Here is a 72,089-nt window from a genome sequence, read left to right as displayed (position 1 = left end):
CCTGTGGCAAGCCTGAGCCCGAAGTGTTTTCACCCCGGGGTGTCTAGAGGTGGGTCAGTGAGCTCCCGTCGGGGAGTGGCCCAAAGTCCATCGGGAGGAGCTCGGGTATCGAGAAAGGTCAGGGTACCCCGACCTCGGGGCACCCCGAAGTGCCTTAACCCCGGGGAGGAGATGCAGACAAGACGACTTCTGGCGAGTAGTTTATCCGCCCAGTTGTCGAGCTCAACTTGGTGAGACCCTCCCCCCAAGTTGTGGTTATGTCAGTTGCGCTATCACGATGAGTCACTGTTTGAGCAAGGTCATGCCCACGTGTACCCGTGCTGTGAGGTCAGGCCAAATCACCCTCCATCAATTGCCCCCCACTCCCTGCGCTGGCGGCGATGACCCAGCGCGGGGAGGTCATGACGCGCCGGGTGGATTTGGCATCGATATTTATGCTGCTTTGCCGCACGCTCCGTCCAGCTGGACCGGCCTAGCACTCGGTTCGATCGAAAAAAGACTCGAGTCGCGTCCAGATCACGCACGGACTTCACGGGACTTGGACTTCGCAGACGTAAAAAACGCACTAAACTGTTTTTGCCTCGATGAACCCGCAGCTGTGGCTATATATAGGGGGACCCTTGGCCATTTTCTTCACCACAAAGCTTTTGTCGTTAGCGTTTGAGCTCGTGCTAGAGGTCTCTTAGCTCAGGTCTTCTAGTTCGTCCTGTTCTCCCAGTTCGGTTACGTTCCTTTGGTGAGTCCTCCCGAGCTTCCTTTTCCCTTCTAGTTTGTTTCTTTCCTTTCAGTCCGCTATGTCGTCTAGCGTAGACAGCCTCATCGACGAGCCCGAGGTACCTCGAATCGAGGTGTCCCTTCTGTCGCCTAGCCATCCGATGTACGGGTGGCTTCGGGTCATCTGGCATCCACTTCCCACCGAGGTCGGGTGCCAGATCAGTTCAGCCTTTTCCCCAATGATTGTGGAGAGACTCCAGGACCTCATACAGAAGTTCCATCTTCCTGGGGGGTACTCTTACAGTCTTTCTATTGGCAGTTTCCCATGGGAGCACGATCCTGATGAGATCGTGGTCTTCAGGGAACAATTAGTAGTCGGGCTCCGACTTCCTCTCCACCACTTAATTTCTGAGGTGCTGGTGCACTTCAACATAACCTTGGACCAACTTCACCCGAATTCCATACATAATAAAGTTGGGACCATTTCTCTTTGCTCTGACCGTTCTCTTCCTATTGACCTAGACATCCTTAGCACCATTTTGGCCATAAAGAAGAGTGCTTTGGGCACTCTCCCCGGGCACAGACGGTCTTATTACCTGTCTCCCCGCCTGGGGTTCAAGCTTATGCACAAACTCCCGAGTAAAGTCTCGACCTGGAAGCGGGGCTACTTTGTAGTTCGGAGCAGCATGGGGTGGCCCTTCCCTACTGACTGGAGGGTGGTTGTTCAAGACCCCAGCGTCATCTTAGATGGGAAGACCAAGAAGGCACTCTAGATACTGGCTCAGCTCGGGTTAAATTATAAAGACTTCACATCCGAAGAGAAGCTCGTCCAGGCCAGCTTGAGCTCGGGTAGGTTTTGCTTTACTTCGGCCTTTTGCACGTATGCTTACTTCGGATTGCTAATGCCGTGTCTTGCTGCAGGTCCCATGGAGGCAGAGAGAATAGATAACCAGAAACTCTTCCGCCAGATGAAGAGAAAGAAATGCGTAGCCAAGAAGGCGCGCATTGAGTCTCCGCAAGCCTCAACCAAGGCCCAACCTCCGCAGACTTCCGCTCCGGGACCCGAGGTGGTAGCGGAGCCTGCTGTTAGGCCCACCGAACCTGCTGCCAAGCCCACTGAACCTGTTGCAGAGAGCGTTGCTGAGGCTTGTGCTATAGGGGCTACTACTGGGGCTCATCCTGCCGAAGCTACCACCGAGCCCTCTGAGAGTTCCACTCGCGATGTAGAGATCACGGCGTCTAGCTCGAAGGGTCAGGGGAGTTAAACCGTCTTGAACCCCCAGTGCAGCTTGGAGAAGAGCAAGCTGGCTGCATACCCGGGGGAGGTCATCGAGTGGGCTGATCTCACTCCTGGTCATCTCGGTGCCCGAGCTGCCACCCATACTATGGTGGTGAGTCTCCTTTTTCCCCCTTCTTTTTTCTTTTTCTTTTTTGATTTCCCTCTTGACCGGTTTCCCTTTTGCAGGTGAACATCGCCATTCGCGCCTTGACCCTTCAATCAGATCGACACCTAAGGCGGGCTCTAGAGGCTGAGAAGTCATCTCACGCAGCCCATATTGAGTTGAGGGCTGCTCACTATCGGGTCCACCGCCTGGAGAGTGACGCCTCAGCTCAGAAGAACTTCATCGAGGTGTTAATGGCAGAGAAGGGGGAGCTGGCCCGAGACAAAGATAAGTTGATGGCCGAGGTAAACGGGCTCAAGGTCGGTCAAGAGGCTTAGGGCTTGAGGTGAACAGCCTCAAGGCTGAGTGGGATGCCCTGAAGCTCGAGATGCAAGACCTCAAGGAGGCAAAGGGGAAGCTGGAGCACGAGGTGGAGTACCTCCAAGAAGATATAAGAGAGAAGACCACGATCTTCGAGGGTGCTCTCAAGGAGGCCAAGACTCAGGCTGTCATTGACTATGTCAAATCTTCAAGGTTTGACGATGTGATGACCGAGGCCTACTGCAAGGGCTTCAAGCTCAGTTGGTGGCTAATCAGGCACCTCTACCCCAACCTGGATACGAGCGCCATCACCACTTCATGGATCATTGACGACATCGTGCATCAGTCAAAAGATGATCCAGCTGTTAACCTATGAATCTTCTACAATGAAGAGATTTTTTCTTTTTGTCAAAAGTTTGTGCAATTCATTTTTGTCGAAATGGTTATCTCACCCCAAGCTGTTAACCTATCGAGTTAAATTTCCAAAGTGGGTGTTCCTTAACGGCCATCGTGGCCCCGAACTATTTAGTAGGGGTAGCCTTGTGTACGTCGGGGTGAGGGACATAGTAGGGCGCATGCGGGACCTGTCTGCACCTAAGGTAGGTTGTCGTCTGTTATCCTTAACGGGTCCAACTCTTTGCATGCCAAGGCGGGCTATTTGTTGTAAGGTTCGTGCCCGAGCCGCCTGCACCTCAGGCGTTGCAAGTACTTAGTTCATGCTGATGGGGCAACTTAGCTTTGTATGCTGCCGAGGTTTCTTCATTAGCTCGGCGTTTCAACCCTTAGGCTGGAGGGATGGCTCATGGCCCACTCTCGGAGTCTGCCCATGCCATAGAGGCGAATGGGTCCTGTTGTGCCATAGTCATATTAGCTCGGTATTCTGGCCCTTAGGCTTTGGGAGTGGCTCGTGGCCTACTCAATTCTTACAGATAGTATTGTCTTAGGTTGACAATATTCCATTACTGAGGTACTTGTTTCCCTTCGAGGGTCTTGAGCTCGTACGTTCCTTCCCCGAGCACTCGCTTCACTCGGTAGGGACCTTCCCAGTTGGACCTGAGCTTGCCAGCGCTGGGCTCAGGTACCATAACTTTACGAAGGACCAGGTTGCCAACGCGGAGGTTCCGCCCCTTGACCCTGGCGTTATAGTACCGAGCTACTCTTTGCTGGTAGGCTGCGGTCCGGATGTACGCGAGGTCCCTTACCTCGTCGAGTAGATTGAGGTTGGTATGTAGCTCATCTTCGTTTGTCTGATCACTGTATGCTTCTAGTCACAACGTAGGTACTTCGATCTTTGCGGGGATCACTTCTTCGGTGCCGTAGGTGAGATTGAAGGGGGTTTCTCCCGTGGCGGTCTTCTCCGTGGTCCGGTATGCTCATAGAACACTGGATAGTTCATCTGCCCACAATCCTTTAGCTCGGTCCAGCCATGCCTTTAATCCGCGAAGGATGGCTCTGTCGGATTCCCATGTCTTGGCACCAGTCTTGAAATTTGATGTCATCGAACTACTTGCCGTTGTCGGAAATCAATACTTGAGGTAATCCGAAGAGGCACACGATGTTCTTCCAAAAGAAGTTTTGAACATTTCGGGTTGTGATCGTTACAAGGGGTTCGGCTTCTACCCAATTGGTAAAGTAGTCCACTGCTACTACTAAGAACTTCCTTCCACCCGTTGCTGACGAGCTCAATAGCGTCTGTCTTCATTGTTGGCCAATAATATCCCTGTCGAAGTGCCTTCTGGGCGAGGGCTTTGTCCCCCAAGTGCCCACTGCACAACCCCTCATGAGTGTCACGGAGTACGAGCTCGGCTTCGGTAGGTCGCAAGCAACGCGGATAGGGGAGCGTGTAGGATCTCCTGTACAGTCGTTCGTCTATCATGACGTATTTGGCTACCTAGCGCTGCACCCTTCTGGCTGTATTGCGGTCTGCAGGGAGGGTCTCATGTAGCAGGAAGCTCGCAAGTGGGTCAATCCAATTCGGCTCTGCTTGAACGATGGGAGCAACCTCCTCTGCCCCCCCGAGAATGCTAGGCTGAGACAAGTCCTCTATGTATACGGTTCTCATGGTGATGTCGCTGGCTAGTCTAGATAGGGCGTCGGCCTCAGTGTTCTCCGACCTTGGGATTTGTCTGATGAAGTGTGACTGGAAGTTGAGCAGGGCCTCCCTAACTTTGGTCAAGTAGGCAATCATGGTTGGCTCGCGAGCTTCGTACTCGCTAATGACCTGGTTGACCACGAGCTGGGAGTCACTGCAGATAACGATGTGCTTGGCTTTTACTTCTCTAGCTAGAGCTAGTCCGGCTATCAATGCCTTGTACTCCGCTTCATTGTTAGATGCCGCGAACTCGAAGCATAGCGCGTACTCCAGTTTCGTGCCACTTGGGCCATGCAGAACTACTCCGACTCCACTGCCCTGTTGGTTCGAGGAGCCATCTACATGAAGGATCCAAGGATCTTCATCCCAGCTCACGTTTGGCCAAACTAGGAGAGATGCCACACTGGCTGCTACCTCACGGGGCTCGGACCCGATCGGCCTGGGAGCTTCGGGCTCACCCGAGCTGGGGGTCTCGTGCTCAACTGGCCTGGGGATTTCAAAGCTGAATGTACACTCAGCGATGAAATCTGCTAAGGCTTGGGCCTTAATGGCAGTTCACGGCTTGTACCGGAGGTCGTACTCGCTGAGCTCAATGGCCCATTTCGTCAACCGACCAGAGACCTTGGGCTTAAGTAAGACTTGCCTCAGAGGTTTGTCAGTAAGGACGATAACAGCATGAGCTTGGAAGTACGGGCGGAGCTTCCGAGCTGCAATTACCAGTGCGTATGCTAGCTTTTCTATCTCCGGGTATCTCACCTCTGCCCCCTGCAATACTTTACTAACATAATAGATGGGTCGTTGAACCCGATCTACTTCTTTTATTAGTACCGAATTAACACTTCGTTGCTTTCCGAGAGGTATAGTTCTAAAATATCGCCCTCTTCGGGCTGGGTTAAGATCGGCACACTAGCGAGGTGTTTCTTGAGCTCGTTAAATGTGAGCTGACAGTCTTGGGTCCATTCGAACCCTTTGCTCTTGATCGCCTTAAAGAACGGCATACAGCGGTCCGCCGATTTGGACATGAAGCGGCTCAGGGCAGCTATGCGGTCGTTCAACCTCTGAACCTCCTTCAACTTCCGGGGTGGTCTCATTTCTAAGATGGCCTTAATCTTATCCGGGTTGGCTTCAATGCCGTGCCGGTTAATGATGTATCCTAGGAATTTGCCTGAGGTCACACCGAACACACACTTGTTCAGGTTCAGTCTCATATTAAACTTACGCAAAATTTCAAAAACAGAATGCAAGTCTTGTATTAATTCATGTGAGAATTGAGTTTTGACGACCATGTCGTCTACATAGCATTCTACCATTTTGCCAATTAATGGCACAAACAACTTATTTACAAGCCTTTGAAAGGTTGTCCCTGCATTTTTCAACCCGAAGGGCATAACCTTGTAACAGTATAGACCGAACTCCGTGATGAAGGCAGTCTTTTCTTCGTCCGCCAGGTCCATCTTGATTTGGTTATAGCCCGAATAGGCGTCCAAGAAACTTAGCAACTCGTGCCCTGAGGTCGCGTCCACCAAGCGGTCAATTCTGGGGAGCGGAAAGCAGTCTTTTGGGCAAGCCCAGTTTAGGTCGGTGTAGTCGACGCATATGCGCCACTTGCCGTTGGCCTTCTTTACCAGGACAGGGTTGGCTACCCAGCTCGGGTAATGGACTTCTCTTATGATGTCAGCTGCGAGGAGCTTCTCGACCTCCTCATCGACCGTTGTCCACTGCTCTGGGGCTAGGTTGCGTTTCTTCTGTCTAACGGGCCTGACTATAGGATCAATATTCAGCTTGTGAGTTATAAGGTAGGGGTCTATACCGGGCATCTCTGCAGCGGACCATGCAAAAATATCCAAATTTTGAAGTAAGAAACTTACCAGTTCGGATCATAGAGGTTCTTGGACGGAAGCGCCGATGTGAAGTGTCCGAGCTGGATCTGCTGCTAAGGTCGGAACTATGACTGTTTCTTCCATGGGCGTGGCTCGTTCTTCACCTTGCTCCATAGGCCGCTCCTATTCGAGGTCGTCGGCCACCTTGGTCTTTCCCTTCAGGGCGGCGACATAGCACTTGCGGGACTCGAGCTGGTCGCCCCGCGCTACCCCCACACCGAAGTCTGTAGGGAACTTCATTGCCAAATGGTAAGTGGAGACCACCGCCCGTAGGATATGGGTGATCGGCCGACCTATTATGGCATTGTAAGGGGAGGGGATCGCGACCACCAGGAAGTCGTTGCTGAGTCTGACTATGTAGGGCCATGTGCCAACTTCCACAGGTAATGTAATTTTACCAAGGGGCCAGACTTCTTCTCTACTGAAGCCCACCAAAGGAGTGTCCGCAGGTTTCAAGTCACTTTTCTGCAACTGAAGCTGGTCGAACACAGCTTTGAAGAAGATATCTGCTAAGCTGCCAGAGTCAACGAGTACACACCTGACCTCAAAGTCGTTGATCCTCAACTTTATCACAAGTGTGTCATCGTGGGGGTAGTGGACCCCTCGCGCGCCATCTTCTGTTAAGAAAATTGGTTCTTCTGTCATCGGCCGCTTCGGAGGATTCCGTTCTTCCTGGGCAGCTTCACGAACTGACATCCGAGCTGCTGCTGAAGTGCAACCTGCAACGATAGAACCTCCCACTATAACGTGGATGGTGCTCTGGACCGGACTCTCTTCCGGAGGCTGCCTCTATGACTGCTCGGCCGGCCTGCTACTGGACTCGGGAGCATCCTTACCGTGCTCCCCTTGCCGACCTGCTTTATTATTATTGTTGTTGTTTTGTACGAAGTTCCTTAAATATCCGCGACGAATGAGTTCTTCAATCTCATCATGGAGATTCTTACAATTTTCGGTACTATAACCGTGATCTTTGTGAAAGCTACAATATAGATTCTTATTTCTCTCATTGGGATTTCCCCTCAAACGGGGTGGCCACTTCACATACGGAGCGTCCTTGATCGCCATCAGGATTTCTGCCCGATTCGTGTTCAGTGGGGTGTAATCAGTTCAGTCCGCTACAGAAGCTCGGTATGACTGACCTGGCTTTGCCCCCCGAGCTGCATCCTTTTTCTTTCGGCTGTCCCCTTGGCGGGAAGGCTCTCCTTCCCTCTTCCTCTTTTCGGGCACGCTCTTGCCCTTCTGGTTGATCTCCTCTTCGGTGGCTATGAACTTATCCACGAGCTTAAGAAATTCAGTTATGGTCGCTGGTTGGTTGACGACCATGTGCCATTTGAACTCTTTGTGCATCACGCCTTTCTTAGCTACTGCGAGGCGCATGGTGGGGTCCAGGTGCGGTATCTACATGCAAGCATCGTTGAACCGCTTGATGTAGCCCCGGATGGATTCTCCTTCGCTCTGCACTATGTTGAGGAGGCTTTCTTCAGTTCGCGGGCACCGCTTACAGGTAACAAAGTGGGACGTGAAAGCCTGCGCGAACTGCACCCAACTTCTTATTGATCCGGGTGCCAAGTTTCGATACCATGTGCGGGCTACTCCTCTGAAAGTGGTGGAGAAGGCCATGCACATGCACGACTCACTTGCTCTTGCTAGGTGCATTTGCGACTGGAAGACATCTATGTGATCATTTGGGTCGAATGACCTATCGTACTTATCAAGAGGGGGGGGCTTGAAATCTTTAGGCATTGGGACTGTTAGGAGCTCGGGAGGATTGAACTGAAAGGATGGGTGCCTTGACCTCGCTCAAGCTCACCTCTTCTTTGCCTCCGAGCTCGGGTAGGTCATGGGTGGCAGACCGGCGAGCTCGGCGGCGGCGTCTCTGCTTCTTGGCGGGCTCAGCATTCGTGTTGCTCACTTCCGTACTGTCAAGAATGGTGTGTGCAGGAAGCAGCTCAGGCCGCTGGTGATGGCTACGGATAGAGGGCTCCTGCTTGGAGCCTGCGGCCAGGATTTCGAATCGGTTTTCTAGGAATGGATACCAGGACTTGAGGGCTGAGGCGACGTGGGCCTGGCGAGCTGAGGTCCTCCCGACCTGACTGCCCGTGGCGAGGTCAGAGCGGCCGGTCTTTCTTGTCTGCCGCGGGAGGAGGCCTGGCTCCTTGGAGGGTTCTGGGGGCCCTCTCCTTGGCGAGATGGGTGCTCCTCCTGACGGCGAGACCTACCTCGCTGCGAGACTGGGTGCTGAGGGGGAAGCTGCGATTGCTGAAGTTGAGGTTGAGGTAATTGGGGAAACTGCTACTGATATTGATACTGGGAGACCTGGTGCAACACATGTTGTTCATAGAGCTAAAATTGTTGGAATTGTTGCATTTGGGCTTGCATGGCCCGCATGCACTGCATCAAGTCCTCCAGTTGGCTCGGGTTGGCCGCCGGGGGCACGACCGAAGGTTCGGTGAAGGTCACTCCGACTGTAGCAGGGAGTGGTGCGACGACGGGTGCCACTGCAAGAGGCACATTCAAGTTGGGGATTCCGTCCGCCGAGAGGGGGACGGTGAACTGTCCAATGCAGATAGTAGGAAGCTGGGGTTGTCCCCTAGAGTTATCCATCTCCGTGCTTCGTCCTATGTTGCTAGAGGAAGCCATGAGTGTTGAGTTTCTGGAGAGTAAAGAGACATGAAAGTTTGGAGAAAGGCTTTTCAAAGCGTTTCCCACAGACAGCGCCAAATGATGGTGCACAATCCGGTCACTCCTAGCTGTCACTCACGTGGCTCTTGAGAGGTACCTGAAACGAGGGGAAGAAGAAGAATTCTCAGGGGGTTTACCCGACGGGAACACTCCGATGATTAAGTCAGTATTCTGTGTGAGAAGTAAGGGGAAGACGAAGGCTAAGAGTGCAGATTACGCAAGTGATTCGAAGATACCTTGTTCCTTGAGAATAAGCCCCTTATAATAGAATTTCGTCGCATCAGGCCCTCTGGCTTCTGATAGGGCAGGTATAATTGCCACTGTCAGTCTGCCATAGCCGTTACAAGCAAGGCTGAGGTGGCACGTGCAGGGCCGTCGTCGCAGGGTACGTGCCTGTCAGGTGTGAGACACCTTCTAAATGTGGCAGGTGCGACGATGTTTGATGAGGGACATGGCTGTTGTCCCCAGATTTGTCGGGTACGATGGTCGGGCAGGAAATCTTTCGGCAGTACACCGAACTACCCTTTCGCGAGTTACCCTGTGTCGGGCTATCCCATAGGCGGCGAATTGCCTATGGCAAGCTATGCCGAGCTGTCTGGCCCGAAGTGTTTTCACCCCGGGGTGTCTAGAGGGGGGTCGGTGAGCTCCCGTCGGGGAGTGGCCCGATGTCTATCGGGAGGAGCTCGGGTATCAAGAAAGGTCAGGGTACCCCAACCTCGGGGTACCCCGAAGTGCCTTAATCCCAGGGAGGAGATGCAGGAAAGACGGCTTCTGGCGAGTAGTTTATTCGCCTAGTTGCCGAGCTCAACTCGGTGAGACCCTCCCCCCGAGTTGTGGTTATGTCAGTTGCACTGTCACGCTGAGTCACTGTTTGAGCAAGGTCACGCCCACGTGTACCCGTGCTGCGAGATCGGACCAAATATCCCAAACCTCTATATTAGAAACAAGGAAATGCTAGAAAAGTATCTCGTAAAAGAATAATGCTATTGAAAATTTTGACAAACCTGCTCCTATTTCTCATGAATTTCCTAAATAAATGCACGTTTCTTCAATGTAAAGTGTAAGTAGATTACTTGAGAATATTTTCTGAGCATGGTCCATTTGAATTGGAGAATAGAATTGGATGCATTTATAAAAAAAATAGCTAGATTATGTTGGTATTCAGGGGGATACAAAATTGGATGTGCAAGTTATAAGATCAATTTCATAAGGCTCAGTTTGGAAGGAGTACAAATACAAATATATATGGTACAAATGTATATAAAATAATACAAAATACAAGGATTTGCACTCTACATATTTGTATTTATATTCCATCCAAACTGAGCCTAAGTGTTCAAATGCATCTTTGGGTTAAGGGATTTTTTAAGGCTGATACACCTATTTCAAGGGATTTTAAGAAAACCTTTTATTTTATAATAGAATAGCATAAATTCCTTGCATTTATTGGTTTCTCCCCCATAAAATAATATAAAATTGTTAGACAGTTTTGTATGCCCTTAGCTTCAATCCGACTTGATGTACTTTTGTTATTTAGTGGAAATAAATAAAGTGCATGTTTGATTCAGGTTGTTTGGTTTAATTCTGTGTAAGACCCTAAAACTGGACACTTATAGAGACTCGTGTTAGTTTTAAATATTCATAGCCGTTGGATAAGTCTAGGGAGATTTATCCTGCCAAAGTTGATACTGGTGTGCCACCAAATGTTGGGATGGCCTATCTCAGCCACCAGGGTAAGACCCAAGGCACATGCAGTGTGGGATTACTTGAATCCTTGAACTGGACCAGATTTCCAGTGTTGCCCTGGACCTTGGAGACAGATGGGCAAAATTGGAAAGTTACTCCTGACCCCTAGACTCGATTATGACATTTCACTAGGTGTCGGATCGGGCTGTCTTTGATATGCCAATCATTGAGATCCTTAGATGGGGATCAAAACCTGGGTATGTTGGGACAGTCTGAGAATTCATCTGAGTGGGTGATCATAGTGACATGATCAGCCCCTTTGTCGGACAAAGGGTAATGATCGGGAATGCACTCTTCCTGATGGAAACCAAACTGCCGGCAGTTGATTTCAATCGTTGGAATTTTGTTTTGCAAAATTAATATATATATATATATGTACGGTTTCAAATTGTTTGCAAATGGTTTTAATTCCCGGGATTCATGTGAGTGGAGAGTGCGGCACTGTTCCTTGCAACCGAGGGAGAGGTCCTCTCTTGTCGGGCAGTGCTTGATCATTAAGGGCTGAGAGGTTAAGTGTAAGACCATTTAGGGTAGTACCTGATGGGCTAATCTTGCACCTGCCCACAGTCCCTGGGTTTTTATAAGATGGCTTGGCCCAGGGACCACTTATGTAAGTGTTGGGCTCATAGGGTCCATATGATAGGCTCAGGGGTTTACTGAGTCTTTCAATGAATTCGGCTGGGCCTTGTATTAAAGGCTGGGCCGAACCCATGTGGCTGGTGTGTAGATCAATGCTTGGGTCCCACGCCATACAAAGAAGCCCAACTGGGCAGCAGATTGGAAACTAGTTAAACACTGAACATCTAATGGGCCAAAAGCCCATTTCGAGCTGGGCTGATATGATCACCCATCTATGGGGCGAATATGAGATTAATGTTAGTAAAAGGATTGGGCCTTTGACCTTATCCACTCCAGGAGACCAAATTCAAATTAGATTTGAATTTGGTAACCTCCTGATAAGATCAGGAGTAAACTAACTTAATTTGCAGATATGATTAAGATAATCCCCTATCCAAATACATATTTGGATTGGGATAACTCCTAATTAGGAGGTTTCTTAATCAAGAAGAAAGGAGGAGAAAAACAAGAGAAAATACATCAGAATTCGAACTAGGGTTTTGGTGAAAGAAAACTCCCTACGAATTGAGATTAGATCTCATTCATACTCCAGAGAGAAGAAAAGCAGTTCAGCCATCTTCGTCCCTGGAGTTCTCCTCCTGCCGCCGCTATTCACTATTGCAAGATTCGATCTTTGCAACAATAGGAAGTCAAGAAATCAGTTCTTGACATCAGTCATAAAAGAAAGACTGAAGAAGATTCGGTGTTCAGAGTTTCCAGAGGATTCTTGCGAAGGATCCAGTGTATAGGACGCACCCTGCTGGTTCCGTTCCATCCACAGCTGTGTCATCTTCAGCAGGAGCGGATCTTGGTTTTTTTTCTTTGGGCGTAAACACCAATTTTTGGAGATACTGCTTCTCCAGATCAGGTATAATCCTCCCTTTTACCTTGTGGTTCGGATCTGATTTGATTATGGTTCAAATAGGATCCTTGAATATTGTATTCTAAATTTAGGGAATATGATTCCCAATTGGGAGAAGGTAGGAAAATTTTGAAATTCTCCCACCCATTCCGCAACCTTTATGGCGTCGAGATGCATCCTACCATTCTTTCAAAAATAACTTAACCCCCATAAGGAAAAGCAGCTTTATCCTCCTAAATAGCTAAAAGACCTAGCAACCATAAGTTTTAGAAATAAAACAAGGACAAAAAAATTGGTGTTGCCTTAGTAGTATGACAAGTAAAGAAACTTAGGAAAAACAAGAGGGCTCCTCGCTGGAGGTACAAATATGCTTGCTAATTTCTAGATATTGTACGCGTTGCTTATTGATTTGGTTCCAGGAGTGACATCAGCATATTACCTACTTTTGTCCCTTCTCGTCACACATAAGTGGTCTAGTCTCTTTTTGAAACTTTTAGTAATTGTCCTTTATAATCCTTGTCATTGTTGTCATTCACTTAGTATGTTGCTCACCCAATATCTTCTCACATTTTGTTGCCTTATAACAAAACTTGTATATGACAGCACTGTGACCTTAAATTGCAGTATTTAAAACTGGATCTCTTGGTCTATTCTTGAAAAAGATATTTCTTCAAGGAGTTATAAGCCTTTTTACATTGCTTGCAATGAAGTTAAGAAACAAGTGATGTACTAAAAAGAAATAATTGATACATAACTAATTTGCGTGTTGTACCACTTTTTAAGTTTTTTAAACAAAGCAGTTAGTAAATTTGCTTAAACATAGTTTTAGTGTACTACACTTGAAAGTGAAAACAAAGGAATTCATTTGTTTAGAAAATACAAGCCATATAATATACAGATTAAATATGATAAAAATGAAGAAGGAGTAATGGCATGAACCAAAAGGTTGGTCATGATAAAGAAATTGACAAAACATCTAAAGAGGTAGGGGTCCAAAGAACTCAAGAAATTCAACTTCTTCAAGGGATTTGAAAACATCATCAGCATTGATTGTTCATCTCTTTGATTCTTTGCATATATCATTTGCACTGCAATCGAACATTATTCAATGGAAGTTAGCATTGTTGCAAACTAAAGAGAGGAAATCAATTAAATATCAAAAACTAACTAATTTAACAATATGAGAAATTGCAAAAGGAAAAATAAAAGAAATGAAAGACTATAAGAAGAAATAATGGCTTCAAGTCTCCACATTTGCATATGCAAATGACATTGCTAAACATATTATGGATATGTCCAGGACCATTTATGGGTCACACTTATAAGATCTTCAAGTTTTGAAACCAACCCACTAAACGAACATAGCCACCATCAGATTCATAATTCTCCAAGGGAGTTGCCCAAAATCTTTTCTCTCATATCCTTTTCTTCTTAATATTGTATAAAATAATGCAATAGGTTAGGGTAAGCTTCATCCAATGGTTTTTATTTTAACCTAGGACTAAGAAATGCACAAAAAGAGACCCACTACTCTTTTTTCTCCTCTTTTCTATCATTAACAATAAAAATAAAAATTTTATTAACAATGAAGAAGCAACTCCTCCATTTAGGAAAGGTTCAAATGAAGGGAACTATAGACAGCATATAACTAACACAAACAAAGTCCAAATCACAAGTAAACACATAGGGGGAGGAGAAAGAGATTAGCCCCTTGTTACATCCCTGGACCTTGGAGCCCCTACCAGTAACTCAATCGTCCCAACCACTTCTTTTGCAAACAAACTAATACTCATGTCCTATCCAGGTATCCACCTAATTGATTTGTTCAAACTAGATGCATACTTTCACTTCTCTAAATAGGAACCCAAAAGACCCAATGGATAGACATCTTTTGCCCTTGTCAAAACAAAAGATGTCTAACCCTGCGTGATGTGCCCTCCCCAACTGGAGCTAATAATCCCAAGATGACACTTTTGATATGATATATGAATAGGCTGATGGATTTCATCTAAGTTTACCGACACTTAACTAGAGGTTTGTGACTTTAAAGATTCTAATCATACTATAGCAGAGCATAAATTATCCTTATTATACAGAATTTACAAGCAAATATATTCAAATTTCATAGTCCATTAAACAAAGGGAAAAGGGGAAATTGGCTATAGGATAAGTGGAGTACCATGTTTGAGAAAATTCCAAATAAAAATCAAGAAAAGAATTCGACCACCAAAGACAAAGTCTTCCTTAGCATTCAAACATTGTTCACTCGGGAGGATAAACCAAAAATAATAATACTATAAAAATAAATTCTTTCTATCTTTAGATCGAACCCATTAGGAATCAACCTAAACAAAATGCATGACATATGCTACTCATTTTCCAACTAACAATTATAATTCATCCACAATAAATAAATCTGCTCCTAATCATTTGAAATAAAGATACAATTGAAAATTTACACAAAAGAAATGCATAGGACTCTAGAACTTGAATTATATAAAGTCGTTATGAATAGCAACCCATGAAGAGATCAGCGCAATCAGCATCATCTCTTTATTTGTCAAAATTAGCATCTTATCTTGCCATATGATACAAACATTTGCTAAGGAGGGAGACAACTTCCGTAAGACCTTCCTACTCTTACATAGCTTTGCCATGTGCCCACCTTTTGGAGTGTTTCCTTTAGGTGGTTGGGTATCACACCACGAATCATTCCAAGATTTTAATATGCATCAGTTACCAATATGAAACTTGATTCCTTTAGAAAATTGAATGAGCATTTTTCAATCCCTTTCATGAGCATATTCCTAAGAAGTTTTTCTTTCCTTTGGCTCTCATCCTATGTGATTGCTTTCAATCCCTATAAGCATTTGTCTATCGCTTCATTTGGTTCCATGAGATTGTAAGAATCTGAATCATGATAAAATTTGAATAAATAATCCGTAGATAAATATACTTACAAGTGGTTTACATATGTAGTATGGCACAAAATCATCCAGGACCTGAAAATCCATCTGTTTTGTATGCTCAAGATAATCACGTATCCAGAGAAATATGGCAAGAAAAGGTAATGAGAATAATTGATTCAATAATTGACTAAAGCATATATAACCCAATAATTACACAAGTTGTTCCGGCCCCACATGTCGCCCGCGGGTCTTGTGGCATACGATTCAGCAAGTTGTTTCTATAATCGCAATAATGGTGTTTGTGCGGATGCGGTGCACAGGATGGTTTTGGGATGAGTTGGTGTTGTAGGTAGGCCAAGCTCTCCCCAACTCGGTCCCACACCTGATGTCGATTGTCACATGTTGGTTTGTCAAGCTGTCTTGCTGAGTTGGATGCTGTGTCGCTAACAACGTTCATGTGTCAATAGTTGTGTGGGATGACCAAAATGCCCCTCATCAGCTTCATTGTCAAGTGTATCCCCAACTAACAATGAAACCTCAACGGAAGTTGAGCCTCCACCTAGTAATCCGATACATGCAAGACAAAAGAGAAAAATGTTTGCAAGCGTGGTGCTAATCTCACTACTTCACATTTGGTTGATGAAGTGATACCAATGGAAGATTCTCAAGTCAAGACATATAAAAGAGGATATGGGCTTAGAAGTAGACCTAAGAGGAAAACACAATGGACTCTTAAGTAATTTTTGTCATCAATTAACTGCATTTTGGTTTTAATTATAAACAAATGTAATTACTTTTGGATTATACTTATACACATGAGAATGGATTATTTCCTGTTTAATATGGATTATACTTATGCACATGAGAATGGATTGTTTCTCTGGTTTATTTAGTGTCGAATGGCTTCTAAGTTTAGAAATATGAGAATCATACAAAACCAAGTGATTTATTGGGTTCTAGATGATTTTGATTGTGCAACTAACAACTCTTTTGCTTCCTTTAATACGAAGTTAAAACTTTTAGACAAGTTTGTCATGTCTATATTGTACCTATTTCCATCAAAATAGGCTCTTGCCCAATGTCTCTTTTCAAGCTTCACTATCTATTCAAAGGCATTTACATTTATTCCTTTAATTTTTTCCAAGATTTCATCACATTCCTGCACAATAAATGCACATAAATGACGTGCTACCACCCAAAACAAATTTCTTAATGACTCATCTTTGAATGTACCCCAAGAGTTCTCCAAAATATGACAAAGATAGAAACTATGATGTGAACCAAGAAACACCTTGGGAACTTCTTTAAAAAGTTCATTATGTTGGTTAGTAATTATTATGAGGTATGGCCAAAATGTGGAATGAAAGATAAAAATCATTCCCAACAATCATTGTTCTCAATTTTGACTATTCCAAATGCAATTGGAATAATACCATTATTTCCATCAACCCTAGAAGCTATTAACAAAGCACAAGGCACAAAACCCTTCAAATGTGTTCCATCAACTGATAGAATTGGCCCTAAATTTTGGTGAAAAATGTGAATACATGCTCTAAATGCCCAAAAGAAACATGAAAATACCGAATCATCATTTAGTACAATATGTCATACATCCTTCATCCCTTCGATGAAACTCCCACATCAAACTTGGCAATTTTGTATGAGTTTTGAAAGGTCCCATCTATCAAATCTAATGCCTTCACTTTAGCCTGTACTACTACCTTTGAATATGATATTGTAATGCCAAAGATTATTTCTATATCTGTGATAATTTCAGTTGGCTGAATGTCCCCATGTTTCTCTAACTTTCCCTTTAGATGCTATCCAATATGAAGTTACTTGATGTGATCACAACCACCTTTGCGTATATGTACAAAATATGTATGGGCTTTACTATATCTTGTCACTTTAAAAGTTGGCAAATTATGCATTTTTTTGGCATGTAAACACTGAGGACACTCCACAATAGCACACTTCACCGTTATCATTTGTGAGTTTGTATAAATTGGGTTGTATTCATGCTTTGTCTTGATTGCATAATCTTGAAGAAAACTTTTCAATGTTGATAAACTTATAAAAAATTGTCCAACTAAGAATTCAATGAATCACCAACATTGTTGCTTGTATTCCCATCACCTACATTGTAATCCATTGGCTCTACACAATGTATGTTGGGATCAAAATAATAATCATCAATAAAGTCTTGCTTGAATTCATCTCCACGATGTCCATTTCGAAATTTCATTGCTTTTTGCCCATTTGTTACCTCTGCATAATTAAAATCATCTTCACATGTTTCTTGATTATTTGGGCTTGAACTAAAATCCTTTTGAAAATTTGGTTTGTTTTGGCTTAAAATTGGGTTTAATTGCTCTTTGAACTCTATTTTTGGCTGACTTATCAATGTATGATGGAAGTGTTCTTTTATAATTAATTCTTGTGAACTCTAAAATATCAAAGTAAAATAAATTATATCAAATCAATATAAAATATATAATCGTTTCTTTAAATAGTATACTTGGGAAGTGACAAAGGAACATAAGATATATTGGACCATCCCTCGACATTATATGATCTTGGTATTCCTGTTCATGCTCCCAACTCCTAATTTAATTTTATCTTCAATTCTAATTAAAATAATAAAACATAAATATTAATTTAAATCAAATAAGTAAAACATGGTTCAATAAAGTGACGAATAGAATGCTTAATAATATGAAAAGAATTACTAAAATACCTATGAGTTGTGGTTGTTGGTCTTGTAAATGATTGATTCAAAATGTATACTACGACTGCATTACAATGTCGAGGCTATAGATATATAACAGATTCTAATGCTCAATCGTCATCTACACCTATGGATGTTGACACTTGATTTTTATCATTGACCCCTTCACTGGTAAATCGCATATTGAATGTAATTTTTGAATAAATTCAACAAAATTAATACCCTTAACAACTTGATCTACCTTGGTACGTCCTGATATGTATTCGGGATTATTGCCACTATCCTTTAACTGTCCATCACAATAGCATATCAAAGGCACATATGGTGTTATCTTGAGCGTGTCGTCCTCATTCTCCCATATTGTTGTACAAAAGTAAAAAACATTAAATTATTTAAAATTTTTCAACATAGGCAATAAGTGTTTGTGAGTCAAACACTTTACTATAAAAATGTAATGTCCAAATTTATCCATAGACGAAGAAATGTTAAAAAAAATTGTTCTCTATATTTGTGCTAATGTTCTCATCAAAATTCTTCATCTTAACAGCAACTTTATCTATTACAATTTCAAAAACACAATGGGGGGAAAACATTATATGAAATTGAGGATACCCACCACCTATTTTTCTCCTCTATAAAGAAAAGAGGATGCTCGAGGCTTTCCTTATCTTTAGTTACGAAAACCATAGACACCCACCACCTATTTCTTTTGGAGGCAGAGTTACTCTGTCGAAAAGTACACTTACCAATCTTCCTACTTCATTCTTGTCTTTGTTCCCAGTCCCTTCCAAAGTGGCCAAGAAGTTGGAGACTCTATAAAAGAATTTTCTTTTGAAGGGTTGAGAGGATGAAAAGAAAATCCATCGGGTTGGATGGGATCGGATTTGCCTCCCTTGGGAAGAGGGTGGATTAGGTTTGAGGAAAATCAAGGTCTTCAACTCAGTACTCCTTAGTAAATGGCTATGGAGATTTTGCTCAAGAAAGAGGTGCTTGGTGGAGGAACCTTATTGCATCTAAATTCGGAGTAACTAAGGGGAATTGGAGTTCTCAAGATCCCTTCTCTAGTTGGGGTTGTTTAATTTAGAAGGGTATTTTAAAGTTTTTCCCTTCCTTAGGGGAAGGTTTAAATTTTAAAGTGGGAAAAGGTGATAAAGTTTGCTTTTGGAAGGATCCTTGGTGTTTGGAGACTCTTCTGGCTGATTCCTTCCCTCCCCTATTTCAAGTTGTTGTAAATCAAGACACTTTGATTGTTGATTATTATTCGACCTTAGAAAATGCAAAGACTTAAGTCCCTCAATTTAGGAGGAACTTATCTGACTGGAATTGGAAGAGGTTGTAAGGTTGTTGGCAATTCTTCAAAATCAGGTTTTAGATTTTAAGATGAGTGGAGTTGGAAATGGAGCAAGAATGGGTGTTTCTCAGTTAACTCTTTGGCTTGCAAGTTAAGCAGTTCAGGTATTGAGAATTTCCCAAATAAGCAGATTTGGACTTCTGTCTGTCCTTCTTGAGTTAATTTTTTGGTTTGGACTATGGCCATTAACATATGCTTGTTCAAAATGAATCTAGTGAGGAGAGGGGTTCAGATTTCTGATATCTGTTGTGGGCTATGTGAAACACATCCAGAATCCACTAATCATCTGTGTTTGCACTGTCCTATAGTAGCTGAGGTATGGGCTCATTTTCTTAAGGCGGTGGGACTCAATTGGGTCATGCCAAGAACTATCAAAGAATTCTTTAGTTGTTGGAAAATCAGAGGCATGAAGGAAAGAGGAAAAGTGGTGTGGAAAACAATCCTGATAGCTAACAACAGAGTGTTTTGTAACAAAAAGAAGAGTCCTGAAGAGATGGTGCATTGTGCAGTGGGCAAGCTTACTTCCTAGGTTGCTGTCAATTCGACTTTTACTCATTTGAGTGTATTTCATGTCCTAAGAACTTAGTCAATCTGGAGTCTATAATGGCATTTGTTTCAGCTTTTCTTAGGCTGAGTTGTATTCTAGTTCTCTTTTTTAATAAATTTACTTTACCTTCTCAAAAAAATAATTTATAGTTACAAGAACAACTTCAATGGCTGTGCTACCTTGCTAAGCCCAGATGAACTCACCAAATTATCTGGTATGAAGAACTTCCAATTGGTTTATTTCTGATAGATCTGGATGAAGTAGTGTATGTATTTCCAAACCAAGCAAAGAAGTGGTCTCTTTAGACTACACGGTCTTGGGAATTTTTGAGCGTAAAAGATAGACTTGGTAGGAGTAAGGGAGAAAGTTCAATGCACAAAGCCAGATGTGGGCAAGATGTCATTGTTGGGCTCTTAGATTAAGGTAAATAGTAAAGCAATAGAAAGGGAAGAAATGAACCTTGAATAACTTTGATTTAGTAATTAATATTGTTGTTTGTGTTAACGCATGTGTTGTGTTATTGATGATAACTAAGTATATGGCTGGAATCAAAGACTTCCAACGACGAAGGAATGGGGCCAATACCCAGGAATCTGTCAAGTTGGAGATGCTTTCAACTCCTCCCACTATGATAGGTTGGTTTTTCTATTTATTTTTCTTTTGATCTTTAAAGGGTCAAAGATATCTAGATCTAATTGTAATGGTCTTTTTCATTAACAAACAAAATATATTCTCCCATATGAATTTGAAGAACAAAAAAAAAAAAAAAAAGAGTGAACAGAATGAACAAAAAACAAAAGGCAAAATTATTTACATATACATCAATGAAGTAAGACACAATATAAAGTTGTCTATATGAGTATTGAAACAGACACCTTGCATGACTATTTTTATATCAAGCAATTAGATTTGTCCATAATTATTTATTATAATTAACATTAGAGAAAGTTATTTTGCATAATCTGAATAATCAATTTGCTCAGTTCTCAACACACAATCTACTCGGGATAGCGAATAAATATGATATTGCCATCAACCTAAGCATGAAAATAAAATCAAACATGCAAAAAATTAATTCTATGCTGATTTTCAAGAGCATGCATGGGATTTATGGAGACCAAAACTTTTTTCAAGCTATCTATATGGTGAAGGCGTTCAAAGAATTAGAAGTAGTGATTTAGAGCTCTGTTTTGAACCAAACCAAGTACTAAGGAACTTCAACTGTCAAAACCCTCTGTCATCAACTCTAGCATTAAAGACAAAACATATGGAAACTAACGATTGAACGTATATACATTTTCTGATATTGCTTTGAAAATGGAATCGATGCTTTCCAGTCTGATATTCCTTTGAAGATGGAGTTGATGCTTCCTAATTAACTATAGTTTGAATCGATGGAGTCGATGCTTCTCAGCCAATTACAATTTGAATGGATAGATTCGATGCTTCCCAACCAGCCGTGGTTTGAATACATGCTTAATCAGTTATCTACGTCACATGCAGATTGAAAGCCCCCAAATCACTTGAACTTGGAGAAGAATGAATGAAACAGGATTCTGTTTTTAACAAAAGGGTAATTTCATCATAAAATATTTATGTTTTCTCCCGACTGAATTCAATATTATTTATGAAACATAATTGAAATTGTCAATTAACCAAACTTGCTCAATTTTTTTTTGCAAAAAACCCATATAAATATTCATATTCTACATGCATGCTTGGTTGTGATATGGCGATTTCCTTGAATGGGCTCAGATTGGATTGGGCTTGATTTGGGCTGTTCGTAGTGGAAGCCTCAAGCTCAACCCAAGCTTAAAAACTTGGATTCAAATTCAGTATGGAATCGTGAATGAAGAAATTGGCTTTGTGCGGGTTCCAAAGTCCAACTATATATTTTCCCAGTTCCAACTCTATCTATAATCCTTTAAAAGAGGCGGAGCTGCAATGGCGTCTCTGCGACTTTCTTCTCTTAATCTATTGGTCTCGACTACCAGTCAAGCTGCCTCTGCCCGGTCGTCGTTGCTCTCGCGGCGGAAAATTCACTTCTCTTATCTTGGGTTCACTCACAGGAATAAATATTGGGCTTCTGTCTCACGCAATTTCTCTACTCAAATCAAAGCAAGGAAGGAGACACCAGAGAGTGAAGAGGGTAACCATAAGACGGGCCAAGATGGATTCATCACCCCTCGTTCTCAGGACTTCAATGCCTGGTATCTCGATGTCATCGCTAACGCCGAGCTTGCCGATTATGGTCCCGTCCGTGGTACGATGGTTATACGCCCTTATGGCTACGCTATCTGGGAAGCTATCCAGGTACCCCTTTTCTTCGCTTTACTTTTGTTTTTTTACTCAACTTCGATGCAGAAAACTTCACTCTTATTTCTTATTTGTTCAATTCTTGTGCAGGATTACTTGAATGCTAAGATCAAGGAAACAGGTCATAAAAACGTGTACTTTCCGCAGGTGGGTTCTTAAGTTATTCTCATGTAACTTGTTTTCTTTTTCTGCTTTTGGTTCCAGTGATCGTGTAAATCTATGTTTGAATGGGTGTCTGGTTAACTCATTGGCAAGTTTCAAAGTTGAGGGAAAATGGAACTGATAATTACGTATGTCAGATTTAATACTTGAGGAACGTATTTGCTTGATTTGATTAAGGTCTTAAACGTCGACAGACAAAGTACATTTACATCCAATATTTTCCTCCTTTCTGGTTACAATGACAGACTAAGAGTACTAAAGTTTATAGGCAAACCATCAGAAGCAAAATTTGGACTTTGTTTGGCACTAAACTTCCCCTTCCACGAGACTTAATTTCGAAACAAATAACAACTTCAGGAAAGTCAAAACCTTTTCCTTAATTTGTTCTGTAGATTTGCATGTCCAATCTGTTGGACTAATGTCTGTTTAAACAATGTATATCTATTATAAGTTTCTCTCTCGTGTAAAGAATTTGGAATTCTGTTCTACATGTCTGCTCCTCACCTTTACCAAATTAATACCTTATACCATGTGTATGCAAAAAGCTTTGCATTCAGCAAATGTTTCAGGATTAATGTGCCTTTTATGCATAGTTTTCAAGGCGCCAAGGCGAGGCTAGGTGACAGGGGGGTGCCTTGTTGCCTAGTCGCCTAGGCGATGGATTTTTTTAAGTGAAAAATACATTTCCTAGGTAGTTCCCTAGGTTCCATAACCATCTTTCCTTAATAACTCTCCCTAATTTTCATAAGAAAATTATAAACTTCATGTTTATGTCTAGGAAATTAACATATTTATGAGAAGAAAAATAAGAAAGAAAAGAAAATTCAATAAATATGGGGACTGAACCCCTATTTTTGTTATAGGAAAAGAAGAAAAGAAAAGGTGGAAGAAGAAGAAGAAGAAATGTGTTGATTAGATAAAACTTTAAGTTTTTCCCTTACTTATTGGTTCAAATTCTGAAGTCTTTGAGGGTTCAATACAGCAGTTAGCAATGTTCGTGTTGATTAAACCCTAACAAATAAGAAAATAATAAAAAGAAATTAGTTTATAAATACAAAAAATGAATATTTTTGTTTAATAATGTCTTTTATAATTATAATCTCAAAAAAGTAACAATATAAAAGTATTTTATAAGACAGTATACAAAACTGGTAGGCGACTGGGCGAGGTCAGCCTCCAAGGGCGCCTTGTTGCCTTGACAACTATGCTTTTATGTTTGCATTATATAATATATATGCCCACATCTTTGAAGCCAAAGCATTTAAAATTTCAATGCTTTTCCTTAGGCTCAGTTTGGAAAGAGTACAAATACAAATATGTACAGTACAAAGAAATAGATAAAAATAATACAAGATACAAGGTTTTGCACTCTACATATTTGTATTTGTACTCCTTTGGGAAGAGTACAAATACAAATATGGGTGGTGCAAATACAGGTTTAGAAATACAAAATACAAGTCTTTGCACTGTACATGTTTATAACTGCGCTCCTTCCAAACTGAGCGTTAGCTACATTTCTGTTATTTTTCATATATAGGATTTCTTATTTTTCTCTTGTGGGTTTTAGGAAACTCTTCAAATACCACCAGAAAGTGAGAGTTTTAAAATATCTGTTCATAAATGCCACCTATTTAAACTAAACAAGGACTATTTTTGATAAATATGCAGCACCATGAAAATGGAGGTGCATGAAAAGTCTGAATGGGGTTACTATTTGTCAGCGCATCACCCTTTCATATTGTTAATGTGGCTAATGTCTTTTATGTAAAAGTGCTTGAAGTTCCCTCAGAAAATTTAAAATACCCTGGATCTTTAGAAGGATTGTTATATTCTTATAATCATTAGAAGATGATATATATTGTTAGTAGGGATATAATCTCACTCCTCTTATAATCTGAAATAAGCCATTTATGGACCAAGCCCAGTAGACGAGAAGACACACTGAGCTTTTGAGGTCTTGTCTTTAAAGATCAAGACTGTTTGGTTCACGCTGTGGTCTACCAGGCTGTTAAAACAGCTGGAGGCTATTTTCAGTGCAGAAAGACCAAAAGCTTCATTTGAAGCTTCCTTATTTTTGGCTTTTTTGGTCTTTCTGCGTGCTCATCTTCGGGTCTTTTGGTCTACGTGATACCAAACAGGAAAAGACCATATTTTGGTCTTTTGAGCTTCCTGCAGACCGAAAGACGCACCAAACACCACCTTAGTTTTCAATTATTCAGTTATCTGATATTTGCATTCAAATCACATGTGCAGTTTATACCATATTCATTTATAGAAAAAGAAGCTAGCCATGTGGAGGGTTTCAGTCCAGAACTAGCACTTGTAACCATTGGAGGAGGAAAGGAGCTAGAAGAAAAACTTGTGGTAATTTTCTTTCTTCTATCCATAGCATTTTGATGGTTGGTTCCTTTTCAGAAAAGTTCATGAGAAATCGTAGCCTGAGTTTTGATTTTGTTCCTTTCACTTGCACTTTTGAGGTACTGGCAGGTACGACCTACTAGTGAAACCATTGTCAATCACATGTTTACTCAATGGATTCATAGTTACCGTGATCTCCCTCTCATGATCAATCAGGTGCTTTTTTTTGTTGCGTAGCCTAATTATTATCATACTTTAAAAGTGGAATTTTACTACATTGATCGAAAAAAAAGTGGAATGTTACTAAGCTCTTTTTATGTTCCATCCCTTCTAGTGGGTGAATGTTACAAGGTGGGAATTGCGGACAAAACCATTTATTAGGACACTTGAATTTCTCTGGCAAGAGGGTCATACAGCTCATGCAACTGCAGAAGAGGCAGAAAAAGAGGTTTGCATGATATTTACATAATGATTTATCACAATAATTCATGATTGTGACCAATTAATTAATGGTATCATTGGACTGCAGGCACTGCAGATGATTGATGTCTATGAGAAATTCGCTTATGAGCAAGCTGCAGTACCTGTTATTACAGGTCGAAAGTCACAGCTTGAGACATTTGCTGGTGCATCAAGAACTTATACAATTGAAGCCATGATGGGTGATCGTAAGGCTCTACAAGCTGGAACTAGCCATAACCTTGGGCAGAATTTCTCCCGTGCCTTTGGAACACAGGTCCAAAATGCTAGTTGTAACTTTTCAAGTGATCAGAGATATTAGCCAAAACATTTGAAACCTAATATGAATGTGGGACTTTGTGTTTATTTAAACTGCTTCACTCTTTGTACTATAACCATTTCCCTGCACTTTAGTTTTTTATGGTATGTTTACAAGTAGCATACTTCTGGATCCACTGTCCTGAATTTTCATCTTCTCCCTTTATTTTTGTGGGATTGGCATTCACCATTATAATTGGTGATTGGGTGCCATGAATTAATTTCCAACTTTCAACATTAGTTGAAAGGATGTTGGAATTCATCTTGTCCTAGCTATCTACAAGTAAGCATTTAGATTTTGACTCCTCAAAAAAGCAAAACCTTTAGAAAGGAGGTTGTCCGATTATCAGGAGGGTGAAGTAGAGTCCATTGGTCTTGGTGGAAAGAAGTTTGAAGGAAAAATGTATAAGAGAAAAAAGTCTAGAACAAAACCTTTAGCAGAAGATGGAGAGACTGAGGTTGAAGAGAGAAACTCCGAGACTAAAGATATTGATGATACCTTGAGTGTTGCTTTGAAGGATGGGGTTATCATTGATGAGAGTTGAGGGTACAATAGATCTGGAAACAGTGGTAAATATAGAGGTGGAGGTGAGCAAAGTTTGGGGTTTGAACAGAAGCAGATATGAAAGACGGTGATCAAAGACAATAAACGGTGGTGAACGATGACAGTGAAAAATGATATTGAACAGAGGATTTGAATAGAGACTTGGGGTTGGTAGCTGTGATGTAGCTAGTCCCAATGTCGACTTTGACAAAGGGTGTGTCTGTTAGGGAAGTAGGTAAGGTGGAAGAAAGATCGGAATTTCTAAAGAGATGCTTAGTAGGTAGATTTGTGCACTTGGACCCTTGCTATAATAGAAATGGAGAAATGGGTGAGTGCTGAGTGGAGAAACCTGAGTTTATCTTGTGTTCGTAGGTTGGGGGTGCCTTTGTTTCTCTTTAGCTTCAGGTGAAGAGAAGACATGGAGGAGGCCTTAGCAAGGGAAGGGATATGGAGAAGAAAGAACCTATAATTTTATTTTATTTTATTTTTTTATTTTTTTTTTCAGTAGATGGTTGTCCTTTTTGAGAAAGGATGTAGAGAAAATGAGATTTGTTTGGATAAATGTCTATGGGATACCATTACATGCCTGGAATACAAAGGTCTTCAGAGCCACTGGAATTGTTATAGGAAGCTTTAGAAGATTTGATTTTAGGAATAAAAGGTGGGAAAACATACAGCTTGCAAGAATACTAATTGAGACCGAGGGTGTAAATTTGATTCCAACTTTGCCGGATCTGTTTTACCTTGATGAGGTCTTCAAACTTAGGATCGTTATAGCTGGTGAAGACCCTTTGTTTTGTGTGAAAGACCAAAGGCAGCAAGAGAGGCATAAAAAATGGGCAGGTTAAAGAAACCTCCTGCTTTTCATCCTGCTCTGAGAGAGATGCAGAGAAAGAGGTTTTTCAAAGTTGAAAGGTTAGGGGCTTGTGTTGTAAATTTTGGGTTTCCCCAGACTGAAAAGGCTTGAGGATTTTAAATTTTGGACCCAGTGGGGCTGGCTCAATTGATAAGAGGGTTTTATTTGATGAACTGAGTTGGGTCGATTCAAAGGCTGGCTTGACACTACTGCGGTCCAAATCTATTCTTTTCTTGAACAGGGACTTATCGAAGGGGAGCCAAGGCCTAAAAATCATAGAGGCCACCGAAGAAGGTCTGAGATGACTTCAAAGGAAGATGATGAACGTGTTTGGAAGGGGCAAATACAAATGCTTTGTTACAAGATACTCCTATACTAATGGTGACTGCTTTGTGAGTAGGCGAAATGCTTTCGAAGAAAACCTAAGAGATCAAATGGTTCTGGACAAGACAAGTGAATACTGAAGAGGCAAAGGTTCACAAAGATTTCGGAGTTGTTTCCACTTCACCTTGTGCAAGAAAAGGTGTGGAAGACACTTTTTTGCTCTTTGGGATGGAGAAAGAGTTTGTTGACTGCATGTCCTCCAGTCGCAGTGTTGTGGAACACAAGTGTTCCTTGGAGGTAGGCTACATTGATTCCTTCGGTTTCTTTGAGTTCAATATGGGGAAGAGCTTTGAGAGTAAACTGTAAACAATGAAAGGAATTGGGGCTTGATTCTTTATCAATTAAGGGTATGGATTAGGTCCTAGTGCTGAATCCTGTTGTTGGTGGGGGAAGAATGATGAAGGGTCCAAAGTCCTGTTTGGCTTAAATTACTATTCCAGAGGAGAAGGGGTTAAAGGATGAGGGAAGGACTAAAGGAAAAGGCCAAACTGATGGGAGGAGCTAAGAGCTTGCTGATTGGGGAAGGGGAAATAAAGAGGGAGGAGCTGGATCAGTTTGCTGTGGTGTTTGAATATCATGTTGGGGGGCTTGCTGATTGGCCTCCATATTTGTGCAGTAGAAATATGGAGGCCAATAATTGAAAGAGCGGAGAATAGGTTGGAGAGCTGGAAAGCAAATATCTTTCTATGGGGGGCAGAACTACACTAGTGAAGAGTGTTCTTACTAGTTTACCGACTTATTATCGATCTTTATTGAAGATTCTAGCAAAGATGGTGGAAAAAATTGAGAAGCTTCAAAGGGATTTCTTGTGGGAAGGGGCTGGGGGAGCTAAGAAGTTTCATTTGGTGAAGTGGGACAAGGTATGTAGGCCAAAAGGGAATGGTGATTTGGGTATTAGGAGGGTCAAAATTTTCAACAAGGCCCTTTTGGGGAAGTGGCTTTGGAGGTTTGGGCTAGAAAGAGAGAGGGGGTCTCTTTGGAGGAGGGTTGTAGTTGGGAAGTATGGATTGGTGAGATTTGGGTGGGAGTCAAGGGAGGTCTCCAACTCTTATGGGGTGAGTGTCTGGAAAGGGATAATGCTGTTCAATCAAGAGTTTAAAGCTTCAGTTACGTTCAAGTTGGGTGATGGGTCAAGGATAAGATTTTGGGAGGAGTGGTGTGAAGTAGGGAAGCTGTGTGAGGTGTGCCTGAAGCTTTGCAGGTTGACTGAGCATCACATTAAAGTTGATCAATGCTTTGAACTGAGGGGAGATCAGATTGTATGGTGCCCCAAATTCAGAAGATCACTGCTGGATCAGGAGATAGAAGAATGTGTTCAGCTGCTGGAAAGTTATAGAAGGTTAAGGTTTCATCTTCCTCGAGGGATGGGCTGTGGTGGAAAGTGCAGGAATGGGGTCTGTGAAATCCTTCTACTTGGCGTTGGTGAAGGATCAGTTGGTCTCAGATCATGTGTATGTGTGTGTGTGGGGGGGGGGGGTCTGGGGGAATCCTGTTCCACCTAGAGTGGAAGCATTTGCTTGGACAGTATTCTAACAGTTGACCACTTAAAAGTAGAGGATTCTGTTTAGAAAATTTGTGTTTTGTGCTGCTTGGATGAAGAGACTGTATTCTACCTATTCTTTTCTTGTAGGACTGCAAGCATCATTTGGAAATTCTCTTCCTCTCTATTTGGGCAAAGAGTAATTCAGCCAAGGTCGACAGCAGAAATTTTCTCTTCTTGGCCAAGATTTGGAGGAAGCAGGAAGCAAGGATAGTTTGGAGCTTCCATTTCCTTTGCTGTGTGCTGGGTCCTGTGGTGAAAGAAACAGAAGGCTTTGTGAAGATAAAGCTAAAAATACTGAAACACTGGTGGCTCTGGTGGGGAAACTAGTAGCAGATTGGGTTTGGGTGCTTCCAGATTTTGATCAAGTCAGTAGATCAGATTTGGGGGAGGGCTTCTGGAATGTGCTTGAAATTCAGTCTTTATAATCTGTTTCAGATTTGTTTCAGTCTATGTTTTTAGATCAGAGTTGTTTTGTTCTGTAAAGCTAGGTGCCGTCTTGTCACCTATTGGACTGTATCTATCTTTTTCTGTTTAATGAATTTTATTTTTACTCTTCAAAAAAAAAAAAAAACTGATGGGAGAATGAAAGATTCTTACAGAACAAGACCTTTGGCAGAGACTGTAGTTGAAAGGATTCAAGATGGTGCTATTTCTTCCGATGAAGAGGGAAGTCTGAGCGAGGAGGATGAGGAAGAAGTTTGTATAGATGAGATGAGACTCGTCAGATTGACAAAGCTGTTGATGTGACTAAAATTGTAGACATGGCTGTGGATGTAAGTAAAGCTTCAGGCTTGTTTGTTTTGGGAAGAGAGTCATTTACAAGGAAAATGTTCCAAGATTTGGAGGTACGCTACATGATGTCTGAAAGGGAGAGTGCTGGAGATTTTCAAGTGCATTCACTGCCAATTGATGAAGACCACACTAACTAAACCACAGCTAGTTTGGAAGAGGATGTTAGTGAAAAAACTGAAGCTTTGGTTGATGCCGAATTCTTTGAGAAAAACACAATGCTGGAGTTGGAAGGGATTAATGAGAACCCCCTATTGCTCGTTGGAATTTTGGAAGAGTGTTTTTTTTTTAATCAATAACTGTGAAATGTATTAATTAAGATTAAGAAAAATTACAAAGCAAGAGGGCTAAACAATCTTAGCTCCCTAGAACAATCATTGAACACCAAAATACAATTACAATACGACCCAAAATATAGAGTTTCTGTTCACCCCTTGCCTAGCTAGACCAGCTGCCAGTGAGTTTGCACTTCTCTTTACCCATTTGTACTGAATTCCATATCCTAGAGTTATCCTCTTTTAACCAGTTCACCACAACTTCAGAGTCTCCTTCTATGATCAGCTTACTAAATTGCCTAACATTGACTCTTTGTACCCCTTCAAGAGCTGCAAGTCTCTCAGCCCTCAAGGAATCTCCCTCCCTTATTGGTCCAGAAACATAGCTAACAGGTTCCCATGTTCATCTCTTATTGCTCCCCCTATTCCGGATGGCCCCGGATTACCCATACTGCTGCCATCAAAATTCAGTTTAACAAAGCCATGAGGTGGAGGAATCCAACAAGAGTTTGATGGCTTTTTAGCTGAAGCTAATTCTGCAATCTCCTTGTAGTTTTTTAGCATCTCATCTACTGAGAATTCTGCAAACAATGCCAAAGTTTTCAGCCAATGTATCACCCTAATATGGATGACCTCCAATATTACTTCCAAGCTTCTCTCCTTTTTTGAGAAGATCCGTGAGTTTCTCTCAGTGATTTAAAAGGCGTGCCTCAGGTGCGCCTAAGCACTCAGGCGAGGCGCATTTTAGGGTAGGTGCCTCGCCTAGGTCCTAGGCGCAGCCCATTCAAAAGGTGCACGCCTGGTGCGCCTTGCACCTTAGCCCAGGTGTGCGCCTTTTGAAAATTCGCTCGCTTTGCTCGATCACCGAAGCTTCAAGAATCCCCTATTTGGTAATGTTGTCCATTCTTTCATCTTAATAAAATATCTTCTTAAAAGCAATTAAAACTATAAAATTATTATTTTTTGTGTGAAATCTAAGAATTTAAGACCCTAACATGGACTTGTTTGGGCTTGCCTCAAGGGGCGTGGCACAAAGGTGGCTCGTAGATGTTTTATATGTTTGATTTCATTTTTAAATTCTCATTTGAATATGCTTTACATATTATATTTATGTATTTTAATTTTAGATAATAGGTTTTTTAAAACATTTATTTTAAAACTTAAGTTAATATTTTTATTAATATTATGTTATGTAATTTTTTGATTTTTTGATTTTTTTTTGAAATTTTTAGCTTTTTTTTTTAAATTGTGTGCCTTGCCTCAAAAAGGTGCGCGCCTCGCCTTGCGCCTTGCGCTTTTAAAACATTGGTTTCTCTCCTCCCAAACAGTCCAACAAATTGCAGCCCTCATACATCTCCACATAATCTTGGCCCTTTTTGTTGGCCAACTCGGCATGGAACTGAATAAACTTTGCACATTCAAAGGGGGGGGGGGGGGGGTCCACCTGCACCCAAACAAAGAAGTACACCATTCCCAAATGACTTTAGTAAACCGACATGAAATTAGTAAATGGTATTCAGACTCACCATTAGCTTTACAGAGAGCACACTAGTGAGGACACAAACAATTATTGGGTCTTTTTCTTTGAAGTAAATCGCTTGTATTAACACTTTCCAGAAAGGCTTCCCAACAGAAACTCCCAACCTTTGGAGGTATTGGAAAACACCCACTTCTTTAACAGGGAAGGACAAACCCAAAGAAGAAGGTTGTGTTAGGGCTTTAAAGAAAGAAGCACATGTGAAAGAACCCGAGGGGGTAAGTGTCCAAATTCTACTGTCTGCCTTTGTTGGCTCTAGGAAGACCCCTTCAAGAATGGATAACAAGGATAAAATACAATCAAACTCTATGTCCCTGATTTCCCTTCTAAAGCCCAAGTTCCAGCTGAACCCAGAAGCTGATTTAGAAGGAACAAGGAGGAAACTGGTTCATTTTTAAATGTGGAAAGAGTGAAAAGACTCAAGAATTGGTCTTTTAAGGGAAAATCCCCAATCCAGATATGTTCCCAAAAATTGATGAGATTGCCTGAGTGCAAGTCATACCTGATCCATGGAGAGAACAATGGTAAAATAGCTTGAATAGCTTTCCAAGGTGTTGCTCTTGTAGTCCTTGTCAAAATCCCAAAATCCCATCCATTGTCTACTACCCCATGAATACTGCCTACTATCCTCACCCACAGTTTATCCTTCTCCAAAGAAAACCTCCACAACCATTTCCCTAGTAGTGCCAAATTCCTATTCCTTATGTTCCCAATACCCAATCCTCCCTCCCTCTTGCTCTTACAAACCATCTCCCACCTAACCCTATGGTCCTTCTCCTCCCCTGGCTCCTAGAGAAAATCTCTCATTTGTTTTTCTAATTTGCTAGCCACCCTAACTGGAATCTTAAAGACTGATAAAAAAGTAGACAAGAAGGTTAGCTAATGTAGACCTGATTAAAGTGATTCTCCCACCAAGAGACAAATAATTCTTCTTCCAAGTTGCTAGTCTCTTTTCAAACCTCTCCACAACCGGAACCCAAAACTCATCTTTCTAAGGGTTATCTCCCAATGGCAAACCGAGGTAGTTTGAGGGCCAATTAGAAACTGCGCACTCCAAAATGTTTGCACACTCCGATGTCTCCCCCTCCCCCATATTGACCCCAACTAAACAACTCTTCTCAAAATTCACCGTAAGGTTTGACATTTTCTCAAAGAGTTGTATAGTGAACTTCAGGTTTCTTTTCCTATTAAGGTCCCCTCCTTCACAAAAGAGTGTTGTGTCATCTGCAAATTGCAAATGTGTGAGTGTCACATTCTTCCTTCCAACTCTCCAACCTCTTATTAAGTCCCTGGAGTCTGCTCTAGAAATTAGTCTCCCCAAAACTTCTGCAACCATCGTGAATGAAAAAGGGGAAAGGGGATCTCGGTCTCCTTGTCTTATCCCTCTCAAAGCTGGAAAGAAATCTACCACTGTCCCATTTACCAATATGGAGTAATGGCTTTTTCTGATGCAGCCCATCACCCACTTACACCACCTGTCTCCGAACCCAAAGTTGACCATCACCTCCAGCAGGAAAGACCAATCCACCATGTCGTAAGCCTTTTCCAAATCCAATTTGCATACCACCCCTTTTTTCTTGAATCTCTTGAACTCCTCCAGACTCTCATTTGCTACAAGTATTTGATCTATTATCTGCCTCCCTTGAACTCCTCCAATTTGCATACCACCCCTTTCTGGAAGTGTTTTAACAAATAGAAGATTTAAGAAACAGTGAAAACATCGAGATGGTCTGATCTCAAAGGCTTTTGCTAGACTAAAAGGGGACCTCTTTGGGATTAAACCAAGCAAGAAGATCTTGAAGACCAAGAAAACCAAGAAAGAAGATTCTGATCTTAAAGGCTTTTGTTGTTTCTTGTTGGTTTTGAAGTGTTTTGTTTGTGCTGTCTTGAGGTTGAGTTTTTTTTTTATGTTTTGTTTTGTTTTGTTTTTTTTGAGTTGGTTGGTCTCTGGCTGTTGTGGTTTGTCTTTTAGTGGTCTTTTTGGGCTCTTGGGTTTTGGTAATTTTGTTGAGGCTTGGCTGGTTTGGTTTCTTGCTTGAGAGTTGGAGTGTCACTCCCCTTTTGTACTCTCCTTTTCTTTTTTAATTAACTTTATTTCTATTACCAAAAAAAAGTTTTGGGTTTGTATTGTATTGGCGGGTAGGAATATGCAAGGGAAGCTTTTAAGAAATTGGAAGAAAGATTTGGCACGCCTGGGAAATGTGGGGAAAATAAAAGCCTGGATCCTAAGGTGGAGTGTGGCATTGCTGTGATGTGGTGATCAAAGCAGTCTGGAATCACCAGAGTTTGGGTTTCAAGAGAACAATGAATCAGTTTCAAATGAGATATTTGAAAAAAAAAATACAATCCTGGAATTAGAAAGAGGTAACCCTATGGTTTTGAAGATTATTGATAAGAATCCTAATGCGGTGAGATGTTTCAGAAGCCAGAGAAATCACCATAACTGTTCAGGGGTCGAAAATCATTACAAGAAAGCTAATAAGTTTAGAGGTTAGTGTTCAAGAATCTGAAAAGGCGGACGAAGTTAGGGTAATCCTTTTAGTAGGTTAGTGGTCTTGGACAGGGGTTTGTGGGTCTTATTTTTGAGATGGATTTGGGGGGGCTAAATCCTGTGGTTAATTGTATGTTTTGACTTTTGAGTGGGGTGTTGTACTGTTTTTTCTTTGTTGGGGTTCTTGGGAAGTCTTTTTCTGCTGGTCGTGTTGGGTGGGGTGATAAGTTGTCACCCTTCTTGTATTCTTCTCTCTTAATAAAATTTTCTTTTTTATTTATTGTCAAATAAAGAAAAGCATAAAAAACTGATAAAAAATGGAAGCAGTTGGATTAGCCTTTGTTAAGAGTCAACAGTACAGGGGTATTTTGGTCTTTTGGTTTATCTTGTTAGAAGTGAAAGGTCTGTTTTATTCAACTTTAAGTTATGTGTCCCATCACTTATAAGGGACAATACTGTCTTATTTGCACCTCAACTTATTCATTATAAATACAAAGTGGGTCGGCTAGATGGGTGACTTTTCCTCTACTGCCGAACCCTTCTTCTTCAAACCTGAACTGAATAAGATTATTCACAGCCTTTTTTGTTAGTTGTTTTTTCAAACTAACGTGGCTGAACTAAATGACATTTTTTGCATTGTCTTTTTTAATGGATGAAAGAATTAACAAAATATACAAGAGTATAGTAATCAACCTAACTTGAGCTTCATCCACTAAGGAGAAAGTAATATGCCATTCAGTTCATCTACTTCAGATATTGTCAAAAAGCCCTAAACTTTTTGGTAGTTCATTTATCGTCAATTCTAGATGATCAAGTGATCAACTACCTTGTATGACATAGCTCATTATATTATCCTGTCATCTGTTATCATCATAAATAACCATGACACCATGTAATGAATATAAGAGGTCAACTCCTTAGCATTATTATGTAATTCTCTATAATCCCCTCATATTGCCAGCTGGTTTAGTGATTTTGGTACCAGCTTCATAAATGCAAACCATGTAACTTGAACCAATATGCAAATTAGTTACCATTCCATGCATCTCCCTCAAGTTATAAAATTTACTTTATGCATGTTCTATAGCTATGGATTTTGGAATGATACATGGGATTTTATTGTCTGTTACTAAGTGGATTTGCTAACTTTATGTTATATATGTTCTTGTTGTCATGTTTTAAGTTATTCAGTGGTGCAGTGCATGCACCTGTACTTGTGTGGATTCCACTTAACATTAATGTATGTGGACCCATACAGTTCACAGATGAAAATGGACAAAGGCAGCATGTATGGCAGACATCATGGGCTGTCAGTACCCGTTTTGTTGGTGGTATCATCATGATTCATGGAGATGATGCTGGTTTGATGCTTCCTCCCAAAATAGCACCAGTACAGGTAAGCCTGAGGTCTTTCCTCGTTGCATCTTACAAGAATTGCTAGCATTTATTTGAGGATAAACTTCAGGTTAGTGCAGGGGTTGTTTCATATGAAATTAGGATATTATTTTTCTTGGTTACATTGGAGATAAAATATTTATGAAGTTTAGTCTCATTGACAGATGAACATATGCTTTGTGCAAAAAAAAAAGCCTATTTATGCTTCTTATTAAATAAGCTTTGTAAAAGGTTGTCATTAGGATAAAAAGTCCAAGAAAGTTCTGTTCAACGGATGAAATTACTATGAAAGTGGCAAGGTGCCAACCAGCTGGTCAGTAAGATCTCCTGCTGATCATAGTGGAGACTTGGGATCGAATCCCGCCTGCACCTGGGTTGGAGGATGGGCTACCCCCCGTTGTGTATCCCTTCAAAAGAAATAAAAAAAAAAGAAAAGAAATTACTATGAAGGTGGGAATTAAATAATTTGCCAGATTTGATCAATGCTAGCTGCTGCTTCTTCCCCTGTGGGGTGTAAGGGATACTGTCCACAGTTCAAGATTCTAGATATCACTACAGAAGATCCTGCAACTGGATCTAGAATGTTGAAAATGCATGTGTGTGACACGTTAGCAAAGAAGTTGCTTATCATTTAAAGCTACTTTTCAGGATCACATCTAAATAATCTACATTTGTTGTTCTTACCATCACTATACTCAAACCCTAGCTAATAGAACTTTGTGCATTCTTTTTGTTCAAAATATACTTAAGCCATTAACTTGCCAATAAATTTCAATATCCTTTTCTTTTTAATATACTTCATCTTGAAGTTTCTTCCTGTATTTCAAGTTTCAATAGATACATAAATATGCACACGATAGTCTCAGGTCAAGGATCTGTAAAATGTTCTGGGGCCCTACAAATTCCCATGTATACAATATTCAGAGGATTGGGATCACCAGCAAGTGATTGAGTGAATCCTTATGGAGATTACTTGGGCCAATATCAGCCTCTTTTAACATCTTTTTTCTGTTAGTATTTTATAATTGGATGGTTGAGAAAAGTCTTTTAGATAAGTAAACCAAAAGTCTAATGAAAGGTAATACTGTTGTTGTTGTTGTTGTTGTTTTTCTTTTTCTTTTTTTTTTTTTTTTTTTTTTTGTAGGCACCCTTTGTGCTGGGAACTATCCCCTGGTTCCTGATCCTACCATGTCAATCACTCAATCCTGGTTTACTCATCAATTAGGAAATTCAGTTCCCTAAGGCTATGTTTGGTTTGAAGGAAAAGGAAGAAGGGAAAGGTAGGGAAACCCATACAAGGTTTGTAAAGGTTTCCTAACCTTTCCTTTCCATACTTTTTCCTTCAAACCAAACACAGCCTAAGTGGTCGTTGTGCACCTGAGCTTGGTTTGGAAATATGCCAATGATGATTTTATTCAACAAATGGGATAACATCTGATTTTTATTAAAAGAGGACCTAGAGAATTGTTGAAATGAACTAGATATCAGATCCTCAAAAGATGTCGGATGATGCTGTTTTGTGTGTGTGCGTGTGTGTAAGCACTCTCTTTGCAGGAACCAGTCCATGATCTGTCTACTAATTCACTAATGAATTCAGTTCCCTCTGTATCCATGTGGCTTTAATTGAAACTGCACCAACAAAAATCTGACTAAAATTTGAGGAGATAACCTCCATGTCTTCTTGCTTAACTCCTTTGATAGCTAGACTAAACAATCCCTGTTCCTTTGCTATACAAAGCCCAGTAAGTGCAGCCAGAACATCAGCCTTTGTGGAATCAGTAATCCCATTTGGTCCACTAAAAACCCACCAAATGCTTCCATCTCTTGATTCTCTTCTTCTTGACACACCTCCAATTCCATCTGTGCTAGGATTTCCCAAAGTACTACCTTCAAAATTTAAAATAAAACTCCTCTTCCCTATCTAGGAGTTTGGGAAATCTTTGAGGGATGGGGGGAAGAAAACAAGATCTCCACCACATTCAGCTGTAGACCATTCAAAGAAATCCCTTTGAATTCTGTAGTCCAGCAGAAGAAAAAATAAAATAGAAGAAGAAAAGAAGGAAGAGAGAAGAAGAAGAGAAGGAGAAGAGAAGTTCTTAACTTCTTATTCAAAAAGGATGTGGCTGGCGGCACCTAAGTTATTATTTATACTTAGGGTGACAGCTTATAACAAATAGAGGAGGAAATGCTAGAAATACCCTTGTGCTAGTACATAACATGTTACAATACTCCCCCTCAAGTTGGAGCATATACGTCAATCATGCCCAACTTGTCACACAACTCATTATGCCGCAAATAGTGAAGACCCTTTTTAAGGACATCAACTAATTTTTCTGTGGAACTGATGTAAGGGGTACAAACTTCCCCCTTTCCAAGTTTTTCCCTTATGAAATGCTTGTCAACTTCAATATGATTGGTCCTATCATGAAGAACTGGGTTGGCCGCAATATTAATGGCAGCCTTGTTGTCATAGTAGAGAGACATTGGACCATCAATAGAGAAGCCCAACTCTTCAATCAAATTCTTTACCCAAAGTAGTTTAACAACTCTATGCGCCATGGCCCTATACTCGACTTCAGCACTAGATTTGGCCACTACACTTTGTTTTTTGTTTCTCCAAGTGACCAAATTTCCACCAACAAAGGTACAATATCCACTAGTTGATTTTCTATCATCAATTGCTCTGGCCCAATCTGCATCTGTGTAGACCTCCATTTCATATGACCATATTTTTTTAATAATAACCCAGTCCCTGGATATTTCTTTAGATATCTGAGCACTCTCCCAGCTACTTCTAAATGGGAGGTTGTTGGTGCATGCATAAATTGACTAAGGACACCGACAACATAAGCTATATCTGGCCAAGTCATTGATAGGTAGAGAAGTCTTCCTACGAACCTTTGAAACTTCTTGATATCTGTCACTGGTTCTCCAATACAATCACCAAGGCAATGGTTTTCACCAATAGGGGAATCTGCAGGCTTTGCTCCCAACTTTCCTGTGTCTTGTAAAAGATCTAGGATATATTTCCTTTGAGAAATGAAGATGCCCTTTTGAGAGCGGGCAACATCAATACCAAGGAAATAATATACCTGTCTCAAATCTTTCACCTCAAACTACACAACAAAGGATTCTTTAACTCTCTGAATCTCAGAGTCCCGATTCCTTAGAATCACAATGTCATCAACATACACAATCAAGACGACAACATTCTTTTGGTTCCTTTTAACAAATAAAATATGGTTAGATTGGCACTGCTTGAACCCAATTTGTTGAAGAGCCAAGTGAAACCTACTGAACCAGGCCCTTGGGGATTGTTTCAAACCATATAAAGACTTTTTTAGTTTGCATACTTTCCTTCATACCTTGTGCTACAAACCCAGGAGGTTGAATCACGTATACTTCTTCTTTTGGATCCCCGTTCAAGAAAGCATTTTTAATGTCCAATTGGTGAAGTCCCAATCAAAGTTAACAACCAAGGATAACATAATCCGAACTGTGTTCATTTTAGCAACTGGGGCAAATGTTTCTGCATAATCAACCCCATACACCTGTGTATATCCTTTTGCAACTAACCTGGCCTTATACCTCTCAACTGACCCATTTGCTTTGTGCTTTACAATGAATGCCCACTTGCACCCCACTGGCTCCTTGCCTTCAAGAAAATCCACCAACTCCCAGGTGTTGTTTTTGTATAGAACACAAATTTCTTCCTTCATTGCATCTGTCCGTTCAGGTAGAGATAAGGTTTCTGCAACACTTTTAGGAATGGAAACACAGTCAATGGAAGTAAAAAAAGCACGAAATGAGGGTAAGATGTTTTCATAAGACAAGAAATGGGTAATATGATGCTTAGTAGTACATGATCTAACACCCTTCCTATGAGCAATTGGGACATCAAGATCGTTGGTAGAATCATCAATAGCAATAGGTTCAGTAATGTCAAGGGGAACAAGGGTACCTGGATTTGCCTTCAATGAGTCAAATGATGCTGGATGTATAGTCTCTAGTTGCTCTACATCCTTATTCAGTTGTCCCTTATGACGCCTCATGGAAACACGAAATGGAGAGGAGTCAAGAATAGAAGGGAGAGAAACCTATGGAACTTGCCTTTCCTCCACACTATTCTCCCCATGATGAGAGGCTTGGAAGAAGGGTTCAGATTCAAAAAAGGACATGTCCATCATACAAAGTAATTATGTGTGATAGGATTAAAGCATTTGTAGCCCTTTGGGGAGGATGGATAACCCAAAAAAACACATGGAATAGACTTGGGGTCCAATTTACCCCGTTTGGAGATAGGTCATGAACAAAGCACTTACAACCAAACACATGTAGAGGAATAGAAAATAAAGGAGATTGAGGAAAGAGAAGTTAATGTGGGGCCTTGTATTGCGAGACGTGATGGCATACGATTGATAACATAAGTCACAACCATCACAGCATCAACCCAAAACCGTTTTGGAACATTCATGTGTAGCATCATATTACAGGCAACTTCAAGAAGATGTTAGTTCTTCCTTTTGGCAACACCATTCTGTTGTGTTGTTTTAGTGCACGAGCTTCTATGAAGAGATCCGTGAGAGGAAAAAAATCGGCTAAGTCATGATGAAAGTATTCCTTTGCATTATCCGATTGGAAAATTTGAACTTCAACATGAAATTAAGTAAAAACCATGCGGTGGAATTCTTTCACAATTTTGGGTACTTCTTCTTTGGAATTCATAGGATATATCTAAGTATATCTAGAGTAGTCATCAATGAAGCTGATAAAATATTGTACCCACTCTCAGTAGGTAAGTTCGCAGTGCCCCAAACATCAGAAAAAAACATGGAAAGGCAAAACAAATATTTTATTATTTGATGGAAAAGTTGTTCTACAATGCTTACTCAATTGACATGTTTGACATTGCAATATAGTGACAGACACATTTAAAAAGTTCAGGAAACATAACTTTCAAAGACTCAAAGGACAAATGACCAAGGCGATTATGCCACAACCAAACTTGACTCTTAGTAGACTGACTCATAAGACTCACAGGAGTTGATGCCGCAGGACAAGCTTTATTCTCCAAAATGTAGAGGCCATCAACTATATCTCTTTTACCAATTGTCCTCGAAGCTAAATCCTGAAAAACACAAGAACGAGGAAAAAAGGTTCCACAACAGTTTAAGGATTGAATAATACTACTTATAGACAACAAATTAATAAGAAGTTTGGGAACATGAAGGGCGTGGGGTAAAACAAGGCCATCAGGAAGGGATACAGATCCTTGACCAGCAATAGTGGATAGAGACCTATCAACAAGTCTCACGTTGTCCCTCCCAGAGAGGAGTGTAGGTCTGAAATAAACAAAACTTACTAGTCATATCTCATATGGTTTGATGCCCCTGAGTCAATGATCCAAGGTGACTTAAGAACAGAAGTACACACATGAAATGCAGAAGCACCTTTGCCTAATGTGGAAGCAAAGGAAGTAGAAGGGGTAGGAGTTGACCTATCCATCTGTCCAAGAGTCCTACCATACAGTTCCAAATGATCTTTGAAAGAGTTAATGATGTATTCCTTAGGGTCAGAATCACCAGGATGTGGCTGGCGGCACCTAAGTTAGTATTTATACTTAGGGCGACAGCTTATAACAAATAGAGGAGGAAATGCCAGAAATACCCCTAAGCTAGTACATAACATGTTACAAAAAATTCCATAGAATTCAGCACCCACAAGTTACACAAGTAAGATATATGAGAGATCAAATCACCCACATACCTACCTTTTTCTTAAAAAATACAGTTATTTCTCTCTTCCCACACACACCACATCACTGCTTGAACCACCGTATCCCAATAAATTTTCCATCTTCTACCAAGACCACTACCTTGCCATTGCCAAAGGAAGTCCTCCTTATGATCAGGGGCATCCCAGCAGCCAAGTTGTAATCTACAAGATTAAGAAAGTGCAGCCAAATCTTCCTTGTTTTGTTTCTGGAGAATGTAATAGAAGATGTTCTGTAGATTCACCATTACTATGGCATAGTGTAACATGAGGGGAGATGTACAACCTACTTATGTTCGTTTTTTTTTTTTTTTTTTTGTAATAAAGTGCAAGTGTTTATTCTTTTCAAGCAGGCCTCCCACACAAAGAATGAAACTCTAGGAGGGATATGTGAACACCAAACCTTCTTAAAAGGGAAACTAGGGACATTTTCTTCCAACACCAAGGCTCTGAAAAAGGAATTATTTGAGAACCTGTTGGCAGGATGAAACTTCCAAATTCGTTGGTCAAGGGATGAAGGGGAAATGTAAACCTCTTATAGAGTAGAGAAGGTTTGCAGCTTCTCCAATCTCTACATCCCTTAGAGGTCTTTTTAAACTTAAGTTCCAATTGGTTTCAAGAGGCACAGAAGAAAGGCAAGAGGCAATGTGCTTCTTGGTTTTGGGAGAGGTGAAAAATGTCGAGGGTAGAATTAGCCAAAGTATTTTCCCCTACCAAACGTCTATCCAGAATACGATTTTAGAACCATTTCCCACTTTTCAGAGAATAAAAGAAATAAAGGTGTTATTGATGGAGGAAATACCTTTCCAAGGATTGGTAGCTTTTACCTGATTCAAGTGTACCTTGCTATCCCAACCATTCACATTTTTCCCACATTTGCTGTTGATGACAGCAGTCCAGGTTGCTTCAGGTTCCAGAGGATATCTCCACAACCACTTCCTGCTCCCAACTGACCAAATGATTCCTCTCTCTCTCTCTCCCCCATCCCACAAGAAATCACGCTGAAACTTTTCCAACCTGTTCTTCACCTTGGCTGCAATTTGAAAAAGTGATAGAAAGTAGATTGGTAAATTGTCCAGAGAGGCCTTTAACAAGGTTAGTCTTCCTCCTTTTGAGAGATAGCCTTTCTTCCATGTGGCCAGCTGTTTTTCACACTTTTTCCACTACCGGTCGCAAAAACTTTGGCTTCTCAGGTTTCCTTCTAAACACATCCCCAAATAAGAAATGGGGAGATTCTCCACTTTACAACCAAACACCTCCTTGGAGCTATTCACAAGGTTGCCACTTATGTTAATTCCCACGATGCTGCTTTTAGAGAAATTAACGTGCAACCCAACACCATCTCAAAGCAGGTGATCACCCTTTTTAGATTGTTGATGATCTCCAAGTCTGCCTCCAAAAATAGAATAATATCATCTGCAAATAATAATGTGAGATTTGAAGAGCTCCCCTTCCAACTTCAAAACCTTTCAGCAGATTTAGACTTTTAGCTCTCTCCAAAAAGTAGCTTAGGATGTCAACTACCAAGGTGAAAAGAAGAGGGGAAAGAGGGCAGCCTTGTCTCAGTCCCCGGCTAGTGTTAAAATAGCCCTTGGGTTCACCATTTAACAGGACTGAAAACCAAGCAGAGCTTATACAAGCTTGCATCTATCTCACCTGTCTACTGCCAAAGCATCGTAACTTCAGGATTTTTACTAGGCAATCCCATTCTACTTTGTCATATGATTCATTATTTATTATTATTAAATAAATGATGTTAATGGGGGCATTTATGTCATTTCATCACCTATGAAAGTCTGAAATTGGTTAGGCATGAGATCATGCTTTTCAGACGTTAGGCATCTGAAAAGTGTTATCAAACACCATCTAATTTTCATCTCCATTTGTTGGGGTCTAAGAGTGGGCAGCTCCTTGGAGGGACAAGGAATAAGTGTTGGAGAACCACCATATTGCTCTTGAAATGTATCAGATTAATTCCCTTAGAATCTTAAATGCCAAGCTTTAGGATGAAGGGTATTAGGATAACTATTTCCTTGATATTCCCTTAAATGCCCTCTTGTTCCTTCTGAAGCAGTGTAATATTTCTTCCAAAGGTAATTTATCTCTTATTCCTGCTCCATGTGGGAATATTGACTTGGGAGGGTGGCAACCTCCAAAGGCACAACCCACCATGTTTGTACCAAGGATCAAACTCCACATCTCTTTTTCAATTTAAACAATCTGATATTTCTTGTTGCTCAATTATTGTAGATAAAACACACAAAAAAAAAAAACTGAGAGCCATCTGATGCCCCACTGACAAATGAATCCAGCCTTTTTCAAGAATGCCAATGGATTGAAAGAAAGTTGGGAATGCATTGGCTTATAACTTTAAAATCAAAATGGACCCCATATGAAACCTAGGAACTCAAAACTTCAAGCTCGTGTACGAGTAAACCCTGTAAGATCTGTTTTATATTTTTTGTTTGCATCCAATAATTTATTTTGATCTGTATGTGTGTGTGTAATGTCCCCATTATAGCTACATTTATCACTAGTTCTATACAACAGTCGGTACATGTTCTCATACATGCATTAGGTAAAAGAACATAACTTTGTACTTTCTTGTTCATACATGATGGCCAAATATCTATTGAGTCTACTTGTGTTATTTGTTATCAGGTGGTAATTGTACCTATCTGGAAGAAGGATGATGAAAAAACACAAGTTCTTAATGCTGCATTATCCGTAGAAAATTTATTGAAAGCAACAGGAATCAGGGTGGAACTGGACAAGTCTGAACAGAGAACCCCAGGATGGAAGTTTAACTTCTGGGAGATGAAAGTATGCACTTTTCCCCTTACAGTCAAAATATGAATTGTTGTAATCATGGAAAAGTATGTACTTTTCCCCTTCATCATAGTTTCATTCATTTACCTGTTCTAATATCTGCTTTATTAGGAATGAATTGCTAGATGTCCGGTTTAAATGCAATATATTCTGATGTCAGGTTCTGTTTCACACTGCCTTATCAATGCTTTTCTATATCAGGGTGTTCCTTTAAGGATTGAGATTGGACCTCGTGATGTTTCAAGTGGAACTGTAGTCATCTCAAGGAGAGATATTCCAGGAAAGCAAGGTAAAGTTTTTGGAATATCTATGGAACCTCCGGTATTGGAAGCCTATGTGAAGGACAAGTTGGATGAAATCCAATCTTCTCTTCTAGAAAGGGCATTATCTTTCCGAGATAGGTAAATTATCTTGCTTTTACATGTCATCATTTATTAAGTGATGCATTCTACAGGCTAACATCAGTGCCCAGAAACCCTTCTTTGGACCTAATCAATGAGGTTTGCATATTTCTCATTACAAGCCTATCATATATTTTATTTACCAAAAAAAAATCTACCATATATTTTATTCTTTTGCATTGATTAGGTCCAAAGATGAAAACCTGGTCCACAACACCTGAAAAACATTTTTTTGGTGTTACATAACAGTACACACATTTCAGGGGCACTCATGGGGTGGGGACAGAGCAGGGTGCATGTGTGGTCCACTGAGCTTACCACAGAGAGCCTGTGGTTATGTGGGTTTGATCCCGTGCAACACTCTAAGGAACCTTGGCAATATTGGCAATATCGTTGAGTGGCCATCTGAGCAACACTCTAAGGAACCTTGGCAATATTGTTGTGGAAGCATATATTGGTCAAAAAACAATTTATAGTCAAACAATACTATGAAATACAGGAACATGATATTTTATGTAACCTGTTTTCACCTAGTCACATAGTCTCTAGTCTCTACTGCTCAGAAGTCTAGGATGCTTAACTCATTCATTTAGGTGATTAGTTATACAACTTTAACGTTAGTCGGCAGAGATGATTACTTCCTCATAACAATCATTTCACCAGACATCCTAACAAGTTCAAATAACAACCCTTTATATTCATAAGTTCATTTTAAGCTTCCCGTACTTGATTATGTTGAAAAAAAAAAGCACAATGTTCTCTATTATTTTCACCTGCTTTCAGGGTTGGATGTTCATTATTTCTACTAATTGGATCTCCAAAGAGACAAGAATAAAAGTCTATAATTTGCTATTACAAAATTGTAACATTGTTAGTTCAGACTTCTGATCAAATTAAGTCATGTGGTCAATGAAAATCACTTTACCTTTTTCAAAAAAAAAAAAAAGACAATGTTAGTTAGATTCATACATTTGGTGAAGAGGGAAATGATCAAGATGGACCACAGTCTGGTATTGCAGTCTTTGAACTTGGGAGGCCTACATAATCTGTGGTTGAAGGCTATTCATACATGTAGCAGCTGCCTGCTGTTATTAAGTTAATGCCAAAATATTTTCTATATTGATGCTAAATCAGGCAAGGGCTGTGTGCATTTGCACAAGTATAGATGTGACAATAAGTTCTTCCTTTTTGATGGAGCTGTTGTCTCAAGTCAATTTAGCAAAGCCTTATACCGACTAGATGGGGTTGTCTCAAGTCAACCTTTCAAGAAGGGGCTATGTCTCTTGTTAAATTGCGAGTCCTCAAATCATTTCATGCTAAGATGTTGTCAACCTGTTAAAATCTGAACTTGAAATGCTCCTAGGAAATTAAAGTTTTTCTTTCCTTTTCTTTTTCCCTGAATGACACTTCAGCTGTTGTCCATGCAGTAACATTGTTGATGTGAACTCGTATGATGAGCTGAAGGCTGCAATTTCTCAGGGCAAATGGGCAAGGGGTCCCTGGGCAGCGAGGTATTTAATTCCTACCCACCAGTGTCTATTTGCTTTCATCTCCCCTCTTCCATGTAAATCTGTTTGTGTGCGTATACGCACGACAGATGTTCCAAGTGTGCACTCATTTCCTGTGCTGGCCGGTACAGTGATGCAGAGGAATTGAAGGTGAAGGAAGAGACTGGAGCAACCATTAGATGTTTCCCGTTTGAGCAGCCCCAAGGAGCGAAAACATGTTTGATGACTGGCAATCCAGCGGCAGAAGTTGCAATATTTGCGAAGTCATACTAACTCAAATTTTCCTTTGATTTTTGACCACCATCTCATTCATTTTTGTACCGGTAGCATCTGCAGAGATTCTTTTTCATTTTTAGATGCAGATTTTTTTTATCCTAAATTAACATGCCTTGCCAAGAAATCATGATTTTCCACACGTTGAAAGTGTAACCAATTTGTGGTAAACGGTTGAAGTTTCAAAAGCCATGTATTTTAAAATTGTTATCATTTATTGAATTTTATGTATTTTGTATTTTGTATTTTGTGACATAACATTGAAAATAATCCATCATATTGAAGATGTCACAGAAAGGAGGACCGTCATTTGGAGAAACAGGAGAAAATTGAGTCCTTTGTTTAGACTTTATGTTCTAAACGTACAGTTTCCTTCTTTCTTTTTTTTTTTTTTTTTTTTTTGTTTTCTTTTGTTCCTTTGGTATTAGACTATTAGTACAATGGGGGGACCCAGGGGTGGCGACTGGCGACAGAACAGAGAGGTACAGGACTACGGGTAAGGTCCCACTGACCTTAATGCGGGTTGAGAAAAAGTCATGGGATGGAAATGCCTTCATTATGGCTAAAGCTTGGAATTGCATCAGCTTCCCCCCCATTTACCCGACTTGTTCAAAAGGGACTTACTAAAAGAAGGCCAACTGGTGTATATATATCCAATGATATTCTATTCTTCAAGATACAGGATTCTTTAGTCATCCATCCAAGTAATCAAAAAGAGTTCTCAATCTAAAAAACGCTAAATTGGTAACAAATGAACTTTTCATTTTCCGTACGCCACGCATCTTTCCACAATCTAATGTTTTACAAAGACCCCTTGTACCATGGGGTCAGTGACAAAGTCCATCCTGTACAATAAAACCAATGGTTTTGAAACATTCAAGGAATGTTCCCGGTTAAGGAATTCGATTCTATAGACAACATTATGAGACTGTAGATTCCCAATTTTCATCCATTACTAGCAGAGAAAGCTGAGTTCAGAGATTACCTATGTAGCAATAGAAAAAACTTGTAGAAGGGTGGAATCTTGCAATGAGGTGATGAAATCCAATCCGTTCTCACCGTTGCTTACCAAACCATTGATCTCAAGATTCAGAATTAAAAGATTTGGAAGATTCTAGGGCAGGGGAACCTGTCCTGTGAATTGGTTGGATGAGAGATCAAGTCGTTTCAGGCTTGAAGCATTGGAGAGAGATGCGGGGTTTGGTCCTTGTAGCAAGTTACCACCCACAAACAAGGTATCTAGATTGGGTAAAGTAGAGAACAAATTGGGTAAAGAAGAAAGGTTGTAACTTGTATAGAGAGTTGGAAATCTCACCTGAGAGATTGTTGTCAGCTAAGCTTAATTGTAACAAGAAATGGAGCTAACCTAATTCATTTGGAATGAATTCCTGTAGATTGTTTGAGAGAAAGATGAGGTTGTTAAGAGAGGAAAGGTTTCCAAAGGAAGAAGGGATTGAACCCGTAAGGTTATTCTTTGCAAAAGTCAAATCTTGAAGGTTGGATAGCATACCTAATTCTGGTGGGATTGACCCGTGAAACTGATTATCAGACAAATCAAGAAGCTGAAGCTTAGAACAGAGGCTAAGCGAGGAGGGTATGGTTCCACGGATGACATAGGAAGCTAGAACGAGCGTCTCTAGCCGAAAGAGCTTGCCCAAGTCTGTTGGAAGGTAACCGCTGAAGCTATTGTTCTGCAAGTTGATTAGGCAGAGGAAAGAGAGGTTGGGGGTGATTGTTCCGGCAAGAGTGAGATTCCCACCCTTGTAACTAGCCAATCTGGGTTCCCGAGGGTGACACCAGTAATTCGTTGCTTGCTGGGACTAGTAACTTGCTTTGACTCTCGGATTCAACATCATGATCATCACCTGATGTGCTTGAATCACTCTGCGGGATCAGGTATCCATTTTATGGGTTTTAATAGAAAAAGGGCAAAAAAAAGAAAATAGAAAAAGTTTAGTGGGGTATTTTGGTAATTTAACGTTTCCTGTCAGGAGGTCTTTGTCTAATACTAAAGTTCAGGGGGTCCTTATCACAGAAAAAAAGTACAGCGAGGACTTTCTCACTGACCCCATAGTATAAGGGGGTTTTATAATTTACCCTTTTTTTAAGTAAAAGGATCCACTAGAAACATAAGTATACAAAAGGAGCCCTGTTACATAAATGAGAAAGAAAGAGATCTTTGAGGGGGAGGTCGAGAACAAAAAAACTGAGTTATATTTACATTTGCCCTTTTTGCTATATTATGGGCGATCCTAACATCACTCCTGTTTATGTTTGATATTGTCAAAAGAGGTGAGAAGATGCTTGATATGTTCCAAAAGTGCTTGTTCATTCCATCTAATGTTTCAGGTGGTTTCCTTTTATCTTCATCAAAGCATCCTTTGCATATGAGAGGAGAGTGGCTTTTTGAATTCCTAATAGAATTTAGGGCCTGTTTGGCACATCTTTTTATGCGGTCTTTCGGCTGTTTATAAGTCGGGAAGACTGATTTTCGGTCTCTTCCCATTTGGCTTGTGAAAGATCTAGCTACCAAAAGACAGCATGCCAAAAAGACGTGAGAAGTCCATTTCAGACTGATTTCGGGAAGGTTCAAATAAAGCTTCTCGTGTCTTTCACGTTTTAATCTCGCACAAAAAGATGCAGGCAGATGCACAGAAAGACATGCATCTGCCAAATTATCTTCGGGCTGCCCAGATCTTATGTCAAAAGTTCAATACGCCTTTTGACTGTCAGAACTACAAGAAGATCTTCATAAAAAGAAGTGCTAAATGAGCCCTAAGTCTTCTTAGGCCTTGGATGACCGCTCAGATTTCAGTTTCTGTGGCATTAATGACATGGCATTGTTGTTACAATACAAACATTGTGTGTAAGACGATAAATACAATCCTGTCATTTGGAAAGTAATATGAATGCTGTCATTTGAGATATCAAACCACTGAGAAAATTCCCAGTACAGGAAACATATCTATCCGCTTGCCGTTTTACTTCTAACGGATTTGGAATTTTCCCTCTGAAGATCACATCGTTTTTGTGATCCCATATACCTCGAAGAATGGCTAATATTCTAGCCATGAAAAAACTTTTTATCCAGAATATCTATTCAGACACCAATTTAAAGAAGTCTGCCGACCCCGAAGCGATAAAGTCATCTGGATTGAAACCCACTTGGGCATCAAGCCAAACTGCTATTGCCAAATTACACTCAAAGAAAAGATGAGCTTGAGTTTCGAACTCAAAGTCTACCGCAGAGTGTACAGTTAGTTAGCATCCCTTGAGTACCTTAAACTCCAAACTTGTTTAATTTTAACCCCATTTATCAGAATTTTCTATCCAAAGAGTCCAGAGTGTTGACCACCTAATAGGGACATCTGAAGTGCCTTCTCCATCATAGGCTGATCGGACTGACTAATTTCGATCCTTCGATCTCTTTCACAGCATTATATCATTCTTTTGTTGGGGACTGAGAGGATATTCGACCACTCTACTCCCTCTGTTTTAATTTCATTTGTCCGGGCCCAGTTGCAACTCCAATGCCCAATCCCCCACGGCCACGGGCCATAGTCCTCCTTCCAAAGCATAGATAGATAAATAATATGGCAAGAATTGGTCAGCCCAATATAATGAGCTTAGCAAATTGAGCGGTCAACCGACTAGTTGGACCAGTCAATCCTTGTTTGGACGATTTGAGAGAGAATTCCCAACTAAACATGAGTTCTGTTTAATGCCTTATTTACCATTAAATTATGGAAAAATTACAAGGTGGTCCCTGTAATTTGATGGCAGTAATAATGGCTTCAACTTTCACTTGGGACAACGACAACGAGGTACCAACCATATAATTTCAAAAATCAACACCTAAGTCCTAAAGTTTGTTAACCAACGCTATGGTGAGCTGTGAGTTCGGCTTTCGGTCAGTGCAACGCCCGTTCAAAACAGCCTTTCATATTTATGTGCCCTATTTCATGGGAAGATATTCCCAATGCAAGGTTAGATATGTCATCATGCACTCTAGATAATTAATAGCTCGATTTGAGTATTGATTTTTGAATGTATAAGCATTCCAATACCCCATCAACAATATTCAATATGACACATCTCATACATGGCAGGTTCCACTTTTATGGTGGGCCCTAGTTTTATATCCATATGTACAATGTCAGATCAATTTGGTAGGGTGTTGGAACTTGTTTTATTGTAAAGTTGAGGCTTTTAATTATCACTATCTCGAAAATACAAGTACCTCCCTTAATTTTCTTTTATGTTGTGTTTGATTTGAAATTTCCTTACCTTAAATTAGTGACACTTAAACCATTTTTTACTATTACCCACATCCTTTTTGGATTTTTGTCTACCTCTAGCCATTTTAGTCCTTAAACTTGCAACAAATCATCTTCTTATAGAAACTGTTAATGATCCGTGCACGTGACCAAATCATCTAAGTCTACTTTCTCTCATATATGACACATATATGGAAAGTTTTAACAAAGCCAACATTTTAAGAACCGGAAATTCCAAAGACTTTTTTGGATACTCTCCCCAGTCTGATGATCCAACCAATTTGATTTAAGTTTCGCAATAGTAGATATACCCTCAAGATCCGTACATTCTCATCATTGGTGTTTTCAAGTTTCCAGTCTTGTTTTTCTTTCTAACCACTAGGGTTCTAGAGAGAAACAGAAAATTGAGGAGTTCTTAGTGAACTTTATAAACATAGCAATTATATGCAAAAGAAACTCGTAATGGCTTTATAATTTCCAATCCTCTAATCATTTGTTCAAGTTGGCCACATAGGCTGTATTAGGCATTCCTTATTTTAAGGACTTATCTCTTTTTGCTGTTAAAATGTTCTTACAAACACTGAGTTTTCAACTGCTAAAAGGAGAAGTCCTTCGAATAAGGACTGCCAAATGCAGTGTCCTCCTTTAGTGGGTTTTCAATTTACCACTAATTAAAAACATTTGAAATCCATTATTAATAGCATTCAAGTAAGCAAATAACTTAGAAAAAATCATTAGCCGGTTCAAATAATCAAAATTAAAATACAAAAACATGGTGAAAAGTGTTTCATTGCTTATTTCTTGAGCAAAAATCAAAAGAGAAGATGCTTGGTCTCTGGTAGAAGACGACAAGTTCTTGAAGACTGAACCTGTCACATTGAAAGAGTTATATTGATTTCAGCAAAAGGAAATGAAAATAAAATATAAAACAACAAGGGAAAACAAAAAAAAAAAAAAGGTCAAAACCAGATATTACCTGTTCTAATTGCTGGAGAAAGATCAAAATCAAAAACCTTCTCAACAAAGGTGGAAGAAAATGTCTTAGAATGTTGCCAAACGAGAATAGATGGAGAATAGAGAGGAATAATAGAGGAAGATGGAAATGAATGACTGTTACATGTGGTTATTCGTCAATGGAGAAGAAGCATGACAAAAGAATTGTTAAAGAGGGGATGGAGTAGAACAGAGGGCGACGACGATGTTTTAATCGAGTCTGGTTTAGGGCTTGAAACCCCTAACTTCTAACATTAGGGAAATTATGTAAATATTCCTCTTAACATGTGAAAGAGAGTACACATTTAAAATATATATTAAATGAAGGTCTTTAGGCTATAGCCCTATCATTCAAACACGTGGCCTTTTCATTTTTCTGGAAATCTAAATACATAACAATTTCTGAGAAATTTTTGTTAAAGCCCACAACCCACTACCACCATTCAGACAAATGGCTTTCTCATTTTCTGCAAAGATAGGCACGTGGCAATTTCTGAGAAATTTTTGTTAAAGCCCACAGCCTACCATCACCATTTAAACACGTGATATCCTATTAATTCAAGAAGTGGGTAGTTTCACTCCTAAACATCCACAATATACAGTTATTTATTAGCTTAACACATGTTTATCTATAATCTATTAAATACAAATGGTGGGACCCATTAAGAGATTACCATAAACCCACATTTGTTTTTAAATGACTTCTTTTTCAGAAAGAAAATACTTTATTAATTACAAACTTGATTTAACTTTTAGGAAGCAACCTAATTTAACTTTTAAAAATAAATAACTCAAAATAAATTTATTAGATAAATAGTAAATACCAAATAAAGTAGGTTATTGTTTACCAATAAGATCTCATTTAATATATTAAATCAAATTAAAAAAAATATAAACTAATAGTGGATTTCAAATAAAATAGGTCAGAATAGATTGTCAATTACAAAGATGCAAGACCCATATTAGTTTTTTTTTAATTTAATTTTTGATAACTAAATAGTAAACTTTAAACTAAATTATACACACATTTAGTTACCCTGTACTTAGTACGAGGGCCATTCTCTAGTGTGTTTATTATTTTAAACTAGTGAATGGAAATGATGAAATCGTCATTTCTCAAAATGCAACTTTGAAGTCTGTTTCTCGTTTTGGAATGAGCCATTTCTAGTGGTTTTCTCTTCCCAAATATATTCCCATTCTGCAAGAACGCCGGGAATAGCAAAACTGTTTTCGTAGAATGTTGCCAAATATGACCAAAAAGACCCAATAATGGCAAAACAACAAAGGGAAATTTTTGAACAGTACCCTAAACTTTGTGGATTGTGTCAAGTTAGTCATTGAACTTCAAAAAGTGTCTTTGTAGTACTCTGAACTTTCAAATTGTGTCTAATAGGTCCCTATCGTTAGTTGACCATCAGTCAACACCGCAACGTGACATCAAGTACACATTAAATAATTTCAAATGGCAAAATTATCCTTTATGATATTTTTTGACCATTTCACCCATTCCATCCAAGTGTTAAAAGAAGGAAAGGAGAAGAAGGGTTATGAAACCAGACAGATGATTGTTCGGTTGGATAGTGGAGAAAGAGCTTCAATAGTTGATCTTCCTCCCCTTTCCTTTTTCTAACACTTAGATGAAATGGGTAAAATGGTTAGAAAAATATCACAAAGGGTAATTTTTCCATTTTGAAATTATTTAATGTGCACCTGATGTCACGTGACGGTGTTGACTAATGGTTAACTAATGGTAAGGACCTATTAAACACAACTTGAATGTTTAGGGTACTACAGAGACACGTTTTGAAGTTCGGACACTGACTTGACACAACCCCCAAAGTTCAAGGTACTGCTCAGATGAAATGGGTAAAATGGTCAGAAAAATATCATAAAGGGTAATTGTGCCATTTTGAAATTATTTAATGTGCACCTGATGTCATGTAACGGTGTTGACTAATGGTCAACTAATGGTAGAGACCTATAAGAAACAATTTGAAAGTTCAGGGTACTGTAGAGACACGTTTTGAAGTTTGGGGGCTGACTTGACACAACCCCCAAAGTTCAAGGTATTGCTTAGGAGTTTTCCCAATAAGAAAAAGAAAGACAGAGAGAGAAACAAAATATAGGCAAAACATAAGATAAATGAAAGAAATCGAGATGAGGAGAGAGATATGCAAAACAAAAAAGGAAAGAAGGTCGAGATGAAAGGAAAGAAGAGAGGCAACATGAGAAAGGGAAAGAAAGGATAAAGAAAAAGACAAAAGGAACAAAAAGTTCCAAGGCACGTGCCACATGCAAGAGTGAGAACAAGTAAAAATAATGCAAGAAGGGGGCAAACCCATCACGCCACTATAGGATTTTGAATTCCAAACAGTTAGGGCGCGTTTGATAACATTTTTTTGATGTCTGGTGTTTGAAAAACTTGCTTTTTAGACACCAGACCCATCTGATGGTGTGTTTGAAAAATGATCTGAATTTTGTTTTTAGATCTGAAACTCAAAGCGTGTGGCATGGCTCTTAATGCACTTAGACGCCTTTTAGAGCTAGTAAAAAGTCAAAACTACCCCCCCAACATTTTTGAAATGATGCGCTAATGCCCCTGATTACCCCCCAAACCAAAAGCCTAGCCCATTTTTGTTTCAGACACGAAAGAAATCTCCGCTCGTGAAAATTGCTTCAGGTATGGTCGCAATACCTTCTTTTCTCTCATGTTTGCTTCTTCTTTGTCAAACGTTGGATTTCTTACCATAAATCTTCATATTTTCAGGGATTTATAGTCGCACCAGATGCCTAGTGAAGGTATCTTCCGTCTTCTTCTTCTTTCCTAGTTACATTTGTTTGATTTGTTTGGTTTGTTTACATTTAACTATTGGATCTCTTAAGTTTGTTAGTAGTCATATGCAAACTGTAGATTATTTGATTTGTTTATTGAATCTCTTAACTATTGAAAAAACATCCATGGTTTGTTTTTCACCTTCCTGCTTTGTTTTGTACGATGCCTTGTTTGTTTATTAAATCTCTTAACTATTGAGAAAACATCCATGCTTTGTTTATTTGATTTGTTTATTAAATTGTCTCAACTTCTCTTCTTTTCCCATGTCCCCATCCAGTAGTGTGGTTATGGACCAACTCAGTCCATTACATTGTTAGTCTTGTAAAATTAAGGAAAAGAAAATATTTTTTCTTTTAACCAGTCATAATCTTAGTATAAGAACATTTGGGTTTCTGTAATTTGTGTTGTATTTTCTTGCAAGATCAAATTAAGGCATTTTGTGTTATTTTTTAATTATTAATTATTTTAATTTTTATTAAGTATTAATTACTTTAGTATTTTTATTAGTCATCAGTTATTTTTAATAATTTTAATTGTGTCATTTATTATTATTAATTTATTATTTTTTATTCATATTATTTCAATATTATTATGAATTACATAAATTATTTGATATGAAATAGTGCAAATTGAACTCAAAATTATCAAATAGTTTGTTTTGGGGGTAAATTAGTAAAATCAGGGAACTTCAAATGCTGAAGGGTTGATCCAACACAAACAACCTTATCTATTTATAGCCTCTAAAAAGTAGAAAAGCATCATAGCTCTTTTCAGATTTTAGACACTTTTAATATCTTTTTAACTTTTCAAATTTTAGATTTTAGATTTCAGATTTATCAAATGCCACCTTAGAGTGGTCACATCGTGCCCCTTCCAGAGATCCCCTTCCAAATTAAGGCAAAGTTTGGAAGTGCTTATTTGAAAAATAAATGCTTATTGAATAAGTGCTTAAAAATAAACAATGTTTTAAAAACTGACCTAGAACTATAACCGCTTTGGCCACCGATTTCCAAGTTAGCAGTTTGATCATCCGATTTGAATGGACGACTTGTTCCAATTTAAAAAAAAAAAAGTAATTAAAACAGAAAACGACCAAAAACTATTATTCGAGTCGAATGGGTTGACAGTTCGACCGCCTAGGTCAATAGGTCGCAAAACGGTCCAACCATCTGGGTCAACGACAATTTGAAAACTTTGAAAATAAGTGCTTATTCTAGTAAGTGCTCAAGAGCATTTGATGAAAAATCACTTATTTCAAATAAGGGTAGTATAGGTATTTTCATAATGATGTGACGGGTCAAGACCAAGGATTAAAGTATCGGTATCAGGCAACTTGGATACGAATACACTTTGGAAACGCATGAATACGGATGGAAAATATGGAAACCTTGGAGATGATAGGAAAACATATAAAAAATTCATAAATATATTAATAATATTAAATTTAAGGTGAAATAACAACAAATAATGTATATTTTAATGATGTATATGAAAGAATATATTACAATTAATATAATAGGATGCATAGATACCAAACAATTTTATTGATAATGTATCAATCAAGAATCCAAAATGCAAAACATATGATCCTATTATATTTTAATTATTATATCAGTTATTCTCTATTTTACTATTTTTACATTTTTTACATTAACAAAGAAGTCAATTGAATATTAAATTATCAAATGTAAATTAAAATATAAATTAATAATTCATAAAATATTTAATCTCAACCTAAACTATATCAAATATATTAAAATTTTTAAGATACATATCATATGCAAATTCACAATTTTTAACTACTAAAATGATTATTTCATTATTAATATTTTTATTTCTATAAATTTTTAAAATTAAAAATCTTTTTTATATAAATGTAGATCAGTAGATTTGATAGATTCGATTTAATATTATGTTCTTGAATATTTTGTAAACAAGTTCTTTTGTAAATAATAAATATGGTGTAATTTAATGTAAATTAAAATATTAATTAATAATTTAAAAATTATATAAAATTTTAAAATGTGTATTATGTCCATAATTATAAATTTTAAGTACTAAAATAATTATTCTATTATTAATATTTTTATTTCTATAATTTTTCTAAAGTTAAAAATCTTTTTTTTTATTCGGATGTATATTAGTAGACTAAGTCATGTGCAAATTTATAAATTTTAAGTATTAAAACATTTATTCTATTATTAATATTATATTTGTATAAATTTCTTGAAATTGAAATTATCTTTTGAAACAAATGTGGATTTGATATATTATTTATTTCATCATTTTATAAAATTTTAATTTTGAATATTATTATTTTTTAATTCTTAATTGGAGTTGTTAAATATAAATATTTAATATGTATTTGGATTGCGTTTGGACAATAATAATATAGGTTATTTTATTTTACATATTCACATAAGTTCTGAAATAGCTTCATGGGTTAATAGTGAGTGTGTTATGGTTATCAATACGTCCGATATAAAACGTATCATATCGGTATCAATAACATTAGGCATGGGATATGCTACAACTGGAAGTATGTCAGACTGATACACCATATCGCATTGTATCAACCATATATACCAACCAATACGAACCGATAATCTACATAACTAGGCATGAGACAGGAATACGCATGAACACGCCTTTTTTCTAAAAAAGAGCACTAACGTAATTTGAATGTAGACCAATAAGAGTAACACACTTAACACACCCACTATTATGCATAAAACTATCTCAAAACTTGTGTAAATATGTAAAAAAGAAACTTTTATTATTATTGTCGAAAGGCAATCCAAAGAAGCTTTGTTCAACTCCCGAGAATTGAAAAAGTTGGCGGAGAGTTAGTCCTATACTCCTTATGATTTATAATACCCGGTACCCACCCACTACATGTTAGCCCACTTGCTTCAAAATCAAACATTTGGCCACAGAATGCTCCCTCTCCCTCTCCCTCTCCTTTTCTATTTTAATTGGAAGAATGGAGACCTGGCGTTGGGATGTTGTTTGGGTAGCGAAGTAAAGTTTGTCGAACCAGGTGCATGTGTTAGGTCGCTGGTGAGTGGTGACAGTGCCACATGGGACTACTCTTTACCCTATCACTCATTCTTAAACCTTGCAATTAATTACATTCAAATCTTACTCTCTCTCTCTCTCTCCGGTGAAAATCGGATCTACTCGTAGTCGTATACAAAGAGTCAAAGACAACACAATACACACCAGCAAAGCTTCAATACTCAAAGTCTAAAGCTTAAAGCAAAGAATTTGAAACCAAAGAAAGGGGATGGCCTAAAGCAAGGAATTTGAAAACAAAGAAAAGGGGGAGAGAGAAATAATTTGTTAGTTTTTGAGTGGGCAACCTTTTTCTCTCTCCCTCTCTGTCACTCACTACATCTACTGACAAAAAATTAACACGAGTAGTAGTAGTAGTAGATGGTGGACTAACGAAGGACACATGACGAACATCAATCAATCAATTCCAATCTCTTCAAATCCCTCTCTCTGCAGTCTCCCATTTGCGTGAAAGAAAGAAGAAATGCCTTAATTTGCATTTGACTGTCAAAAGGTGGAAGAAAAAAAAAAAGAACAACGAGCAGTGTTGATCGAGGCCTGGGGCCTGAGGGCTTTTTTCTTGTTTTTGAGCAGTGAGTGAATGTTCATTTGGCTCGAATTTTTAAACAAATAAAAATGACTTTTATGAATATAAAATGTATGATTGTATCCTGTATTCCTGTTTGTTTTTTAATCCAATCGATGCATTTATGATTTTAAGAATGAAGAGTAGCCAATCAGAACGCCACCGCCTCACTCCTCCATAACATCACCATTTTTCCCTCCCTCTCTTTCCTCCATCTCCATTTCACTCTCCTTTTCTCCCACACACCCAGAGTCAGAGTCCCCCCCTTCTCTCTTTCTCGTAATAGTCGCCATATTTTTTAGTTTTTTTTCTCCTTCTCGTTAAAAACAAAACATCACCATTCACCCTCACCCCCTCTCTCTCTCTCTTCTCTCTTTCACCCCTATTTCTGATGCCCTAAAGGACAAGCATCACTTCTCATGGCAGCAGCCTCTCATCTCAAAACTCAAACCCAACCTACCAAACCCAAACGACGCAAGCACCGCGAGACCACCATCTCCTCCTCCGCCGCTACCAACTCCGACTCCTACGCCCCTAATTTCACCCACCACCACCAGAAACGTGACCCTCCCACCGTTGTCTCCCCTGACAGCTCCTGGTGCTGTTCTGCTTCCAAATCTCTTCCCTCCGCTTCTCCCCCTCCTCCTCCTCCTCCTCCACCACCACCACCACCACAACAGCTTACGACCCCAACCGCCATTCCAACTATTCCCCCGACATTCCCTACTTCAAGTCAAGAGAAAGAACAGATTTCAGCTATTAATTCAGTTAACTCCTCGTCTACATCTCCATCTCTATCACCCTCCCATTCAGCATCGCCCTTCAACGTTAAGTCTTCTCCCTGCAGGGTTTCCCCAACCATGGATTCCTCTGCTGCTACCTCTGGCATCGGTGTCAATGGTGTTGGTGCTTATGGTGCTTTTCCTTCTAGTTACAGTAAATTCAACTCTGCCCTTAATGCCGGTCTCTTAAACCCAATGTCGCCCCCTCCAGCCCTCGATAAAACCCGATCCAGTCCAACCCTCTTCGAGATGATGGCCAACGAGCAAGATTGTCAACTCAGAAACCAGATCCCACTTCCCAACAACCTTCCGGTGATTCCCATTAGGCCCCCGCCCTCTGTCCAGGACAAACAACTGCTGTTGCAGCAACGAGTGGCGGAGATCCTGGGGAGTTGCAGTCCTGGGAACCAGTTTAACGATCCGACGTCCAGCGACGTCAAGCTAACCATGAGCTCCAAGGATGGATTTAGCGTTTCCATGAATGTTCATCGTCAGATCCTTGTTGCCCATAGTCGATTTTTCGCTGCCAAGCTCTCTGATCGGTGGTCGAAGCAGCAGAGGTCGATTCCCCACATTATCGAAATCTCCGATTGCGATGACGTCGAAGTTTACATCGAGACATTGAGGCTAATGTATTGTAAAGATCTTCGCAAGAAGCTAATGAAGGAAGATGTCTCCAAAGTACTTGGTATCTTGAAGGTGAGATTTGTTGGATTTGAATTGTTAACAACTTAGGGTTTGGCCCTTTCACGATTCTACTCCAAATTTTCTCTGATCCCCACCACAATAATCTTTTACGCCCCAGGTTTCAGCTGCGATCTCGTTCGATGCTGGGGTTTTATCTTGTTTGGAGTACTTGGAAGCGGCTCCATGGGCCGAAGACGAAGAGGAGAAGGTGGCTTCGCTCTTGTCGCAGCTTCATCTAGAGGGAGCTGGTGCAGGGGAAGTTCTAAAGAGGGTATCAGTGGAAGTTGCCACTGGAGCAGAAGACGGGAGCAATAACGAAGAAGTGCTTCTCAAGCTATTACAGGTAGTGCTGGAAGGCAAAGACGAGAAAGCGAGGCGAGAGATGAAGGGATTGGTGTCGAAAATGCTTCGGGAGAATGCATCCCACAACGATCTCAGCAAGGAGTCTCTGTACTCTGCCTGTGACGGATGTCTGGAACTGCTTCGCCTGCATTTCCTCCGTGCAGCTTCGTCAGACCTACAAGATGTTGGTCAGATTGCACGGCAGGCTGACAATTTGCATTGGATTCTGGACATTTTGATTGATCGGCAGATAGCGGAGGATTTCTTGAAGACATGGGCAGCCCAATCGGAGCTCTCGAAGGCGCACTCTAGAATACCCCCAATTCACAGGTTTGAGGTGAGCCGGGTGACCGCTCGGCTGTTTGTGGGGATCGGCAAAGGGCAGCTGTTGGCCTCTAAGGAGGTGAGATGCTTGCTTTTGCAGACGTGGTTGGATCCATTCTACGACGACTTTGGGTGGATGAGAAGAGCATCCAAGGGCCTTGACCGGCACTTAATTGAAGATGGTCTCAGCAACACCATTCTCACTCTGCCTCTGGCTTGGCAGCAGGAGATATTGCTGGCTTGGTTTAATCGATTCCTCAACTGTGGTGAAGATTGTCCCAACATACAAAGAGGCTTCGAAGTCTGGTGGAGGAGAGCTTTCTGGAGACGAAATGGCGAGCCCGAACGTCCTCCCCAATTCAGAGTAGCGACTGCTGGTTGCGAGAATTTGTAAGCAAAATAACACTAATTCAAATTTCAAACACGGGTTTGTGGGGTATTGATTCCTTAAAATGGGTGTTCTTTTTATTACCCATCTAATTGTGATTGATTGTCTCTGATTCCATAATCCAAATACTAGTGCTCCTAATTTCCCTTCTTTCGAATTCTTCCTTTCTAAACCGGGCCCTGTCTCTCGGAAGGAAGAATTTTCCCTGAATTTGATAGGAGACGCCTTGGTAAGAGGAGGCTAGGTTTAGCTAGGAAGAAGAGAATGGCAGAACAGAAGAATATGTCCCTCTGTTCAGATTTTTTTTTTTTTTTCTTTCCTTGTTGAGGGGGCAAAGCACAAGTTCTTTGGACTTGGGTTAGTTTGGCTTAGTTTCTGTGTTTGGAGTGAATATCAATAATCACTAATCAGTAATCTGTATCAGCCAAAGCCAAAGGGTTCTAAACTCGTATATTTTCCAAGAAATGTGTTGCTGTTCTACCTGTAAAGTGTAAAAGTGCGAAATATGCGAATTCTGTATGAAGATTCACCCAACAAGTCAACATTAAACAAAGAATCGAAGACGTTCCGCTTTTACTGTAGCCCTGTTGTATATGTTGTATTGGGATCCGGAGTAGGTTGATGACTTGATGGGGTGTTTCTGTTTAGATGCGCATGCTTTTTCACAGTAAACTGGGGAAAGAAAGAAAAAGAGATGGGTTACTTTGTTGCTCAATCAGTCAAACGGACCATAAAATAATTGAAAGAGAAAAAGGCGGGGAGTGGGGTAATTGGGATATATTGGTCCAAGAGACACAGACTTATAAATGCAAATACATACTATCTTGTTGGATTAATTAATTTGATGATAAATATGTGTTTGATTGGATGGGCGTTTATTGATGGGGTGTTTATCAAATAAATGTTTATTTAAAAAACACTGTTTTAAATGTTTATTGTTTTTGTTTAGGGTGTTTGGTTTTGTTTATGTTTATTGGGCAAGTGTTTTATATTTTTTGTAACTGCAAAATCAAGAAAATTAATTAATGAAGGCGTTTATGACATATAGGTGCCATTAGGCACCACATCAGCAAATGTCAATAAATGCCTAACTGTTTTAGGAATCTTTAAATGGGAGAGGTGCATAGAAACCGAAGTTTGCTTTTGCAAATATCAATACGTACTAATGAAATTAATGAGGCATTTGCTGATGGGGCATTTATGTGGTACCGTTTACTCAATAAACATAAACTGAACTAGGTTATTTGGTTGGGCGTTTCAAGTAATATCCCATAAAATTATTTTCCACTTCACCTTAAATGACATGTATTTCATTTCAATAAATGCCCAAGCATGGGGGAACAAGAATTTAAAGTTTCCCCCCAATGCCTCGTGCACATAAATCAAAAACATTTCTTTTTTTTTTGTTTATTTGATAAACATTGAAACCAAATAGTGGTTTTATGCACAATAAATGCCAATGCCTATGCGGCACTTGGTGTCACATTCACACTTGTTAGAACTCTACCTGATTTAGGGGATATTTAGTGACGATTATTTCCTGAAAATCACCGCCATGTTGAAGTCATGTCAATGCTAGAGGAATTTATACTTAAATTTTGTTTGGCTAGTCGATTTTGGTGATTTTCAAAAAATCAGCTAAAAATTGATTCTTAAAATTGGCCTTTTTTTTGGGATCACCATTTTTGGTGATATTTTTTAGGATCACCTTAAAATTGATTTTGAATTTGAGATTTGACATAAATGAATTGAATTCGAATATCCTATTCATATTGAATGGTTAATCGGATTCGAATTCAAATATGACCTAATCCGATTCAATTAATATCTGAATTCGATCGATTATTTAATTCTTATATATAATATATAAAATATTTAAATGTTTTATATAATTTATATATATAATAACTAAATTATATAAATAATTTATATACTTTATATAAATAAAATATTTATTTTATATATTTATTAATTATCTAAAATAATTAATTAGTCGAATTCAGATATCAAATTTTCTAATCGAATTCAATTTCAGATATTGCCTAATTTGATTCGAATTCGATCACCCCTACATGGCATCCAACGTATCATTGAATAGTAAATCCATTTGCACCATGATACGCCACAGGGGCATTGTGTGCGGTCATCCATGCACAACCACTTGCACCATGACATTGCACACCCAATTGCACTATGTGCATTAAAGAGTGTGTGACATGGGCACCAAGTGCATTGTGGTGTGTACACCCTTATGTGCTTTGTGTAGTCGACCAAGTGGATGGAGGCTAAGGGAGGGTAGCATTGCTACCCTTTATAAGAATATATGGTGGGTGTGGAGCCATGGGGTATGGAATGTTGTTGTGAAGAGATGGATTTTAACAAGTGTGTTAGGTTGGAAAGGAGGGGGCAGGGACTTGGTTCCTAGCACACGAGGATGCATGGTGGAGGGGATTTTGTTGTACACTCATTACTTGGGGCGGGGAAGGGTTGAATCATTGTGGGATGTGAAGTGTGGGGGGAGGGATGAAACGGTGCAATAGAGGGTTGAATCTTAGTGGATCGTGGCAATAAGGCCACTCTACCACTTACAATACATCACTACATATTTAAATAATGTATAAAAGATTCTACCCGCTGCTCAATAGGAATTGCATTTCAAAACAGTCTACATGGCTTGTTTGTCAGAAGGGTTTCACCAATGGCATGTGCCTTTAGGGGCCTAAAGGCCCTATTATGGGTTGGCAATCGAGCAACAAGCGCACACGTCACATGTTTAGCTAAGATTTTGACTTAGAGGTGTTTAATCATAATCTGGCACACGGTAGCTTCGCACCACTAGCTTTTCAACCAAGTGCAATGGCCAATTGTGTGAATCAATGTTTCCTCTCATACTATGTTGAATTACTATCACAACATTGCCATTAGTAGGGTAAAACTAACCTATTTCACAATGGTGTAAACCCAGTTCACGTTCCTTATTAATGGGCGAACAATCTAACACTTAGGCTATGTTTGGTTTGAAGGAAAAGGTAGGAAAATGTAAGGAAACCAGTACAAGGTTTGTAAAGGTTTCCATGTGTTTCCCTTTCTTTCCCTATTTTTTCCTTCAAACCAAACACGATATTAGTGAATTCTACTTCATAATGATAGGAAAAGCCGACATCAAAGGATTAAAAAGCAATGTCGCTATGAATGTTTGGTTGCCACAAGCTAATTATACTTGTGGTAACTTTTCTAACATCTCTATTTTCAAATTCCGAAAGTCTAAAGGATCCATAGCTACATTTTCATGGTCTGTATTCGTACTATACATCAGAATCAAATGAGTTGCGACCCTTTTTTTCCATACGAGATTTTCTGTTCTTGTTGAGCTTATTTTAGGACACCTATGCTATCTTTTAACAAATGTGTTGCCCCATCCAAACTCCCCACCTGATAATGTCCTCTGCCTAGATTGGTCCATCGATGTGAGCCTTGGGTCTAAAAGGAGGGGCAATGTCCTGCCTCTGACTAACGGAATAAGTAAAATAACATTAAAAGTAATGGTATTTCACACCTCTCAAGTCATTTTATAAAGTCGGACAAAAGTCAAACTCAACAGGGTCTTCTTTCCCTACTAATTCCGCCAAGCCCATTTCCTTGGTTGTGGTTTCACTAGATAGTAGACAGAAACAATGGGAATCTCATTAATCCATTCATGAACACAACTAATTAGATGACCAAGCATTTGGATACCTTAAGAAAGTCATAGTTACTCCATCATTTGCCTGCGCTTGGTTGAGTTTCTTCACTTTGACATTTAGAGCATTGGGTAGGAATCACATTGTGTTAGTATATGTAGGGACCATCACAATGCTTTGTTTTAATTAAACATTTGGATTCCCCCTGTCTATACTAGTTTTGAGTCTACTGTTCAACGCCTGGGGAAGGCCCCCAAGGGAGCCATTCCCCAGCCAACACGTGGCGACCCGCCCTCGCCACGAAAGTAGCTCAAGCAGCTTGCCAACAACTGATGGGTTCGGGATCAAGACCCCATGCGTAGCACTTAGAGCCCATCCTTTTGTCCCAAGGTTACGGATCCATTATACTAACTTCCCTTGCCTACATTGTTCCTTCCACTAGAGGTTGTTCACCTTGGAAACCTGATGCAATTATGAGTACAACTAAGTGTAGTCGGCACTTGGTCCTCCAAATTTATAAGGTCTTTTGGGGACACACCAGACACCACGCGACATGCAATGCTCTTCCAACCGCTGGACCCTACCTCTAGCTAAGCTGATTCTAGGGTGGGCATGCTATTAAATAGAAAAGATAAACAAGGCCCTATCTCCAAACTCCCTAACGTTGTTGTCAACCACCCCATTCTAATTCGGTAATTTTAACCTGATTCCCTTTCTAAACTTGCACTAATCAATGTAGCATTAAATAATAACTCCAATGCAATTTGGTTAACTACCAATTGATGGTATCTTAGTTGGTGGGATCTATGGATGTTTGTAGGGTGGGTTAAGGGGCTAAGTGTATGGGGATGGGCCACCCAATTGTATAGCACCGACACAAGTATAAAAAAAAAAGAATCATCTTATTTTAAAAAATCAATTTGGTTAATTGGATTTTTTTTTTCAAATTATTGGTGTCTTAGTCGGTTTTTCTTGAACACTCTGTTCAAATGTCCGATGCAATGCAACTCTAACAACATGAAATGAGCCTATTTTTTCACAAATTGTTTCTCGTCAATAATTTGACCCTATATTTAGTAGGGATGCAAATGGATCGGATCGGATTTGAATTAGGATATATCCGAATTTGATCTGATAAAGTGTAGGTCCAATCCAATCTGAAGATTTGTTCGGATCTCACAAATATTGAGTTGGATTCGAATCTGATTAGGATGTTGGATATCCAAATTTGATCCAATTTAATTTAAAAAAATAATAAATTATTAAAAGAAAAAGAAAGTATAATAGTTTAAATAAAGAAATGAAGATAGGGGTGATCTGAATCTGATCCAAAAATCTGAAATGAGGATATCCAAATCCAACAAAATAGGATTGGACTTCAGATGGATCTATTTGCACCCCTAGGAATTAGAAGGCAATATCCAATGTTGGTTGCAGCTCCCCGAGCTCCTTTGAAGGGATCAAGGGGTGGGCTAGAAGTGGATGGTGAAATTCTGGGTGTGATTTCATTAGGCTCGGTTTGGAAAGAGTACAAATACAATTGTAGAGTGCAAAAACTTATATTTTGTATATATTTCATTGTACATTTGTATTTGTACTCTTTCTAAATTGAGTCATAGGCTGTATTTGGTTGCAATGCAAATAAATCTGCACTGGTGCAAAATCATGAAAGTGTAAATGATTTGAATGTAAATTTTGACATATTTTTGTTTCAAATTTTAGCTTATTTTATTTAATTGCTGTACAAATAAAATAAATTAAGACATGAAAGAGAATAAAATAAAATCCAAAACAAAATTAAACAAAAATTTGCATTTTTTACATTTGCACTCTCATACATTTGTACTAATGCAAATAAATTTGCACTGTAACCAATTACAGCGTTCAAACAATGATTCAAATCGTACGAATTATATTTTCTTTTCTTCAAACAATTTGCAACCCCATCCATCTTATTTAGGATTCACATCGCTGCGACAGTCACAGGCTCACAGCACTTAGTCGCTTGTGACTAGAATTGTTCACAGGTTGGACTTATTAGGTTCAGCCCCTAAATATTTTACATTGCTTTTAGGCCGGGGTCAGTCAAATGTTCACAAATGCTAAATTCTAGTTCAGCCATGAATATATCTACTTGGAACCTCCAATCAATTATAGACAGACGAACATACATGGCTATCCATTAGGGGTGCCCCGTTTAGGGGTGCAAGTTGGGCGGGTTGGGTCAGGTTTATGATCAACCCAGGCCTAGTTCTAAAATTTAAACTTAAGGCTTGAGCCTGAATCGAACCCTAGGTCAAGCCTGATTTTTCCAACCCGAGGCCAGTCTACATTGTAATTTGATGAATTCAGGTTGGGTTTGGGCCCAAGCCAAGCTCGGATTAGTCAATAAACACACTCTAAAATTATACATATATATGTATTTATATAAATGTGTATACATATATTTATGTATATATATGCAAAATATGTAAATAGGTAAATATATATACAAATATGTATATATATATATATATATATATATATATATATATATATATATATATATATATATATATAATATGTATACAAAATTGACATATATAGATACGCATATAGTTGGGCTGGGCTCAGGCCGGGTTTGAGCTACCTAAGGGCTAGGCTCGGGCCCGGCCCAAAAAATAGAAAAACTTGATTTCTTGGACCCAAGCCCAACCCGTGTAAAATTTCAGGCTGGGCCAATTCAGGCTCAGATTGGACCCGCCCAAGTTGCACCCCTAACCCTATTCCCTGACCGCAGAATTTATCAACCAACCATCCATTTGTTTTATTGATGTTTGTTTTTTAATTTTTGTCATTAAATAACGGAAAACATTTAAATGATCTCAAGTAAGTGTAAAAATAGAACTGAAAATCACCTCTTTGTGAAAAAGTTAAAAAATATATCCAGTCTGTGATCTGTTACCAACAAAAGACTCCAACATGTCCCAACTAGCCGTACATTAAGAATATATTCCTCAAGAGTAAGGTTTGGCTGAACATGATGGCTGTTCAGAAGGCTGTGGAGTCGATGATAAGGTTCCTGGGCCCATGAATTTATTACTGGCGTGGTACCTCATCATTGGTTTTATAGTCTGTTGAACAATCATCGCGTTTGGCTAATTCAAATCCATCCCAAACAGGATTTGGTTGAACACGATGGCTGTTCAGCCGACTGTGAAACCAATGATAAGGTTCCATGTTAGATTTAAAAACATGGGTTACAGTGGGGCCCATGAATTTATTACATGGAACCTCATCGTTGATTCTACATCCCACTAAACAACCATTGTATTTAGTTAATTTAAATTCATCCTGAACAAGGTCTGGTTGAACACATGTTTTAAAAGTGAGGCTGAACAAGGTTTGGCTGAACACGATGTTTTAAAAATGAGGCTGCAGTGGCTTGTTAGGACATGTTGGGAGCCTCTTGTTGATAGCAGATCTGACTTCTTCCCATGCAAAACCCAAATACTTTTTAATGGCCTTATTTTGATCATCTTAATATTACAAAATCACACACATTTTCTTCAATTTCCTTTCTAATAATAGAATCCATATAAAACAACTTATTAGGCTTAAGGCCATGTTTGTGAATGCTTAAAAATAAGTGCTTATTTGGGTGGGGATCATACCATTAAGCACTTATTGGTATTTGGAAAATAAGTCTTAAATAAGTGTTTATTTTTTAAGTCCAAATTTTCAACTTTTTTTAAGTGTTCATACAATTAGCATTTATTCAATTTTTCTCCCATAATTGTCCCCAATAAATTTTTAGAATACCAATTATACCTTTTTACAAAACAATTTTATAAATACACTTTTATAAAAGTAATTTTATGAAAAGTACTTTTACGGAAATAAAATATTTTTACGAAAATACTTTTATAAAAGTACTTCTATGAAAACATTTTTATAAAAATACTTTTACAAAAGCATTTTTATAAAAGTGCTTTTACATGAAAACACTTTTATGAATGTAATTTTATGAAAACAATTTTATAAAAATACTTTACAAAAATACTTACTTTTATGAAAATACTTTTATAAAAATATTTTTATGTGCCCTATGAATGCCTGTAAATGGGCCCTATAAATTATCGGATCACCTGTCAATAAAATACGTTCTAACATGCTCCTAACATCATCTCATATCACACATCTCATTTATTAAGAATGCCACTTTTACGGTGGATCCCAGTCTCAAAGGTGAGATGTGCTGTAAAATCATGTTGGCAGGTTGTTGGATGTGCTTTATTGACAGGAAATCCCAACTCATTGTAAAAGTGGGACACAACCACAGCCGCATAAGATTTCATTTTGCCAACTGATATTCTGAGAATAAGTGCTGCGTTTGGTTTATGAAAAATAATTGAAAAGGGATATGGCTAGAAATGGTTCCTGTTTGTCAGAATTCGAATTTGATTATCTCAAGGATAATTCAAATTCCGTTTATTTATAATTGGATACCCACTATTCTTTTAAAAAAATTAATAAATGTTTAAGAAAAGAATATGTTGAATGGAAGGACATCAATTGGATTTGAAAATTATGTATTTTTGAGTTGGGTCGAATCTATATCAGGTTCTACCCTATATGATCAGGCCGGGTTAGGATTGAGTCAAATCCGTGCCAAACCCAACCCGTTGATCCCAATGAATGATAATTGAAAGCCCATTATGTTATTTAGAGGAATTGAAAGCCCATTAGCTCCTGCATTCATACATCTATATTTATTTAACAGCATTGATGAATTGATTGAATTAGATGGATTTACATATTACATACATTACATGAACCAAGTTCAAAGTACTGCAAGTGTCTTATTATTACTTGCATGTGGGCTCTCATGTAGAGCAACTATCACAATCCATCTACTCTCTTTTTACACCGAGAGTTTGTTAGACAAATTAATAAAGTAATGCACAACCGCCTAAAAAAACTGAAGTTAATAAACGAGGATGCAACTTGGGTTGGTTCGAGTTAGCATTTTATACTGTTCGAGTTTGGGCCTTTGGGCCGGCCACTAAATTTTGACAAAACCTAACCCAGCTCACCCAAGTTGCATCCCTATGTTAGAACTGTATCTAATAAACTATGTAATGTAATAAAAAGAAAATGCTAATGAATTATGTACTGTAAGAGGGTTCGGAAAGGTCATGGCCACAGAAAGCATTACGATGGAGCCTTTTTATAATTCCTTGGGCATTCCCCACTCCCCAGGTAGACTTATACTCTTTGCCAAGGGTGCAATTTAGTGGGCTCCTATTAGGCTTTTATCAAAATTGAATGGGTCCGGTCTGAAGGCTTGAATCCGAAGCTGTTTAAAATGGTAATTCGGGCCAACCTGAATTGCACCCCTATCTTTGCCTATGGTTGATGGTGATGATTAGTGTTAGAAGGAAGATCAAAATTAGCGGGTTTATATCATCAAAACATCCACATCTCAAAATAAGCCCAATCTGAATTCAGCAAGAGACCCAACCAAACTTTGGACCAGGCACCGTTCCACCTTATTTGAATTTTCCTTTAGGATCTGACCCGTAAATAGTCCCGAATGCACAAGTTGATTGGGTATTGACCCCACCCATGAGATCTTGGTAGACCTGGCAATTGGGTTGGGCGGGTCTGGTTCAGGTTGGGTTAAGACATTTCAGGTTGATTTCGAGTTGGATTATCAAATGCTAAACTTTAACCCTGAACGTTTGAGTTAGGGTTGACCCATGAGTCAATTCGAGTCATCCCAAAAAATAATCGAAATTAAAAAAAAATGAAGAAAAACTACATAACAATATCAAAATTAAAAGAATTAATCTTAAAATTCTAAATATAAAATAAAGAAAATTGAACATTTAACAATTTAAAGAGTAAAGTCTAAACAGAAAAAAATTAAAGAGTAAAAACTTCTAACAATACATAAATAGTCTCAATTAGACTTGACAATTGGATTAATGGGTTGACCCATGACCCAACCCAATCCAGTTTTTTCATATTGGATCGGGTCAGATCATTCTCACATTCAGGTAGCTAAATATGAGACCCTAACCCTTGATAAGACCGTAAGACCCAAAACCCGCACAAACATTCAGATATGGGTTTACACATGCCTGAACCGACTCGAGAACTGACCCTTCTGCATGCCAGCGTAGTACGGATATCTGTCCGGTGTGGAGTGGGAATTTTGAAACTTGGCCAATGTATAAGGTCTCTCACATTGATATTTTAATTCAAGATCAATGCTGCTGTCATATAAAAAAGAATGCTGTTGTCCAATATTGAACCGTTTACTCGATGGAAATGGGTCAATGATAGTAAAATGTTTTCTTCTGTTATTAGTTGAGAAACCCGTGCGATGCACAGGTGAAAATAAATGAAAAAAAAATCAATAGTTAAAATTATGATTAAATTTATTAATACAAATCAAGTATATAAAAAAAAATCTAATTTTTGATGAAAATATGGAGTTGATCTCAACTTGAAAAGGACTCGGATTTGTTGATGATCATATCCTAATATCACCACGGTTAGGAGTTAAGGGGATGAGGGATGGGCTAAAACTTTCTTCCCCATCTATATTTAAGTTGATACTATTAGAGGGCTAAAAACATTTCTTTATTCTACCTAACCATTTTTAACGTGGACTATTGTTATAGGATTTTACTTTCTCAGTATTCGACTTATAAACGCGTATTAAATTTATGTCAATTTGAAAAAAAAAAAAAAAATCCAACCTTAATAGTTAATACAATGTCTAAGCTATTGAAGTGTACTAGTTATGGATCTTCACTTTTAAATTCACTTCTCTATTTATCTCTTTCCCTCACTCAAACGAAAATGCCTTTGATTATTCTATCTTCAAAACCAACACATTAATGGTGAATGTTCTTAACAAATTATAACTTAGACCTTTTGGGTTTAGGTGATGAGATGGGGTATGTCTTTCCAATTTATACCACTGGTTAGGCATAGTATTCATCTTGTAGGATACCATTAGTTTAATAAAGTGATTTGATTTTTTTTAAAAAATGGATCATAAAACATATCAGAACTTTTATTCTTTTTGGTAATTAAACAACGGATCAAAATCAACCTTGCTTTTTGCTCCAAAACCATCCAGCCACACTATTCGCCTCCATCTTTTTAGTTGTTGGTTATCTTCCTCTTCACCAACGATTTTGCTACCGTGGTAAAGAGAGGGAGAGGGTTAGGTCCTGTTTTTAAGATTTTTAAATAAAAAAAAAAAAATATTTTATTTTCTTTCAAAAGCATATGAAAGTTTCTTCCCATAAACAGTTTCTTGCTTTTATTTTCTATATTTCACTTTTGATAAAAATTAAACATTCATATAATTTTAATTATGATTCCTTCTTTGGAGAAATATATTTCTTATGGTCCTTGAATGTGAATCCCCTTTATAGATAACCATAACATGGTTATAATAAATAATTGAATCCTTCTTATGGAGTCTACTACTATCTTTCACCCATAGCTAAAAAAAGTATCCAAACAAACCCTAAATTAATATTAAGCCCATAATAGGATTCTTATTATCTAACTAAAATTAATACTAATTCAATAAGAGGTGTCTTTTGTATTCTTTTCAAGTTTTGGTGTTTAGATGATTTCACATGTACTACATTAATCCTAAGTGAGGGTCATGAATTTTTAATTTTTATTCTAAATATCAAGGTGAATATATAGAATAATTGATTGATATATGATTTCAGAAAAAAATATAAATAATGATAAATTATTGGTTATGGGATCTCCAACCACCATTTAGCAGTTCTTATGTGTCATTTGTGTAATTGATGAGAATTTATAGACGGTTGCAATGAGTTAAATGAAAATAATAGGTAGAAACAAGGTCACCACCGGAGTGTGCATGTGGCCATTTATGATAAATCAAATACTTGAGCGATCAAGAAAAGAACACTGGAAAACAAAAATTGTTGAGGGTAAAGATGGAAAGTAAAATCAAGATACAACCATGTTAATAGTTTGCATTCACATTTTTTATTGTTGGAAAAATTTGGATAGACAATGTACGGCCTCATGATAGTTAAATACTAGAAAAACAAAA

At 39.2% G+C, this 72,089-nt stretch overlaps 2 protein-coding genes and 1 pseudogene across 3 annotated transcripts; 2 read left to right on the top strand and 1 right to left on the bottom strand.

The window, feature by feature from the left end:
• Window positions 1-21,703: 21,703 nt before the first annotated feature.
• Window positions 21,704-46,280, top strand: OVA6 (Class II aaRS and biotin synthetases superfamily protein). 2 transcript variants are annotated; one of them, XR_734972.3, is made up of 11 exons: window positions 21,704-22,145; window positions 22,239-22,295; window positions 24,564-24,674; window positions 24,798-24,884; window positions 25,003-25,116; window positions 25,198-25,404; window positions 35,123-35,260; window positions 43,693-43,854; window positions 44,062-44,149; window positions 45,689-45,772; window positions 45,901-46,070. XR_734972.3 is itself a non-coding variant. In XM_010256965.3 (11 exons), the coding sequence occupies exons 1-11, from the start codon at window positions 21,777-21,779 to the stop codon at window positions 46,040-46,042; spliced, it is 1,671 nt and encodes a 556-aa protein (XP_010255267.1). In that variant the 5' UTR covers window positions 21,710-21,776; the 3' UTR covers window positions 46,043-46,280. The 2 variants fall into 2 exon arrangements, 1 of the variants encoding a protein (XP_010255267.1); XM_010256965.3 differs by having other exon boundaries at window positions 21,710-22,145; window positions 44,062-44,261; window positions 45,901-46,280.
• An 11,745-nt stretch (window positions 46,281-58,025) lies between these two features.
• On the top strand, window positions 58,026-60,428 carry LOC104595999 (BTB/POZ domain-containing protein). Its single transcript, XM_010256964.3, has 2 exons — window positions 58,026-59,266; window positions 59,373-60,428. Exons 1-2 carry the CDS (start codon window positions 58,205-58,207, stop codon window positions 60,312-60,314), a joined length of 2,004 nt encoding a protein of 667 aa, XP_010255266.1. The 5' UTR covers window positions 58,026-58,204; the 3' UTR covers window positions 60,315-60,428.
• Window positions 60,429-62,833: 2,405 nt separating this feature from the next.
• On the bottom strand, window positions 62,834-64,424 carry LOC148804235 (25S ribosomal RNA; annotated as a pseudogene).
• Window positions 64,425-72,089: the final 7,665 nt, after the last annotated feature.

This window comes from Nelumbo nucifera, chromosome 1 (assembly GCF_055504915.1).
Source record: "Nelumbo nucifera cultivar China Antique chromosome 1, China Antique-T2T, whole genome shotgun sequence".
NCBI classification, from domain to species: Eukaryota; Viridiplantae; Streptophyta; class Magnoliopsida; order Proteales; family Nelumbonaceae; genus Nelumbo; species Nelumbo nucifera.
Note: the sequence above shows the minus strand (reverse complement) of the source record. Positions and strands in the feature narration are given on the sequence as shown.

Coding starts and splice junctions, on each gene's coding strand:
- OVA6 (XM_010256965.3), top strand. CDS start 21,777: ATGGCGTCTCTGCGACTTTCTTCTCTTAATCTATTGGTCTCGACTACC. Junction 22,296..24,563: donor AAAACGTGTACTTTCCGCAG/GTGGGTTCTTAA, acceptor TCACATGTGCAG/TTTATACCATATTCATTTAT. Junction 43,855..44,061: donor TTAACTTCTGGGAGATGAAA/GTATGCACTTTT, acceptor TTTCTATATCAG/GGTGTTCCTTTAAGGATTGA.
- LOC104595999 (XM_010256964.3), top strand. CDS start 58,205: ATGGCAGCAGCCTCTCATCTCAAAACTCAAACCCAACCTACCAAACCC. Junction 59,267..59,372: donor AAGTACTTGGTATCTTGAAG/GTGAGATTTGTT, acceptor TTTACGCCCCAG/GTTTCAGCTGCGATCTCGTT.